The following is a 65772-nucleotide window of genomic DNA, read 5'->3' as shown; positions in this document are numbered from 1 at the left end:
TATTTATCCAATAGAACCCAGAGTGTTCTTCAGCGGAAGCTTCTCTAACATCAGATATGTACAGTGCGGTCACAGATTTCACCAGATGTATAAATGTGAAGCATCCGGTTGGTGTTTCCACTCACTACCAAATATGGTGATGAGAGGAAGCCCATTGGCCAGCAGTGGGAGAAGATGGAGTGAGATGGAATTTGGCTGACATTCTGCTAATTTTCTCATAGATTAAACATTTGATCTCCATACAGTTTTCCGTTTCCAAAACTAGAATCTGCAACAAACTGAGTGGACTGCTCTTTGTAGACTTTACCCATTGCCAAATTTTCAAAATAATTTGAGTGCAAGGGCGATTTTGAATTATCGCACACTCGCACGTCACAGAGCAGGCGTTCCCTAACAGAAATATGCAAATAAATGCTTGAACGCGCGCCAATAGGATCTCACTCACTCGCGCTTGGCTCTGCCCACCTCCTTGGTTGTTCTGCTCACTCTGATTAATTTGCTCCCATTTGGAAATGACAGGCTCTGGCCTATCTTGGTTTATAATTAAAACTCTTTGGTCAGGTGTCCCTCAGGGCACTTTCCTTGGTACGTTAACTCTTCTCTATTTTTGCAAATGATTTGCCACTGGTCTTACATGAAGCTAGAATGACTATGTATGAGGATGATTCCACACTCTACATGTCAGCACCCAAATAAGGAGTTACAGTCAGTACTAGAATGGTTGAATAATAATAAACTGGTCTTAAATACATCTACAACTTAAATAATTGTATTTAGTTCAAAACATTCTCTAATAAGACCTAAACCTTAACTGGAGTTGTACATGAAGGGTGTGACCGTTGCACATCCAGACCTAATATCCTCAACAACATGCCAGTCTTTCCTGGTTGAGGGTTGATGAGAGATGAACTGCTTAGCTTCTAGTTTTTTATGAGAAATATTAATGTGACGAAAATTACAGATTGTCTGCATAAATCAAAATAACATTCAGCTCACACACCCATACATACTCCACAAGACATGCCACCAGGGGTCTCTTCACACACCCATACATACTCCACAAGACATGCCACCAGGGGTCTCTTCACACACCCATATATATTTTTTAGTTGCATTATTTTGTGTATCATTGTATTTTACATTTGGGTAACTGTCCTTCAGTGTATCAGCGTTTTTGTTACTTGTCATGATTCGTGTTTTTCTTTCTTGTGTGTACCCCAAGAAGATTAGCTACTACTGCTTCTGCAAAAGCTAATGGAGATCCTAATTAACACACAATAAATATACTACTGAACTCTGGCGCTTACAGCTACATCAACTGAATACAGCGTGTGCTACAGAGTCTCAGTAATAGCGCTTGTGTATAAAACCGGGAAGAGTCTTAAGTAACTACTCGAAGGGACAAATTTTCGATCCCCCCCCTCCCCCCAGAAAATAAAAAAGAAAGTGTCCCTGTCTGTGGCTGTTAATGCATCCCAAATGGCACCCTATTCCCTATATAGTGCACTACTTTAGACCAGGGCCCTATTCCCTATATAGTACACTACTATAGACCAGAGCCCTATTCCCTATGTAGTGCACTACTGGTGACCAGAGCCCTATTCCCTATGTAGTGCACTACGTTTGACCAGGCCCAATAGAGCTCTAGTCAATAGTAGTGCACTACCTTTGACCAGGACCAATAGAGCTCTAGTCAAAAGTAGTGCACTTCCGTTGACCATGGACAATAGAGCTCTAGTCAAAAGTAGTGCACTACCTTTGACCAGGGCCAATAGAGCTCTAGTCAAAAGTAGTGCACTACCTTTGACCAGGACCAATAGAGCTCTAGTCAAAAGTAGTGCACTACCTTTGACCAGGACCAATAAAGCTCTAGTCAAAGGTAGTGCACTACCTTTGACCAGGGCCAATAGAGCTCTAGTCAAAAGTAGTGCACTACCTTTGACCAGGACCAATAGAGCTCTAGTCAAAAGTAGTGCACTACCTTTGACCAGGACCAATAAAGCTCTAGTCAAAGGTAGTGCACTACCTTTGACCAGAGCCAATAGAGCTCTAGTTAAAAATAGTGCACTACCTTTGACCAGGCACAATAGAGCTCTAGTTAAAAGTAGTGCACTACCTTTGACCAGGCACAATAGAGCTCTAGTTAAAAGTAGTGCACTACCTTTGACCAGGGCCAATAGAGCTCTAGTCAAAAGTAGTGCACTTCCGTTGACCATGGACAATAGAGCTCTAGTCAAAAGTAGTGCACTACCTTTGACCAGGGACAATAGAGCTCTAGTCAAAAGTAGTGCACTTCAAAGAATAGGGTGCCATTTGGAACGCAGATACCCTGACCTTAATTAGCATTAGCCCTGTTAGCCGGTCGCCACCTGCTGTTGTTCTGATGCTCTGAGGGCTGACCCGCTTACGGACACTTCTATGACTGCATTGACCTGTGACCTGCAAGCAGGCACTCTTTCCAAAGCCTCCTATAGTACCAACAACTAGTGTCTTCAATGTAGGCCTAATCTACTTACTCCTGTGTGTGGGGGAGTAGTTCCCATTCAGTTCTCAGTAAAGGTGTTTCCAAATGACACTTTAAACTGGATTGACATTGAATTCCCTTGGTTTGATTGCTGTTATTTTGTCATTTAATATTTTAGGTTGGAATAGAATATAATAAAATGGAATATATTAAAATAGAATATAATAAAATATAATATAATATAATAAAATAGAATATATTAAAATAGAATATAATAAAATAGAATATATTAAAATAGAATAGAATAGAATCAAATAGAATATAATAAAATGGAATAAAATAGAATATAATAAAATAGAATATAATAAAATAGAATATAATAAAATAGAATATAATAAATTAGAATAGAATAAAATAGAATAGAATAAAATAGAATATAATATAATATAATATAATAGAGTAAAATACAATAAATAGAATATAATAAAATAAGAATAGAGCCCTGCTCTACTGGCGCTGTTGCTGTCCGTATTAGTTTATTATTTTAAGAGGTGCGGCAGTGATTTTGCAGAGTACACTGGAGAAAAACAACACAACACACACTATTCATATGTGTCCATCAGTAGCACATATCAAAATAACTGCAATTATAAAGTGATGGGAGTAAATCTGGCTTTTTCTTTTAACAACATGATTCATGAACAACATATGGTTTGGTTTTAAATGATACGAAGCTCTGAGGCTCAAAGGATACAAGGACATGTATGGACATAGGACAACCTTTTCTTGTCTGTTGGAGGAGACTGGTGAAATAGACCAGACTGGGATATAATACAATGCAGACGTCACATTATTCCCTTATAGAGACTTGCAGTAGCCTACATTAGACAAAGCTGTGTCCACTACAACACGATGGTTTGGCCCCGATGACGGGTATACACACCATCCACTAGAGAGAGACACCATCCACTAGAGAGAGACACCAACCAGCTTTCCATCCAACCGTTTTATGGGCGTAAAGTACGTCGGATAAAAAAATATATATATAATGACAGGCCTGATGGAAACAGAAGATTTTGTCGGTAAAATTTCCAAATGTCGACAAAATAAAATACGCTAGTCAAGGTGGGATATTTTTTCTGTTGTTAAAATGAATTATGCGATAAATGTCGATGAAAACGCTTTTATTCTCAACTATTGATATAATAACCATAATATCGAAGTAAATTTGGAGTCACGTGATGACATGTTGCGCTGTCCTCTCACTACGACTCATCCAGAAACATACAGTTTATTAGGCTACAGATGAAATAAATGATGATGAACTTTACAGGGAGGTGAAAGAGGAAGATGATGATGAGCTTGATGCTCCTTTCCAATAAATATCCAGGGTCTTATTCTGGAGACATGATCATCGATGCTTGGCTGACGTTTGACAAACACAAATAATTTCGCTCTTTTGTCCATAATAATCTCATCATGTTGGTTATCCAACCTGCACTGTATCTATGATCTGTTGGCTAGAGCGCACTTGCCAACGCCAGATTCGGCACACTCGCTATATAACGCACATTTCTTTGTGAGAAAACCATCAGTGGAGTGAAAATACGATGGAAACCCATTTCACTTTTTTTCTTTTTTTTTCTGTGCATGGGAATGTAACCGCTAAAGTTATTTTTCTGTACACTAAGTCATCACGCAAAGCCTTTTATCTACAACAAGTCAATTTGATGGAAACAACTCTGGTGGGAAAATGTGATTTAAAGCGGATTATAGAATATTGGAATTAAAATCTGTCCCCAATTGGATGGAAACCTAGCTAATGTCTCTGCAAGTCTTAGTGCTGGAGAGAAAGTAGGATTGGTCTATAATATTGGTAACACTTTACACTAATATATACTTTAAAATGAATGTATAATTAGTATAGGCTGTTAATCATTAGTTATAATAGTAATCAGTAGTAAAAAGTTAATAAATATTTTATTTTGTGATCTACCAAGTAGCAACATGGTCTGGGTGTTACCGGTTTAAAGGACATTGAGGAAACACTGTAGGCCCTACATCCACCCCTAATCTCATCCACCCCTCACCTCATCCACCCCTAACCTCATCCACCCCTAACCTCATGCAACCCTAACCTCATCCACCCCTAATCTCATCCACCCCTCACCTCATCCACCCCTCACCTCATCCACCCCTCACCTCATCCACCCCTAATCTCATCCACCCCTCACCTCATCCACCCCTATCCTCATCCACCCCTAACATCATGCACCCCTAACCTCATACACCCCTATCCTCATCCACCCCTAACCTCATCCACCCCTCACCTCATCCACCCCTAATCTCATCCACCCCTCACCTCATCCACCCCTAACATCATGCACCCCTAACCTCATCCACCCCTATCCTCATCCACCCCTAATCTCATCCACCCCTAATCTCATCCACCCCTCACCTCATCCACCTCTATCCTCATCCACCCCTAACATCATGCACCCCTAACCTCATACACCCCTATCCTCATCCACCCCTCACCTCATCCCCCTCTAACCTAATCCCCCTCTAACCTAATCCACCCCTAACCTCATACACCCCTATCCTCATCCACCCCTCACCTCATCCACCCCTCACCTCATCCACCCCTAACCTCATCCACCCCTAACATCATGCAACCCTAACCTCATACACCCCTATCCTCATCCACCCCTAACCTCATCCCCCTCTAACCTAATCCACCCCTAACCTCATCCACCCCTAACCTCATACACCCCTATCCTCATCCACCCCTAATCTCATCCACCCCTCACCTCATCCACCCCTATCCTCATCCACCCCTAACATTATGCACCCCTAACCTCATACACCCCTATCCTCATCCACCCCTAACCTCATCCCCCTCGAACCTAATCCACCCCTAACCTCATCCCCCTCTAACCTCATCCACCCCTAACCTCATCCACCCCCTAACCTCATCCACCCCTAACCTCATCCACACCTAACCTCATCCCCCTCTATCCTCATCCACCTCTATCCTCATCCACCCCTATCCTCATCCACCCCCTAAACTCACACACCCCTAACCTCATCCACCCCTAACCTCATCCACCCCTAACCTCATCCACACCTAACCTCATCCCCCTCTATCCTCATCCACCCCTAACCTCATCCACCCCCTAACCTCATCCACCCCTAACCTCTCCACCCCTATCCTCATCCACCCCTAACCTCATCCACCCCTATCCTCGTCCACCCCTATCCCCATCCACCCCCTAACCTTATCCACCCCTAACCTCATCCAGCCCTAACCTCATCCACCCATATCCTCATCCACCCATATCCTCATCCACCCCTATCCTCATACACCCCTATCCTCATCCACCCCTATCCTCATCCACATCTAACCGCATCCACCACTAACCTCATCCACCCATATCCTAATCCACCCCTATCCTCATCCACCCCTATCCTCATCCACCCCTAACCTCATCCACCCCTATCCTTATCCACCCCTAACCTAATCCCCCTCTAACCTCATCCACCCCTAACCTCATCCACCCCTAACCTCATCTACCCCTAACCTCATCTACCCCTAACCTCATCCACCCCTATCCTCATCCACCCCTATCCTCATCCACCCCCTATCCTCATCCACCCCTATCCTTATCCACCCCTAACCTCATCCACACCTAACCTCATCCCCCTCTATCCTCATCCACTCCTATCCTCATCCACCCCCTAACCTCATCCACCCCTATCCTCATCCACATCTAACCGCATCCACCACTAACCTCATCCACCCCTATCCTCATCCACCCCTCACCTCATCCACCCCTATCCCATCCATCCCTAACCTAATCCCCCTCTAACCTCATCCACCCCTAACATCATCCACCCCTAACATCATCCACCCCTATCCCATCCACCCCTAACCTCATCCAGCCCTAACCTCATCCACCCATATCCTCATACACCCTTATCCTCATCCACCCCTAACCTCATCCACCCCTATCCTCATCCACATCTAACCGCATCCACCACCAACCTCATCCACCCATATCCTAATCCACCCCTATCCTCATCCACCCCTATCCTCATCCACCCCTAACCTCATCCACCCCTATCCTTATCCACCCCTAACCTAATCCCCCTCTAACCTCATCCACCCCTAACCTCATCCACCCCTATCCCATCCATCCCCTAACCTCATCCACCCCTAACCTCATCCACCCCTATCCTCATCCACCCCTATCCTCATCCACCCCCTATCCTCATCCACCCCTATCCTTATCCACCCCTAACCTCATCCACCCCTAACCTCATCCCCCTCTATCCTCATCCACCCCTAACCTCATCCACCCCCTAACCTCATCCACCCCTATCCTCATCCACATCTAACCGCATCCACCACTAACCTCATCCACCCATATCCTAATCCACCCCTATCCTCATCCACCCCTAACCTCATCCACCCCTAACCTAATCCCCCTCTAACCTCATCCACCCCTAACATCATCCACCCCTATCCCATCCATCCCCTAACCTCATCTACCCCTAACCTCATCCACCCCTATCCTCATCCACCCTTATCCTCATCCACCCCCTATCCTCATCCACCCCTATCCTCATCCACCCCTAACCTCATCCACCCCTATCCTCACCCACCCCCCAACCTCATCCACCCCCAACCTCATCCACCCCCAACCTCATCCACCCCTCACCTCATCCACCCCTATCCTCATCCACCCCTATCCTCATCCACCACTATCCTCATCTGCCCCTAACTTCATCTGCCCCTAACCTCATCCGCCCCTATCCTCATCCATCACCTAACCTCATCCACCCTCTAACCTCATCCACCCCCTATCCTCATCCACCCCTATCCACATCCACCCCCTAACCTCATCCATCCTCTAATTTCATCCACCCCCCCAACCCCATCCACCCTCTAACCTGTGTTATTGTGTTGCTAAGGTAGGACGTTGCTAGGACACTCACCAACTTTCTTCACCTTCAGGGACATGCCGTCGTCGATGTAAGACGTGAGCTCCGACCTTCAGGATCTTGGTGATGTTCTTGTAGTCCAGCCACAGGTGCTTCTCGTCACAGTTGTCCTTGTACTTGTCGTCCAGGGTCAGCTTGATGTGAGCTCCCTTCTTCAGCTCGACCTCAGCTTTGCCACTCTGTACAGGGGAAGAATCATATAATTACACAACTATTATTAGTAGCAGTAGTATTCTGTACTGTATATCTCTACGGGGAACAACAGGGTATTCTGATGCTAGTAGTGTTCTACTGTGCAACAGTACTATACAGATTTCATTGCTGGTTGTTCTATTCCTTACCGTTTTTTTAATACGGTAGAAAAAAATGACCAAAGACAGCCAGAAATCCACCCCCCTGGCAACGGCAGGTCTGCTAGTTTCTTGTTGCTGCCCTGAATCTAGTGGTGTTGTACTGTCCTACGTTGAGACAGCCTGTCACGACTTCCTGCCGAAGTCGGCCCCTCTCCTTGTTCGAGCGGTGTTCGGCGATCGACGTCACCGATCTTCTAGCCATCACTGATCCGTTTTTCATTTTCCATTGGTTTTGTCTTGTCTTCCATCACACCTGGTTCAAATCCCATCAATTACACGTTGTGTATTTAACCCTCTGTTTCCCCTCATGTCCTTGTCAGTGATTGTTCGTTGTATGTATTGGTGCTTTGTATGTTATGGTGTGTGACGGGTTTTGTACACACTTTCTTTATTTTGTTTACGTTTGTTTTCGGAGTTTGTGAGCATTTATTAAAATACTCCGTTTGTACCAAGTTCGTTCTCCTGCGCCTGACTCCCCTGACACCAGTACGCACCCCATTACACAGCCTTTGTTGCTGCCCTGAATCTAGTGGTGTTATACTGTCCTACCTTGAGATTTCATTGCTTTATATGTTTATATTTCTTGACATTTTTTTCATGCTGTTTTTATTGTGAGAGATTTTGGTGTGTTAAGTAAAAAACTTGAACTAATACATGCCTCTGTTCATCCGTTTTGGCTTTTCGTAAAAGGTTCACAGTAAATAAATACTCACGTCCTTGATCAGTCCTGTCCTGATCTCAGGTCCCTTGGTGTCCAGAGCGATGGCCACTGGTCTGTACTCGAGGATTCCATGTCCGAAGCTCTCGGTGGCCTCACGGACGTTCTTGATGGTCTCAGCATGGTACTGTAGGGGGTGTCAGATCATTTAGAGACATCATAGGTGGTTTTAGAACGGTACTGTAGAATAAGAAAAGGATAGGGGTCCAAGCAAAGAACCTTGAGAATGCTCAAATGGTTTAGTTAGAGAGCTGGACAAATTGACATCGCCCAGATAGGTATCGTGTATTGCAATTTTGTATACACTTTATATAATGTTTGATTTGATATACTGTGTATAAAGTTGCTATTTGTTTTACTAGGCAAGTCAGTTATTAAGAACAAATTCTTATTTTCAATGACGGCCTAGGAACAGTGGGTTAACTGCCTTGTTTATGGGAAGAACAACAGGTTTTTACCTTGTCAGCTCGGGGATTCGATCTTGCAACCTTTCGGTTACTGATCCAACACTCTAACCACTAGGCTACTGCTTAAAAATGCTTACTGTCTCATGCTATACCTCAGTGTTGAAAACACACTGACACTCACTCAACAATGGGTGACAGACAAGGGACAATTTAATAAATTGTTATGTTTTGGCCTTGGTTATATTAAAATGAATAGGCCCTGTGTGGCTCATTTGATAGAGCATGGCACTTGCAACGCCAGGGTTGAAAATGTATCCATTTTGCTCTGGATAAGCTCTGGATAAGAGCGTCTGCTTAAATGACTAAAATGTAAATGTAAAAAAAGAATGTTAAATCACTTTGGATATAAGCAACTGCTAAATGGCATATATTAAATAGAATAGCCACGTAGCATAGCTCTGCCTCTCTTGCTTCCCCTAAACAGTTTTTTTTGCCTATAGACGACTACCTGAGACTAGAAGACTCACAGCTATTACATCTTCACAGCAGAGTCATGACGACAAGAGAATGTGTTCTTTGGACAAGAAATTAAAGGGTCGCCCCCATCGCACCGACTGTGGATCTCCTGTTCAGCTATCAATCGTTCAGCACGCTGTTGACGTCCGACTGCCGACATTTTCGTACAATTCTACATGTAAAATACATTTGCACTCGGTTCCCAAATTACAGACGGCATTCTGTTCAGAGGTGCAAAGTACTCTCGGCATGCAAACGCTATTGGTGTGTCTAAGTCCTAACGGTACTATTGGCTTTTGAAGGGCAGTGTCTGATTCAAATATATAATTAAAGTAAAAAATAAATAAAAGTATTGCTCTTTATAGAACACTGCAACTGGTTGTGAGCTTTCCCGGGTGAAGCAGGGTGACGAAGTTAAAAAGTCCTGACTTTTAAAGGGGAGAGGTTAGTGGTGTAAAGCTTAGTGCCAGGATCTGGATCCATCTAGCTGTACTACTGATCAGCTAAATACAAAAGAGGATGACTGGGGGAGGAGGAAGAGGAGGAGAGGGCACTGAAGAAGCAAATAAGAGGGTGCCGATCAGCTTACAAACACTGGTATTCAAATGTTACAGTGATAATGTCACAATAAGGTTGGCTGGGCTCTAGTAGACTCACTAAAGGTTGTCCTATGAGGTTGGCTAGGCTACAGACTCACTCAAGACAAACTGACAGTCTTTAGAATCAGCTGAGTGGAAATGTCACCATATTGCTTTCCCCTTTCAGATCAACTTGAGGTACCAAGGAGTAAAGGGCTCGGGGTCAGTTTGTAACTCGGCACTAGTCTAAATCCGTGAACAGCTGTGGGGGCATCAGGTTCACTACTAGAGCCCTTTATCTTGGCTTCTGTACTAGTTTAGTGTGATCTAACGAGAGCATGTTGTCCTGGGCAACACCACTGACCTCATGAGTTCCGTGAGAGAAGTTCATTCTTGCAATGTTCATCCCAGATTTGATCATCTCCTTCAGCATATCCACTTTTCGGGAGGCGGGTCCTGCAGACGGACAAGATGACAAGCAAAAGGGTTTTAGAGGGATATAGGCCTTCTGTAGATCTACACGACTCACACAGAATGCATGTGTAAAAAACGCATGGCTGGATTAGTGTAGTGTAGGCCTAGGGCGTTCTATGAAGTGCTCTGTAATGATTACACTGATGGAAGACCAATCGAACTGAAACTGAGCTTAGTATGATAAACGCAAGGAGGTGAGGAGCTTGAGTACTGAGAGTATGAAGGGTGAGGGACGAGGTGGGGTTGAGTACTGAGGGTATGAAGGGTAAGGGGTGAGGTGGGGTTGAGTACTGAGGGTATGAAGAGTGAGGGGGGGTTGAGTACTGAGGGTATGAAGGGTAAGGGGTGAGGTGGGGTTGAGTACTGAGGGTATGAAGGGTGAGGGGTGGTTGAGTACTGAGGGTATGAAGGGTAAGGGGTGAGGTGGGGTTGAGTACTGAGGGTATGAAGGGTAAGGGGTGAGGTGGGGTTGAGTACTGAGGGTATGAAGGGTGAGGGTGAGGTGGGGTTGAGTACTGAGGGTATGAAGAGTGAGGGATGAGGTGGGGTTGAGTACTGAGGGTATGAAGGGTAAGGGGTGAGGTGGGGTTGAGTACTGAGGGTATGAAGGGTAAGGGGTGAGGTGGGGTTGAGTACTGAGGGTATGAAGAGTGAGAGATGAGGTGGGGTTGAGTACTGAGGGTATGAAGGGTGAGGGGTGAGGTGGGGTTGAGTACTGAGGGTATGAAGGGTGAGGGGTGAGGTGGGGTTGAGTACTGAGGGTATGAAGGGTGAGGGGTGAGGTGGTGTTGACTACTGAGGGTATGAAGAGTGAGGGATGAGGTGGGGTTCAGTACTGAGGGTATGAAGGGTGAGGGTGAGGTGGGGTTGAGTACTGAGGGTATGAAGAGTGAGAGATGAGGTGGGGTTGAGCACTGAGGGTATGAAGGGTGAGGGGTGAGGTGGAGTTGAGTACTGAGGGTATGAAGGGTGAGGGGTGAGGTGGTGTTGACTACTGAGGGTATGAAGAGTGAGGGATGAGGTGGGGTTCAGTACTGAGGGTATGAAGGGTGAGGGGGTTGAGTACTGAGGGTATGAAGGGTGAGGGATGAGCTGGGGTTGAGTACTGAGGGTATGAAGAATGAGGGATGAGGTGGGGTTGAGTACTGAGGGTATGAAGGGTGAGGGGTGAGGGTTGAGTATTGAGGGTATGAAGATTGAGGGGTGAGGTGGGATTGAGTACTGAGGGTATGAAGGGTGAGGGTTGAGTATTGAGGGTATGAAGATTGAGGGGTGAGGTGGGGTTAAGTACTGAGGGTATGAAGGGTGAGGGGGGGGTTGAGAACTGAGGTTATGAAAGGTGAGGGGTGAGGTGGGGTTGACTACTGAGGGTATGAAGAATGAGGGATGAGGTGGGGTTGACTACTGAGGGTATGAAGGGTGAGGGGTGAGGGTTGAGTATTGAGGGTATGAAGATTGAGGGGTGAGGTGGGATTGAGTACTGAGGGTATGAAGGGTGAGGGGTGAGGGTTGAGTATTGAGGGTATGAAGATTGAGGGGTGAGGTGGGGTTGAGTACTGAGGGTATGAAGGGTGAGGGGTGAGGTGGGGTTGAGTACTGAGGGTATGAAGGGTGAGGGGTGAGGTGGGGTTGAGTACTGAGGGATTGAGTACTGAGGGTATGAAGGTTGAGGTGGGGTTGAGTACTGAGGGTATGAAGAGTGAGGAATGAGGTGAGGTTGAGTACTGAGGGTATGAAGGGTAGGGGTGAGGTGGGGTTGAGTGCTGATGGGTTGAGTACTGAGGGTATGAAGGGTGAGGTGGTGTTGGACAGTGAGGTATAGTGTGGTTTAGCAATGAGGTGGAGAGGGGGGGTCGGGGGTCGATGTCCAGAAGACACTTGTGCTCCAGGAAGGTGTCGGCCATGGCAGCGTGCAGCTGCTGCGTCTGGATGAAGGCAGAACCTTTCCTTTAGACATGACTGGATTGGTGTCTGAATTTGGTGTCTGAGATGTCCTGGAAAGAGGGAGAGAGACAGGGAAGGGAGTGGGGGGGAAGAGGGAGGGACGGATTGAGGAAGGGAGGGAGGGAAACGGGTAGAAAGAGAGTGTGAATAAATCGAGACGATATTTTGACATTCTGTTGGATGTGACCTTTGACTTTAAGGATTATCTTGGGAGAGTCCTAGTGAGAGGCCAGTATTTGGACAGGGTGTGTGTACGATGGCTTGTACAGCTTCTCTGAGTCTCAGATCATTACACTGACATGCTACTTAAACCAAAGACATAACATAACCTAGACTGTCCAAAAAAACACCCACAAAATCGTGCCCAAATGAAACGGCCTCGTACTCTTTTATAGATCATACAATATGCATATTATTATTACTATTGGATAGAAAACACTCTCAAGTTTCTAAAACTGTTTGAATTATATCTGTGAGTAAAACAGAACTCATTTTGCAGCAAACTTCCATGCAGGAAGTGAAAAATCTGAAAACGAGGCTCTGTTTCAGGGCCTGCCTATTCAACTGGCTTTTATTTATCGATATGCATGCACTTCATACGCCTTCCACTAGATGTCAACAGGCAGTGGAAGGTGCAATGGGGTGTCTAGCTTGATCTGAGGTCGAATGAGAGCTTTTGGAGTGACAGGTCCGGAATTTTCTTTGTCTTCTAAGGCGCGCGGCAGAGCTCGACACTGTCTTCTGAAAAGCGTTCAGTTTACACGGCGAATATCTCCGGCTCTGATTTTATTTGATACATGTGATAATAACATCATAATGTAGGTTTTTTCAACCGAGTTTTATCAGTTTATTCAACGTTTATTGGTACTTTTGGAGTTTTCCGTTCTTTGCGCCTAGAGAGGATGGGAATGTTAGCAACCTTGGCTAGCATTGTGGCGCGAATTCGACAGAAGAAATGGACATTCTAAAACCAAACAACGATTTATTCTGGACGAAGGACTCCTTGTACAACATTCTGATGGAAGCTCAGCAAAAGTAAGAAAAAATGTATGATGTTATTTCGTATTTCTGTGTAAAATGTTGAGTCCTATTCTCCGCCGTTTTGGTGAGCGCTGTCTCGCAATAACGCAAGCTGTATGTTATGGTAAAGTTATTTTAAAAAATCTAACACGGCGATTGCATTAAGAAGCAGTGTATCTTTCATTTGCCATACAACAAGTATTTTTATGTAAAGTTTATGATGAGTTTTTTGGTCAGATTAGGTGAGTGTCCAAAATATCTCTGGAGATTCTGGTGAATCGATGATACGTATTCACAATGTATAATCAGGATTTGTAGCTCTAAATATGTAAATTTTCGAACAAAACATAATTGTATTGTATAACATGATGTTATAAGACTGTCATCTGATGAATTTGTTCAAGGTTAGTGATTAATTTTATCTCTATTTTGTCGGTTTTGTGCAAGCTATCGTTGCGGGGAGTAAATTGCGTTGTGTGTTTGGCTACTGTAGTGAGCTAATAGAAATATATATTGTGTTTTCGCTGTAAAACGCTTAAAAAATCGGAAATATTGGCTGGATTCACAAGATGTTTATCTTTCATTTGCTGTACACCATGTATTTTTCATAAATGTTTTATGATGAGTATTTCTGTATTTCACGTTGCTCTCTGTAATTATTCTGGCTGCTTTGGTACTATTTTTGATGGTAGCTGCAATGTAAAACTATGATTTATACCTCAAATATGCACATTTTCGAACAACACATGAATGTATTGTGTAACATGTTATAAGACTCTCATCTGATGAAGTTGTTTCTTGGTTAGTGACTAATTTTATCTCTATTTTGTCCGTTTTGTGAAAGCTACCTATGCGGTGGAAACATGGTGAAAATATGCGGTTGTGTGTTTGGCTATTGTAGTTAGCTAATAGAAATACATATTGTGTTTTTGCTGTAAAACATTTTAAAAATTGGAAATGATGGCTGGATTCACAAGATGTTTATCTTTCATTTGCTGTATTGGACTTGTGATTTCATGAAAATTATATTATATGATATCCCTGTCCCGTTAGGCTAGGCTATGCTAGTCAGCTTTTTTGATGAGGAGGATCCCGGATCCGGGAGAGAGAAGCGGTAGAGGTTTTAAGTAACTGTTTCCACAGCGTTTTCATAGTTTACTCAACCTTTTGGTTCCAGTGTAAAATGAACAAGATTTGGCCTAAAAACTTAGCTCCAACTCGAGAAACCTTTGGCCAAAATTGTATAAATTATTATTTGGTATCTTAACTAAAAAAAAAGACTGGTTACACACACACAGTGCTTTTAACGTACAATGTTTTCAACTTACATATTTGACCCACATTGACATACATGACTACATTGTGTATGTTGATTTACAGGTTCAATATTATTCAACATGTTCTCACCTGGGATTTGAACTCACAACCTCTTGGTTCATGGCATTACATTTTGGTTACCAGGAATTCAGCTAACAATTAGTTTAATTTAGGAAATCTGTTCCCAAGTATTCCCACACACAAAAAAAGAGACTTGATTGTGTCTCAATGTAAGGTATGAAATCATTGCTATTTACAAATACAATCTCTTTCTTGGCTTAGTTGTGGTCATCCAGACAATCCACTCCGACAAACATCGGCCCACGGCTGAATCTAAAAGCCTACCCCTGCTATACTGTAGAGATGCTGCCTACCAACAGATAAGATAACCTATAGATGCCAACAGACATAACATAACCTATAGATTCTGTCTAGCAACAGAGAGGAAACCTGGTATAGTCATGATGGCTGACAGGTGATATTCAACCATCATACATTCCTCTCAACTCCCTTCAATTGATCGATTGCTTTTTGAAACACATTTTCACTTTATCTAACCTTTGTTTAAACAGATTATCCTCACTGAGATAAAAACAATTTTTATTTATTTTACAAGAAAAACATGTCTTTGGGTCATACAGGACACCCACGTTTTACCTGCTAACTCTGGGCCCTCAGTGTTACAGCTTGGTAAGTTTGACCTGCTAACTCTGGGCCCTCAGTGTTACAGCTTGGTAAGTTTGACCTGCTAACTCTGGGCCCTCAGTGTTACAGCTTGGTAAGTTTGACCTGCTAACTCTGGGCCCTCAGTGTTACAGCTTGGTAAGTTTGGCCTGCTAACTCTGGGCCCTCAGTGTTAGAGCTTGGTAAGTTTGACCTGCTAACTCTGGGCCCTCAGTGTTACAGCGTGGTATGTTTGACCTGCTAACTCTGGGCCCTCAGTGTTAGAGCTTGGTAAGTTTGACCTGCTAACTCTGGGCCCTCAGTGTTACAGTTTGGTTAGTTTTGACACTGTTTTGACACACACACACACACACACACACACACACACACACACACACACACTTAAACTTACTTTATGACTGGGGAATCAATCCTCAGAGAATGAACTTGATCAACTAGCCAACCTACTACTATAACTTTTCTAATCCAGTATACTGTGCACTGAAGACTGTATAGAATTGTTAGACCATTGTATGTAATATGTAAACTACAATCGTCACGTGCATCCTTCTATCTCGCATCTTGCTTCTGTTATTTGTAAATCTAAAAAGGTAAAGTATGACTGAGGATTACAGGAATGTTTGAAGAGCAGTGACAAACAATTGGTCAAAGGAAAATAAAAATGTTCTTCAGTATCTAGTCTTTCATAGTATGGGCTCTTTTTCTGAAATTATGTATTATGTTTATCGACAGCAATGATATTTCATTGACGCAGATTATGGATAGAGCGCTTGTTTCAGGACCAAAAGAATGCAGATTTGGGTACCTCATATGATGGGATATGACAATACAGACAGGAATATCAGGAATCTGTCTGTGTAGTTGGGAGATATTTTTTGTTCTTTTTTTTCAATGGTAAAAAAAAAAAAACGCTTTGAATATCTGTCCACTTGTTGTGGGCATCGTGTACGAAAGGCATCAATCTAGCATGAGCAACACGATCACACCATCTAGTGACTGTTTGTAGAAGTACCAGAGCGGCTTTCAACACATCTGGCTGACGGTAATGTATTTCGTTTGTCCATCAAAGCCACAGAGGAAAATATCATAGAATGTGTATGTTAGCATGTTAGGGATACACGACCTTAATAATCATACGGTACGTTCTGAACTGGTCTAACAGCTGCATTACAGGCAGATGATTAGAGAAAATGGTACCGGCAATCACACAATTACCAAAGGTACTCAAACAATAACATACTTTATGTTGGACAGAAATGAATCGTTAAAGTATGAAACCATTTAAAGAAATTCAGTGATGTATGTGTCAGATCATGTTCTTAATATTACATGACAGGAAGAATGGCCTGAAATAAAAATAAAATAATTATAATCCTGTCCGTTTGCAATGTCAACACTAGATAACAGCGTGCAGTTAAAAAAACATCATTATAATCCAGATTAAAGCTCTGTGACTTTCCAATGGCATTTCAACAGATGTTAAAAAATATCACGTCATAAACCACTACTCGCATTTATACCGAGAAAACAATCACTACAGCAAAGACAGCCGCTAGTCGTTCACCGGAAGTTTGATTTTATTATTGCATCCAATTCAATAACACCCCCCCCCCCCCCCCCCACCACAAGAAAAAAATATATATATGATCTTGTTCAACATTGGTCATCATGGAATTATGAGGTACGGGAAGCCAGAAGCAACAGATGTAATACATATTAATGAAATATATCACACTGCAACGCAGTAAAGCGTCGATTTTAAAGGTACAATCTGGGATCAAGATGGGAATCTGTTCAATAGGCCTTCTAAATTCATCACATATCCAATGGGTCTTAGAACACTATATAATGAATCCCAGATTGTAGCCTCAATAACCAGAGAGAGTGCACTCAAGGCTGAGATCTGGTCTGATATTCAATCCAATGCTCCGCGACACCTCTGTTGTAGTGGAGAGGAGAGGGAGGGAGGGAGGAATAGCAATGGGAGATTGATCCACCACTAGTATCAGTGTGTGTGTGTGTGTGTGTGTGTGTGTGTGTGTGTGTGTGTGTGTGTGTGTGTGTGTGTGTGTGTGTGTGTGTGTGTGTGTGTGTGTGTGTGTGTTTGTGTGTGTGTGTGTGTGTGTGTGTGTGTGCGTGCAACTGAGGCCTTTGGATTGGATTCTCACGGGCATGACCTTATGATTAGTTAAATCTATTCACAAGGTCATGCCCAGGTCAGAGGTCAGATAAAAAGGTCAGAGGTGCAGATAAATACAAGTCAAACATAAATACATGAAATTATATACACAACAAGCAGGATGTATAGATATGCAGAGATTGGGGAAAATCGAAGGGGACTAGGTTTGTCAACCTTTTCAGAACAAGAGTCCCCTTTTCAAAATAAGAGTCAATTGTTGATAACTCTTGATCAATTCAATAGATGTCTCATTCCTATGTCTGTGGACAATATGATTTACAGAACGTTGTCAAGACGACCAGAACAATCTTTTCATCATAAGGGATATAGTAAACCTTGAAAATACATGACAATATGACGGAGAAGAGGAGCCACAGTTTTTTCAACAGATGTCAAATCTTAAATAATGACTATGTATAGATAATCTTAAATCATAAAACAACGAAACAAAAGTAAAATATACAGCAAAAGGACACCCAGGAGTTATATCATACATGTCAGTGTTCTCAAAGCAGCAGCCCCTAGCCCATCGGCAGGTCAGTACCAGCTCAAAGCAAGAGCCTCTAGTCCATCGGCAGGTCAGTACCAGCTCAAAGCAACAGTCTCTAGCCCATCGGCAGGTCAGTACCAGCTCAAAGCAACAGCCTCTAGTCCATCGGCAGGTCAGTACCAGCTCAAAGCAACAGCCCCTAGCCCATCGGCAGGTCAGTACCAGCTCAAAGCAACAGCCCCTAGCCCATCGGCAGGTCAGTACCAGCTCAAAGCAACAGCCCCTAGCCCATCGGCAGGTCAGTACCAGCTCAAAGCAACAGCCTCTAGCCCATCGGCAGAGGAAAATATAATAGAATGTGACTGGTGACCAGCGAGCTGAGATAAGGGGGGACTTTACCTAGCAGGGTCTTGTAGATGACCTGGAGCCAGTGGGTTTGGCGACGAGTATGAAGCGAGGGCCAGTCAACGACAGCGTACAGGTCGCAGTGGTGGATAGTAAATGGGGCTTTGGTGACAAAACGGATGGCACTGTGATAGACTGCATCCAATTTATTGAGTAGGGTATTGGAGGCTATTTTGTAAATGACATATCCGAAGTCGACGATCGGTAGGATGGTCAGTTTTACGAGGGTATGTTTGGCAGCATGAGTGAAGGATGCTTTGTTGCGAAATAGGAAGCCAATTCTAGATTTAACTTTGGATTGGAGATGTTTGATGTGAGTCTGGGAGAGTTTACAGTCTAACCAGACACCTAGGTATTTGTAGTTGTCCACATATTCTAAGTCAGAACCGTCCAGAGTAGTGATGTTGGACAGGCGGGCAGGTGCAGGCAGCGATCGGTTGAAGAGCATGCATTTAGTTTTACTTGCATTTAACAGCAATTGGAGGCCACGGAAGGAGAGTTGTATTGCATTGAAGCTTGTCTGGAGGGTTGTTAACACAGTGTCCAAAGAAGGGCCAGAAGTATACAGAATGGTGTCGTCTGCGTAGAGGTGGATCAGAGACTCATCAGCAGCAAGAGCGACATCATTGATATATACAGAGAAGAGAGTCGGTCCAAGAATTGAACCCTGTGGCACCCCCATAGAGACTGCCAGAGGCCCGGACAACAGGCCCTCCGATTTGACACACTGAACTCTATCAGAGAAGTAGTTGGTGAACCAGGCGAGGCAATCATTTGAGAAACCAAGGCTATCGAGTCTGCCGATGAGGATGTGGTGATTGATAGAGTCGAAAGCCTTGGCCAGGTCAATGAATACGGCTGCACAGTATTGTTTCTTATCGATGGCGGTGAGGATATCGTTTAGGACCTTGAGCGTGGCTGAGGTGCACCCATGACCAGCTCTGAAACCAGATTGCATAGCGGAGAAGGTACAGTGGGATTCGAAATGGTCGGTAATCTGTTTGTTGACTTGGCTTTCGAAGACCTTAGAAAGGCAGGGTAGGATAGATATAGGTCTGTAGCAGTTTGGGTCAAGAGTGTGTCCCCCTTTGAAGAGGGGGATGACCGCAGCTGCTTTCCAATCTTTGGGAATCTCAGACGACACGAAAGAGAGGTTGAACAGGCTAGTATTAGGGGTTGCAACAATTTCGGCAGATCATTTTAGAAAGAAAGTGTCCAGATTGTCTAGCACGGCTGATTTGTAGGGGTTCAGATTTTGCAGCTCTTTTAGAACATCAGCTGACTGGATTTGGGAGAAGGAGAAATGGGGAAGGCTTGGGCGAGCTGCTGTGGGGGGTGCAGTGCTGTTGACCGGGGTAGGGGTAGCCAGGTGGAAAGCATGGCCAGCCGTAGAAAAATGCTTATTAGCAGGTCAACCTCACCAAGCTGTAACACTGAGGGCCCAGAGTTAGCAGGTCAAACTTACCAAGCTCTAACACTGAGGGCCCAGAGTTAGCAGGTCAAACTTACCAAGCTGTAACACTGAGGGCCCAGAGTTAGCAGGTCAAACTTACCAAGCTGTAACACTGAGGGCCCAGAGTTAGCAGGTCAAACTTACCAAGCTGTAACACTGAGGGCCCAGAGATAGCAGGTCAAACATACCAAGCTGTAACACTGAGGGCCCAGAGATAGCAGGTCAAACATACCGATGGGCTAGAGGCTTTTTTGGGGGGGGGGGGGGGGGACAAGTCCAGGCAGTCCCTCCAAGTTTCAGTCCGTTCTCTTCTGTTTGGTGGCTCATGAACAAACCACTATCTCCGGTTTATCTTGTGTTTAGGTCTGGCGAACACCTCATTTACCCGTCTATCCATGTTGTTACGGACGAAGAGTTGCAATTCAATTCACTGTGCCTCTCTCTGTACTTTCTGTATACCCACACACAGGTTGTGTCCAGTACAGTCATTACACCAAACACACAGACCTCAGTTGGATGTGTCCATAGGGGAAACAAGGTCATCATTATGTGACTGATGTTCATACTGCAATGGTAGGAGTCGTTAAAAGAAGAAGAGAATGGCTTGGAAACTGTGCGCAGTACATCTCTGTCAACAAGCTTTCACTGCCATGTCGGCCAAGGTCGGGGGAAAGCGCGTGTTTGCTTTGGCCTGTTCTCCCTAAGGACTGAATGTCTGTGCTCAGTGACTGGCTGACTGAATGTCTGTGCTCAGTGACTGGCTGACTGAAGAGGTGCGTGTGTTTCTGGTGCTCCTTAATTTAATTAACTTTTTTTAAGTTGGGGGCACCATTGCTACCAATGAAAAATGACAATTTAGAGCCCTGTGTGTAGGCAGAGGAAGTGCCTTGCAGGAAACATGACAGACTATCAATAGCTAATGAGTTAACATTTCATTTTTGTTTTAAGCTTTTCCCCCCCTCTATTCTCACAAGGTTTACTGTATTCTCACAAGGTTTACTGTATTCTCACAAGGCTTACTATATTCTCACAAGGCTTACTGTATTCTCACAAGGTTTACTGTATTCATTTCCAAACTGTTACTTTAAAATCCAGTCGTTTGTCAAAAACATACATTCATGTCTTAATACATTCATGTTTCAATGATCGGCTGAGAAAAGTCAACTGACATTTAGTCCTGAGGTGCTGACTTGCTGCACCCTTCGACAACTACTGTGATTATTATTATTTGACCATGCTGGTCATTTATGAACATTTAAACATCTTGGCCATGTTCTGTTATAATCTCCACCCGGCACAGCCAGAAGAGGACTGGCCACCCCTCATAGCCTGGTTCCTCTCTAGGTTTCTTCCTAGGTTTTGGCCTTTCTAGGGAGTTTTTCCTAGCCACCGTGCTTCTACACCTGCATTGCTTGCTGTTTGGGGTTTTAGGCTGGGTTTCTGTACAGCACTTTGAGATATCAGCTGATGTAAGAAGGGCTATATAAATACATTTGATTTGATTTGATGTGTTTTGATAAAATAATATGTTTGATAACTAGGCTAGCAAAAAATATATGTTTTATATAGTATGTAAGCGTAAATATTAATAGAAAACATACACAAGGATCTGTCCAATATGGCTGAAACAAGATAGTGGAAGACAAGACCATCGACTTCTTTCAGTTAATCTCTGAAATTACAAAAACAAAGTGCAGTTCAGTCAAAAGTTCTTGATATCAGGTCTCTTTGGGTCACGTTCATCACACCTCCACAACATGTTATCACAATACACTGAGAAAGTAAAATCATATTTAAAAAAAGGAAAAATATTGTTGGTTATTCTGAATTTAAAAATAATCTCTATAGGGTAAAATGTTAGATAAATACACTACATCATCAAAAGTATGTGGACACCTGCCAAACCCAGATTTGTCCGTCGGATTGCCAGATGGTGAAGCGTGATTCGTCACTTCAGAGAACGCGTTTCCACTGCTCCAAAGTCCAATGGTGGTGAGTTTTACACCGCTCCAGTCGACGCTTGGCACTGCACATGGTGATCTTAGGCTTGTGTGCAGGTGCTCGGCCATGGAAACACATTTAATGAAGCTCCCAACGAACAGTTCTTGTGCTGACGTTGCTTCCAGAGGCAGTTTGGAACTCGGCAGTGAGTGTTGCAACCGAGGACTGATGATTTGTACGCGCTACGCGCTTCAGCACTCGGCGGTCCCGTTCTGTGAGCTTGTGTGGTCTACCACTTTGCGGCTGAGGCATTGTTGCTCCTAGACCTTTCCACTTCACAATAACAGCACTTACAGTTGACCGGGGAAGCTCTAGCAGGGCAGAAATTTGACTGACTGGTTGGAAAGATGGCATGTTGAAAGTCACTGAGCTCTTCAGTACGGGCCATTCTACTGCCAATGTTTGTCTATAGAGATTGCATAGCTTTGTGCTCGATTTTATACACCTGTCCACAACAGGTGTGGCTGAAATAGCCAAATTCACTCATTTGAAGGGGTGTCCACATACTTTTGTATATATAGTGTATGTCTGAACAACAGCTTCTAAACAAATACCTTAAGACAAAATTACAATGTGAGGATATAGGCTACAATACATATTGTACATGTTTGGAAATTGATCAGTATACTTTCTTGTAGTTTAACATTATCAAACAATCCATATTGGTACAGTACCTCCACATTCAACATAGTACAGTAGTAACATTGTACTGTAGAAAAATACTTAACCCAGCGGGCAAAGATGGCTGAAATGACGTCGTTACCACTCGTTTACAACCAGAACTGGTTTCGCCCGCTGGGAACTCTGTCCTTTTTACATTAGGTCATTCACTCTGCATTAAAAATACATCTCTGTTCTAAGTTTTTTTTTCCTCCAATATGGATATGCACTCATTCACACCCTCCTAGAATTAAAAAACCTACACTAGCGATTAAAAAACACAATGCCAATACCGAAGACAATTTCTCCATAGTTTAGACATCGCAGGAGGGTGTGTTAAAACCTCACAGGTTGGAGGGGAGTTTGGAGAGTCTGTACTCTGCCTCGGATGTCTTGGCCGGGGTAGCAGGGAGACTGGGGTTGGGATGCGAAGAGGTCGGTGCTCCTTGGTTCACAGGAGTTGGAAGTTCAGATCCCGAGGGAGTGTAGTGACTCAGAGGTGTGACGTGGGAGTTTATTACTGCTACCCTCTGCCATGGGAGGAGAGGAGAAGTGAGAAGAACCAGACCCCCCTGAAGGTATGGAGAGAGACGGTCTGGTTAGAGACCCTTCTTGGGGCAGGTAGCTGCCTGAGCCAGAGGTGGAAACAGTGGAGATAGTCCTGACATCCTGGGTGAAGAGATCCACTAAGGACTCTGCCCTCTGCCCCCTTCCGTCTACCCTAGCGGGGCACGGCGTCTGTGGGGTGAGGGAACTGTGAGAGCCCATGGCGCTGGAGGGTTGGCTGTGGAGCTGGCTGAGATGGCTGAGTTGGCTGTGATGATGATGGTGAAGCATCGTCCTTCCTGTCAGTGGGCTCTGGATGGTGGGGCTGGGTGCCACCGGTGGGGTGCAGGACGGGGAGCCATCCCTTGATCCGTACTGGGCCAGCGAGGCTAGGGCAGAGTGGGAAGAATGGGCAGAGTCCACCGGGAGAACCTGAGGGAGGAGGCCGGCGTGGAGGCCGGGGTGGAGGCCAGAGTGCAGGGTGGGGTGGAGGCTGGACTGCAGACCCGCCAGACTGTGATGCACCAGGGAGGATGAGGCTCCACCACCTCCAAGGCTGGCCTGTTGTGGGATAGGTATAGATAGAAACCCACTGGAGCAGTGGTGTTGGGTGGTGTAGCTAGGGCTGGTGCTGGCGTAGGAACAGTGGGAGTGTGGGGGGAGGAGGTGGCCTGCTCTCTCCTGATGTTCACCAGAGCCCATCCCCCTCTGGACGTGCTGAGAGCTGGTAGCGTGAGAGGAAGAGGAGTCGTGTTGCTGTAGCTGGCTCAGGATGGGGCTGACAGAGCTACCGATGAGAGGGCTTAGGGTGGAACCAGAGAGGGCTGAGAATCTTCCCGAGTCCATGGTGGGTCTCCCTGATGCCCCCTGCTGGTGGGAACTTGGTGGGCTGTACGGGTGGTGGTGGTGGTGGAGCTGGGCCGCGCAGGAGGAGGAGGACGGATACCCCTGGATTGAGGCCTGGCCCAAGGGGAAGGGAAAGCCTCCGCTGGGCTGGGCCTGGAAGTTGGTGGTGGTGGTGGGCTGGTACATGGAGGTCATAGGTGACAGAGGAGATATGGAGGAGGAGGTGGAGACTAGATGTTGCGCCCGAAACGAGGCTAATATCGGAGTGTCCACTCCAGAACGGAACTTCACAGAACCGGCCGGAGATGCAGCCCCGGAGCCACAGCCGGGAACGCCCATACCTCCAGCTGCAGACACGCCCACAAACACGCCCCTCTCCAAATGGTGGTCTCCTGGATCCTTGAACGACCTGGAGACGGGGAGAGGATGGTGGAAGAGGATGGGAGGGAGCTGGGCTTGGAGCTGGGAGTGGGAGAAGGCCAAAGCCAGGGATGTGGTGGCTGCAGCGGCCTGGAAGGGGCCCTGGACCAGGGGAGCCCAGATGACCCCTGAGGTGGAGGATGGAAGGTCCAGGGACGGGGGAGAGATGTTGCTCTGGATAGCCATGTCGCGGTCATGCTGTACGATCCTCTGGATGATCTCATTCTCCTGGAGGTTCACAGCTCCTGAGTTCTGGGCGACTTTGTGTTGGAGCATAGAGTTCCTCTTTCCTGTAGAGAAGAAGAGAGAGTAGTAGTATGTGAGGAAAGGCAAGGGGTTGGGGTTAGAGTTAGGGTCTGTCTTGTACAGTCTATACCTCCTAAAGCACCCAGAGAGCAGATTTTATGACCTGAAGTCGACTGTTGCAGTCATCTTCGGGTGTTGCTGTCATATTAGAACCAGAACAAGAGAGAGTCCTGCTGGTAAGGCTATATTAAACCCTGCTTGTTATACATTAAACCACAGCTAAATGAGGGTCTTTTTAACACAATGCTTTCACCTCAGGGCAGTGAGATATACGGTAACGTTCCCCCTTTCTGAAGTTAAAAACGGTCAAATGTGCCAAGAGATCGCCAACTTGAATTCTCACACTTTTCTTTTCACATATTCAGCCAGTTCAAATCCTTCCAGGTTCTAATTCACATGCATTTGGTTCATTCTATAGCTAGAGGACACCTGTTATCTCCAGGAGGGATTAGTATCATGTTTGTTTTTATCTGTTGTGGTCTAGTACTGTTTGTTTTGCTTGCTGGGGCCATTTACTTCAAGTGCTGTCTGTCTTCCCAGTAGCTTACCAGGTGTGTAAACTAATGAGTGCTCTTACCTAGTTATTTTCAGATCTCATGTTGCTTCTTTTGTAGCTTTGGCAACTACACTGAGTATACAACAGTGGAGGCTGGTGGGGGGAGGACAGCTCATGATAAAGGCTGGAACGGAGCAAATGGAATGGCATCAAACACCTGGAAACCATGGAAACCATGTGTTTGGTGTATTTGATACTATTCCACTGATTCCGCTCCAGCCGTTACAACGAGCCTGTCCTCCCTAATTAAGGTGCCACCAACCTCCTGTGGTATACAAAACATTAAGAACACCTGCTCTTTCCATGACATAGACTGACCAGGTAAATCCAGGTGAAAGCTATGATCCCTTATTGATGTCACTTGTTAAATCCACTTCAATCAGTGTAGATGAAGGGGAGGAGACGGGTTAAAGAAGGATTTTAAGCCTCGAGACAATTGAGACGTGTGCCATTCAGAGCACGTATTTCTTGATACATATATATTTTTTGTGTTTTTGGGCAAGACAAAGATTGAACTGCCTTTGAACGGGTTATGGTAGTCGGTGCAAGGCGCACCGGTTTGAGTCAAGAACTGGAACGCTGCTGGGCGATTCAGGCTCAACAGTTTCCAGTTTGTTTCAAGAATGGTCCACCACCCTAAGGACATTAAGCACTACACTTGACCTACTCTTTACTAAAGACTGTTCTCCTACTAATCTCACTACAACCCCCCTCCAGGTCTCTGATCAATACTAATCTCACTACAACCCCCCTCCAGGTCTCTGATCAATATTAATCTCACTACAACCCCCTCCAGGCCTCTGATCAATACTAATCTCACTACAACCCCCTCCAGGTCTCTGATCAATATTAATCTCACTACAACCCCCTCCAGGTCTCTGATCAATACTAATCTCCCTACAACCCCCCTCCAGGTCTCTGATCAATACTAATCTCACTACAACCCCCCTCCAGGTCTCTGATCAATACTAATCTCACTACAACCCCCCTCCAGGTCTCTGATCAATACTAATCTCACTACAACCCCCCTCCAGGTCTCTGATCAATACTAATCTCACTACAACCCCCCTCCAGGTCTCTGATCAATATTAATCTCACTACAACCCCCTCCAGGCCTCTGATCAATACTAATCTCACTACAACCCCCCTCCAGGCCTCTGATCAATACTAATCTCCCTACAACCCCCCTCCAGGTCTCTGATCAATACTAATCTCACTACAACCCCCCTCCAGGTCTCTGATCAATATTAATCTCACTACAACCCCCCTCCAGGCCTCTGATCAATACTAATCTCACTACAACCCCCCTCCAGGTCTCTGATCAATATTAATCTCACTACAACCCCCTCCAGGTCTCTGATCAATATTAATCTCACTACAACCCCCCTCCAGGTCTCTGATCAATACTAATCTCACTACAACCCCCCTCCAGGTCTCTGATCAATATTAATCTCACTACAACCCCCCTCCAGGCCTCTGATCAATACTAATCTCCCTACAACCCCCCTCCAGGTCTGATCAATACTAATCTCCCTACAACCCCCTCCAGGTCTCTGATCAATACTAATCTCACTACAACCCCCCTCCAGGTCTCTGATCAATACTAATCTCACTACAACCCCCCTCCAGGTCTCTGATCAATACTAATCTCCCTACAACCCCCCTCCAGGTCTCTGATCAATACTAATCTCCCTACAACCCCCTCCAGGTCTCTGATCAATATTAATCTCACTACAACCCCCTCCAGGCCTCTGATCAATATTAATCTCACTACAACCCCCCTCCAGGTCTCTGATCAATACTAACCTCACTACATCCCCCTCCAGGTCTCTGATCAATACTAATCTCCCTACAACCCCCCTCTAGGTCTCTGATCAATACTAATCTCCCTACAACCCCCCTCCAGGTCTCTGATCAATACTAATCTCCCTACAACCCCCCTCCAGGTCTCTGATCAATACTAATCTCACTATAACCCCCCTCCAGCTCTCTGATCAATACTAATCTCCCTACAACCCCCCTCTGCTAAATGACTCACTATTGTAAGTGTCTCTGGATAAGAGTCTGCTAAATGACTCACTACTGTAAGTGTCTCTGGATAAGAGTCTGCTAAATGACTCACTACTGTAAGTGTCTCAGGATAAGAGTCTGCTAAATGACTCACTACTGTAAGTGGCTCTGGATAAGAGAGTCTGCTAAATGACTCACTACTGTAAGTGGCTCTGGATAAGAGAGTCTGCTAAATGACTCACTACTGTAAGTGTCTCTGGATAAGAGTCTGCTAAATGACTCACTACTGTAAGTGTCTCAGGATAAGAGTCTGCTAAATGACTCACTACTGTAGTGTCTCTGGATAAGAGAGTCTGCTAAATGACTCACTACTGTTAGTGGCTCTGGATAAGAGAGTCTGCTAAATGACTCACTACTGTAAGTGTCTCTGGATAAGAGTCTGCTAAATGACTCACTACTGTAAGTGTCTCAGGATAAGAGTCTGCTAAATGACTCACTACTGTAGTGTCTCTGGATAAGAGAGTCTGCTAAATGACTCACTACTGTACTGTCTCTGGATAAGAGAGTCTGCTAAATGACTCACTACTGTAAGTGTCTCAGGATAAGAGTCTGCTAAATGACTCACTACTGTAGTGTCTCTGGATAAGAGAGTCTGCTAAATGACTCACTACTGTAAGTGTCTCAGGATAAGAGTCTGCTAAATGACTCACTACTGTAGTGTCTCTGGATAAGAGAGTCTGCTAAATGACTCACTACTGTAGTGTCTCTGGATAAGAGAGTCTGCTAAATGACTCACTACTGTTAGTGGCTCTGGATAAGAGAGTCTGCTAAATGACTCACTACTGTTAGTGGCTCTGGATAAGAGAGTCTGCTAAATGACTCACTACTGTTAGTGGCTCTGGATAAGAGAGTCTGCTAAATGACTCACTACTGTTAGTGGCTCTGGATAAGAGAGTCTGCTAAATGACTCACTACTGTTAGTGGCTCTGGATAAGAGTGTCTGCTAAATGACTCACTACTGTAAGTGGCTCTCACTACTGTAAGTGGCTCTCACTACTGTAAGTGTCTCTGGATAAGAGAGTCTGCTAAATGACTCACTACTGTAAGTGGCTCTCACTACTGTAAGTGGCTCTGGATAAGAGAGTCTGCTAAATGACTCACTACTGTAAGTGTCTCTGGATAAGAGTGTCTGCTAAATGACTCACCACTGTAGTGTCTCTGGATAAGAGAGTCTGCTAAATGACTCACTACTATTAGTGGCTCTGGATAAGAGAGTCTGCTAAATGACACACTACTGTTAGTGGCTCTGGATAAGAGTCTGCTAAATGACTCACTACTGTTAGTGGCTCTGGATAAGAGAGTCTGCTAAATGATTCACTACTGTTAGTGGCTCTGGATAAGAGAGTCTGCTAAATGACTCACTACTGTTAGTGTCTCTGGATATGAGAGTCTGCTAAATGACTCACTACTGTTAGTGTCTCTGGATAAGAGAGTCTGCTAAATGACTCACTACTGTTAGTGTCTCTGGATAAGAGAGTCTGCTAAATGATTCACTACTGTTAGTGGCTCTGGATAAGAGTGTCTGCTAAATGACTCACTACTGTAAGTGTCTCTGGATAAGAGAGTCTGCTAAATGACTCACTACTGTAAGTGGCTCTGGATAAGAGAGTCTGCTAAATGACTCACTACTGTTAGTGGCTCTGGATAAGAGTGTCTGCTAAGGGACTAATAGGTAAATGTGAAACAGTACAGAAATAGCCTGTACAGTAGACCTGCTCTAAGACTCTCACACTGATTTTCCCAAAGTCTTTTTTTTCTGATAGCACGTTGTGTATTTTCACTGACCCAAACAGCAATATGCTTCATTTTATAAATTGTGTTGGGTTGTTGAGAGGAATATCATACTACTTTTAGCTACGAAGGGAAACCAATCCCAGGTTGATGGCCCCTCTTTCGACTGTACTGTAAAGTTGTCACCTATGCGGTCCAGCCGGTCCAGAGCCACGGTCTCGAAGGCCCGTCTCATCATGGGGTACTCCTCCAGGACCTCGTTAAAGTTGTCCACAGACAGAGAGTACAGACGGCAGTAGGTCTCAGCGCGAACACTGGCCGTTCTTCTGCCTCGAGTCAGCAGGCAGATCTCTGCAGGGAATGGAAGAATGATTCAACTATAGAATAGATTGTCAACAGACCGCTTTTGTTAATTCCTCCACATGTATGTTAAATATAGAATTATATTTAGGATAAAGGAGAGAAGCACTAACACACCCTATTGCCATGTAAAAGGGGTAAACACAATACATTATGAATATTTTTTCCCCCACAATTAAATGTTACAAAATGGCTGATATTCTCATTATGAAAGGCCTTGTTTCTTTTTTTATCTCACAGTCTGTATTTTTGGGGTTCATTCTATGTACTGTCATGCACCAGAGGACAGAGAGCCATACAAATGATCATTTCATCAACAGAAGATGATAAAACACAAAAAGTGCAGTGTTTTCTGAACTAACTCCACAGATGGAGCACTTAATGCAATTTTAGAGCTTAGAGGTTTGTTCTGACCTCATCTGTCCTGCTACAGCCAGATCAGGGGGAAATAGTAGAGAAAATAGGCGTATTGTGGGATATGAACTTTCTCTCTCTGTCTCCCTCTCTCTGTCTCCCTCTCTCTGTCTCCCTCTCTCTGTCTCCCTCTCTCTGTCTCCCTCTCTCTGTCTCCCTCTCTCTGTCTCCCTCTCTCTGTCTCCCTCTCTCTGTCTCCCTCTCTCTGTCTCCGTCTGTCTCCGTCTGTCTCCGTCTGTCTCCGTCTGTCTCCGTCTGTCTCCGTCTGTCTCCGTCTGTCTCCGTCTCTCTCTCTCTCTCTCTCTCTCTCTCTCTCTCTCTCTCTCTTCTCTCTCTCTCTCTCTCTCTCTCTCTCTCTCTCTCTCTCTCTCTCTCTCTCCTCTCTCTCTCCTCTCTCTCTCTCTCTCTCTCTCTCTCTCTCTCTCTCTCTCTCTCTCTCTCTCTCTCTCTCTCTCTCTCTCTCTCTCTCTCTCTCTCTCTCTCTCTCTCTCTCTCTCTCTCTCCCTCTCTCTCCCTCTCTCTCTCTCCCTCTCTCTCTCTCTCTCTCTCTCTCTCTCTCTCTCTCTCTCTCTCTCTCTCTCTCTCTCTCTCTCTCTCTTCTCTCTCTCTCTCTCTCTCTCTCTCTCTCTCTCTCTCTCTCTCTCTCTCTCCCTCTCCCTCTCTCTCGTTCAACGTATGTATTATGTTTGCGGTTAAATTTGTGTTGAATGTATTATTCCTTACAGTACTTTACCCACCACGAATGATGATCAGTATTTATCCATCCTTCCTACCTCCAAAGTAGGACCCGTCAGACAGCTTGGTCTCCTTGGTGCCCTTGGCGATGACGCAGACCACCCCGTGTTGGATGAAGTACATCTTTCTGCCGACGGTGCCCTCCATAACCACATTATCCATAGGCTGGAACACCTCAAAACGCAGCTTGGTCAGCATTGACGTCACAAAGTTGGGGTCGGCGTTGGCGAAGAGAGGCATCGAAGCAACCAGCTTACGACAGTTGAAGTTGACAATCTCCTGCAAAGACAGAAAATATGTAATATAATAGAAAAACTAAATTCTAAGTACATGAACACTAATATTTTGTGCCCTAAAGGGAAAAATCAAGGAAAACATTTTTTTTCATAATAGGACAAGATTCCAGACACTGCCTCCAGCAAGATACTTGGTGATATCATGATATGCATTCAGTAGTGGCTTATAAAGGATGTGTTTCAGAGGATCAAAACCGCAATGTATCATGGGTAAATTGTGACTGACTGATGATCTACTCATAAATAATGAGTCATTACTGAGTCTGGACTGAATAATGAGTCTGGACTGAACTGTTACATGTGGACTGAACCATTAAATGTGAGAGGTTCTCCAATGGTTATTTAGTGCCCTACCCTATGGGTCCTGGTCAAAAGTAGTGCACTAAATAGGGAATAGGGTGCTATGGGCCCTGGTGAAAAGTAGTGCACTAAATAGGGAATAGGGTGCTATGGGCCCTGGTCAAAAGTAGTGCACTAAATAGGGAATAGGGTGCCATTTGGGATAGCCATAGAGTAGTCTACAGGCTACAGCTAAGTAATCAGATAATGGTTACTAATCAGAATATCAAACAGAAATCTCCCTCAACAAAGCTAGCATTTTTTTGCTATCTACTAGCTAATCAGATGAAGGCATCGCTATCCGTTTCAGTTCCAGGCCTACCATCATTATAAATAACCGCAGTCATTGGCTATCCGTTTCAGTTCCAGGCCTACCATCACTATAAATAACCGCAGTCATTGGCTATCCGTTTCAGTTCCAGGCCTACCATCACTATAAATAACCGCAGTCATTGGCTATCCGTTTCAGTTCCAGGCCTACCATCACTATAAATAACCGCAGTCATTGGCTATCCGTTTCAGTTCCAGGCCTACCATCATTATAAATAACCGCAGTCATTGGCTATCCGTTTCAGTTCCAGGCCTACCATCATTATAAATAACCGCAGTCATTGGCTATCCGTTTCAGTTCCAGGCCTACCATCACTATAAATAACCGCAGTCATTGGCTATCCGTTTCAGTTCCAGGCCTACCATCATTATAAATAACCGCAGTCATTGGCTATCCGTTTCAGTTCCAGGCCTACCATCACTATAAATAACCGCAGTCATTGGCTATCCGTTTCAGTTCCAGGCCTACCATCATTATAAATAACCGCAGTCATTGGCTATCCGTTTCAGTTCCAGGCCTACCATCACTATAAATAACCGCAGTCATTGGCTATCCGTTTCAGTTCCAGGCCTACCATCATTATAAATAACCGCAGTCATTGGCTATCCGTTTCAGTTCCAGGCCTACCATCACTATAAATAACCGCAGTCATTGGCTATCCGTTTCAGTTCCAGGCCTACCATCACTATAAATAACCGCAGTCATTGGCTATCCGTTTCAGTTCCAGGCCTACCATCACTATAAATAACCGCAGTCATTGGCTATCCGTTTCAGTTCCAGGCCTACCATCATTATAAATAACCGCAGTCATTGGCTATCCGTTTCAGTTCCAGGCCTACCATCATTATAAATAACCACAGTCATTGGCTATCCGTTTCAGTTCCAGGCCTACCATCATTATAAATAACCGCAGTCATTGGCTATCCGTTTCAGTTCCAGGCCTACCATCACTATAAATAACCGCAGTCATTGGCTGCATCAGAAATGTCACCCTGTTCCCTACACAGTGTACTACTTTTTCGACCAGAGCTCAGAGCCCTGTGGGCCCTGTTCAGAAGTAGTGCACTATAAAGGGAACATTGTGTCACTTGATGGAGATTGAAACACGATTCAACCAGAATCAGGAACAGTCATTACTACTATAGTGACAACGGGTCTGATGTCACGTGGAGATCACACAGAGACACACACTGACCTCTCTGAGCGGTTCGTTCAGCTCCCCCAGAATGCTCTCCTCGTCAAACATCTTGCCCTGGAAGCGATGTTCGTAGTAGTCATGGACCCGCTGCCGCATGCCGGCAGGAAGCTTGTGGAAGGACATGTACTGCTCCACCTGTTTATACTGTAGACACAACGATAATTGATTAGGTGATTAATTGATTTATTGATTGATTGAAAGGCGTGTACTTCTCCACCTGTTTATACTGTAGAAGACTAAGAGGATAGGGGTGGTGTTGAGGACCACGGCGGAAACGGGAAGAACAGAAAGATGTATGTCTCAGCCTACTACTTTTAACTATCAGATAAATTCAACCTGTCAAACCGTTGTCAGATCTGTGTTAAAACAGGTGATAAACGTGCCATTTGACCACAGGACAGTTCTAGTATTTCCAGGCACATGGAGAAATACTGTCTGTCGTATGCAATGACAATAACCTCCAGCACACCGGGGATGTCGAGGCTCCACAGATTGAGAGAGAGCGAGAGAGCGAGTCAGAGCGAGAGAGAGTCAGAGCGAGAGAGAGCGAGTCAGAGCGAGAGAGAGCGAGTCAGAGCGAGAGAGAGCGAGTCAGAGCGAGAGAGAGTCAGAGCGAGAGAGAGCGAGTCAGAGTGAGAGAGAGCGAGTCAGAGCGAGAGCGAGTCAGAGCGAGAGAGAGCGAGTCAGAGCGAGTCAGAGCGAGAGAGAGCGAGAGCGAGTCAGAGCGAGAGAGAGCGAGTCAGAGCGAGAGAGAGCGAGTCAGAGCGAGAGAGAGCGAGTCAGAGCGAGTCAGAGCGAGAGAGAGCGAGAGCGAGTCAGAGCGAGAGAGAGCGAGTCAGAGCGAGAGAGAGCGAGTCAGAGCGAGAGAGAGAGAGAGCGAGTCAGAGCGAGAGAGAGCGAGAGCGAGTCAGAGCGAGAGACTTTCCGTCTCAATCTCATCAGGATTATGAACAGTTGTCGTTTATTATATTAGTGTAATGTTATCACTTTGTGTTTTGAGCCTGAGAGTGCATTGTCTGAGTGTTTCAGTGTACCAGAGAGAAGCAATTTATCATTGCTCTCATAGGTTGACAGATAACTGTCTTTATAAACCTCCTGACAGCTCTATGAGAGATGTCTGAACACCAAGTAATGGAATGGTGATCTCCACAAACTGTCCTCGCTGCAGAAATCATCTCCCCGGGGTAATCACAGTAATACGGTTGTCAACAGTCAACATGTAGGTCATCACATTAATACGGTTGTCAGCAGTCAACATGTAGGTCATCACATTAATACGGTTGTTAGCAGTCAACATGTAGGTCATCACATTAATACGGTTGTTAGCAGTCAACATGTAGGTCATCACATTAACACGGTTGTTAGCAGTCAACATGTAGGCCATCACATTAATACGTTTGTTAGCAGTCAACATGAGGGTCATCACATTAATACGGTTGTTAGCAGTCAACATGTAGGTCATCACATTAATACGGTTGTTAGCAGTCAGTAGGTAGGTCATCACAGTAATACGGTTGTTAGCAGTCAACATGTAGGTCATCACATTAATACGGTTGTTAGCAGTCAACATGAGGGTCATCACAGTAATACGGTTGTTAGCAGTCAACATGTAGGTCATCACATTAATACGGTTGTTAGCAGTCAACATGTAGGTCATCACATTAATACGGTTGTTAGCAGTCAGTAGGTAGGTCATCACAGTAATACGGTTGTTAGCAGTCAACATGTAGGTCATCACATTAATACGGTTGTTAGCAGTCAACATGAGGGTCATCACAGTAATACGGTTGTTAGCAGTCAACATGTAGGTCATCACAGTAATACGGTTGTTAGCAGTCAACATGTAGGTCATCACAGTAATACGGTTGTTAGCAGTCAGTAGGTAGGTCATCACAGTAATACGGTTGTTAGCAGTCAACATGTAGGTCATCACAGTAATACGGTTGTTAGCAGTCAACATGTAGGTCATCACAGTAATACGGTTGTTAGCAGTCAACATGTAGGTCATCACAGTAATACGGTTGTTAGCAGTCAACATGTAGGTCATCACAGTAATACAGTTGTTAGCAGTCAACATGTAGGTCATCACAGTAATACGGTTGTTAGCAGTCAACATGTAGGTCATCACATTAATACGGTTGTTAGCAGTCAACATGTAGGTCATCACATTAATACGGTTGTTAGCAGTCAACATGTAGGTCATCACATTAATACGGTTGTTAGCAGTCAACATGTAGGTCATCACATTAATACGGTTGTTAGCAGTCAACATGTAGGTCATCACAGTAATACGGTTGTTAGCAGTCAACATGTAGGTCATCACATTAATACAGTTGTTAGCAGTCAGTAGGTAGGTCATCACATGTATTGTTGTCTCTACCTTTTTGCCCTTTTGTGCTGTTGTCTGTGCCCGATAACGTTCGTACCATGTTTTGTGCTGCTACCATGTTGTGTTGCTGCCATGTTGTGCTGCTGTCTTAGGTTTCTCTTTATGTAGTGTTGTGTTGTCTCTCTTGTCGTGATGTGTGTTTTGTCCTATATTTTTATTTTTAATCCCAGCCCCCGTCCCCACAAGAGGCCTTTTGCCTTTTGGTAGGCCGTCATTGTAAATAAGAATGTGTTCTTAACTGACTTGCCAAGTTAAATAAAGGTTAAATAAATAAAAAATATATAATTAATACGGTTGTTAGCAGTCAACATGTAGTTCATCACATTTACAGGGTGTCCTTGACCAGGGCCCATTGCACCCTGTTCCCTATATAGTGCACTACTTTTTACCAGGTCCATCCTATCAGACGGTGAAGCTACGTGGAGAGTGAAGGTATGTTCATTTCCTATGGAGAGTAGAAGTGGACGACAGAAGATGTTTCCTCATCCTTTCCTCTCTTCCTCACGTTCTCTCCCCTCCATCCCTCTCCCTATGTATCTCCTTCACCTCTTCATTTCTCTCTCTCTTTCTCTCTCTGTTTCTCTCTCTCTCTTTCTCTCTCTGTTTCTCTCTCTCTCTTTCCCTCTCTCTGTTTCTCTCTCTCTCTTTCTCTCTCTCTTTCCCTCTCTCTCTTTCTCTCTCTCTTTCCCTCTCTCTCTTTCTCTCTCTGTTTCTCTCTGTTTCTCTCTCTCTGTTTCTCTCTCTCTCTCTTTCTCTCTCTCTCTTTCTCTCTCTCTCTGTTTCTCTCTCTCTCTTTCCCTCTCTCTCTTTCTCTCTCTCTCTTTCTCTCTCTCTCTTTCCCTCTCTCTCTTTCTCTCTCTCTCTTTCTCTCTCTCTCTTTCTCTCTCTCTCTTTCCCTCTCTCTCTTTCCCTCTCTCTGTTTCTCTCTCTCTCTTTCTCTCTCTCTTTCCCTCTCTCTGTTTCTCTCTCTCTCTCTCTCTTTCTCTCTCTCTCTCTCTCTCTCTTTCTCTCTCTGTTTCTCTCTCTCTCTCTGTTTCTCTCTCTCTCTCTGTTTCTCTCTCTCTCTCTGTTTCTCTCTCTCTTTTATCTTTCTGTGTCTCTCTCTGTTTCTCTCTCTCTTTCTCCCTCTGTTTCTCTCTCTGTTTCTCTCTCTCTCTGTTTCTCTCTCTCTCTCTTTTCTCTCTCTGTGTTTCTCTCTCTCTCCTGATCCCTAGGAGGTTCATTCCTCTTGAAGTTAAACTTTTAATTGAATTTTTTGGAACGCAAGCTGCATAATTCATCTTCTTGAACTTTTACGACTTTTCCAGCATGCACTTTTTCCCTGTTATATTTTATAGACCCTCTGTTATGGACCATTTCCTGACTGCAGGCTATATGCTGTGCACCCACTGAATCGTTCCAGAGCAACCAACAGCTGTCTGAAAAGCCCTTCTCTCTGCACATACCGTATGACCGATCCCTAATCAACCAGTAGCTTCAAAACACCGAGGCACTTGTGTAGATCTGAGAGGATTGGATTGGTGTAATTAATATGACGGTAGCTCCATATTGCCCTCGGAGAAAAGCAATGAGGAAAATTGAAATTGGGATTTCAGTTTACAACTCTGGCCCCCAGGCTCTCACTACTGAGAAGGCAAGGACAGACCTTTGGACTCAGAGTCTAGTACAGATGCATCTTAATTTGACCCTGCTTCTCACAGTAGGAAAATAATCCTGCAGCAACAGGAAATGTGAATTATTATGTGTAATAGAATTCATCTACATTTTTATAGGGTTTGATACATTTTCATTATGGCAAATCAAGTCTGACATTTTTAAGTGGAAATTACAAACTTCAGAAGCCTTTTTAAACCTTGAATACAATACAATTTGTAAAATTGTCTGCTATAACAGAGATAGCAGATCTTAATTCACTCACCTTCTCCTGGTACTGCCGTCGGGAAGAGTCCAGTGACTGGATGAGAGCGGTTGCATGGCCTACAAACATGGCGTAGCAGGTGGCACCCACGATCATGCTGAGTATGGTGAGCCACACATCCGCCAGGCCGACAGGAGGGTACATACCGTACCCGATACACAGCATGTGACTCATAGCCTTGAACAGGGCATAGGAGTACTGCTGGCCCCACGTGTCATTCTGTAGGAAGGAGAGGAGAGAAGGGGAATGGGAGATGAGAAGAAGAGTGAGAGAAGAGAAGGAAAGATGTTGCCAATTAACTACGTTCCAGGAGGAACAGGCCAACGTAATAAATATTACTTTTGAAACATTGGACTTCTGGAACACTGCAGTTCTGGAACACAGGATGTTTGGAACACTGCAACACTGGATGTTTGGAACACTGGACATTTGGAACACTGGACTTCTGGAACACTGGACATTTGGAACACTAGACTTCTGGAACACTGGACATTTGGAACACTGGACTTCTGGAACACTGGACATTTGGAACACTGGACATTTGGAACACTGGATGTTTGGAACACTGGAAATTTGGAACACTGGAAATTTGGAACACTGGACTTCTGGAACACTGGATGTTTGGAACACTGAACTTCTGGAACACTGGACATTTGGAACACTGGACTTCTGGAACACTGGATGTTTGGAACACTGGAAATTTGGAAGTCCAGTGTGTGCGTGCATGCCTGTGTGCGTGCGTGCGTGCGTGTATACTCACCACCATCTTGTTCCTGGTGACCCAGCAGTCAGAGGGGAACTCCTGCAGCATGGGAACCAGGAACTGCAGACATCCATCCCAGTGACACAGCAGCAGCATCATAGCAATCAGGTTCACAATCCTCACCATGGCACTGGCCAGGTCATAGGTCATATGGAAAATCTAGGAGATTAGAATGAGTTAAACACTTAATTGTCCTCCACGCAATGTGGAATAACAAACATTAACAGGACCTGCAGCTAGTTAAGTAACTAGACATGTACTGTATTATTTTGCCAGTGTAAACACTACTAAACACTAAACGAATGCACAATTTCAGTTTGACAATTGTGCTGCTGCTGCCTCCAATGTAATTAGCTAGTAGTGAGATTAGTAGTGGAATTAGTAGTGAGATTAGTAGTGAGATTAGTAGTGGGATTAGTAGTGGGTGAGGTAGGGGGTGCAGTAGGTGCTATGTGGCCGTAGTCTGTACTGGTTCCCAGTGTATATGACCAAGCTACCGTTACTCATTGTGTATTTATTCCTTGTGTTATTATTTATCCCTAAAAAAATATCTCAGCATTGTTTGGAAGGGCTTTTACTGTTAGTCTCCACCTGTTGTTTACCAAGCATGGGACAAACACAATGTGGTTTGATTTGAGTCCCTCTACCCATAGGCCACATCACATTGTTGTTAATCTGCCCACCACAGACCAGCAGATGGACCAGACAGCACAGCAACACTATTATAACGGATATTTATTTTTACGTAATCATCATCTGGGACCATCGTCACTATGTACTAATGGTCCTGGGGGGGGGGGATTATATTCTCTTTACAGTGGTAAAAGATCCCACTGAGAACACTGCTAGCCTATTCTCCGCAGCCAGCAAAGTAGAGTGCCATTATGCATGTCAAATCAACAATGAATGTGGTGGCTCTTTCAGTGTGTGTGTGTGTGTGTACATTGGATCTTAGATCCATGTCTAATGGAGTTACGGGATGGAGTTACGGGATGGAGTTAGGGTATGGAGTTAGGAGGATGGAGTTACGGGATGGAGTTAAGGTATGGAGTTACCGGATGGAGTTACGGGATGGAGTTAGGGGATGGAGTTACCGGATGGAGTTAGGGTATTGAGTTACGGGATGGAGTTACCGGATGGAGTTAGGGTATTGAGTTACGGGATGGAGTTACCGGATGGAGTTAGGGTATGGAGTTACGGGATGGAGTTACGGGATGGAGTTAGGATATTGAGTTACGGGATGGAGTTACCGGATGGAGTTAGGGTATGGAGTTACGGGATGGAGTTACGGGATGGAGTTACGGGATGGAGTTACCGGATGGAGTTACCGGATGGAGTTACCGGATGGAGTTACCGGATGGAGTTACCGGATGGAGTTAGGGGATGGAGTTAGGGGATGGAGTTAGGGGATGGAGTTAGGGGATGGAGTTAGGGGATGGAGTTAGGGGATGGAGTTAGGGGGATGGAGTTAGGGGGATGGAGTTACGGGATGGAGTTACGGGGTGGAGTTACGGGATGGAGTTACGGGGTGGAGTTACGGGGTGGAGTTATGGGGTGGAGTTACGGGATGGAGTTACGGGATAGAGTTACGGGATGGAGTTAGCGGATGGAGTTAAGGGATGGAGTTATGGGATGGAGTTACGGGGTGGAGTTAAGGGATGGAGTTACGGGATGGAGTTACGGGGATAGAGTTACAGGATGGAGTTACGGGATGGAGTTACGGGGTGGAGTTACCGGATGGAGTTAGGGGATGGAGTTACCGGATGGAGTTAGGAGGATGGAGTTAGGGGATGGAGTTACGGGGATAGAGTTACAGGATGGAGTTAGGGGATGGAGTTATGGGGTGGAGTTACGGGATGGAGTTACGGGGATGGAGTTACGGGATGGAGTTAGGAGGATGGAGTTAGGGGATGGAGTTAGGGGATGGAGTTAGCGGATGGAGTTACAGGGATGGAGTTACGGGGTGGAGTTACGGGATGGAGTTACCGGATGGAGTTACCGGATGGAGTTACGGGATGGAGTTACGGTATGGAGTTATGGGGTGGAGTTACGGGATGGAGTTACGGGATGGAGTTAGCGGATGGAGTTAAGGGATGGAGTTATGGGATGGAGTTACGGGGTGAAGTTACGGGATGGAGTTAGGGGATGGAGTTACCGGATGGAGTTACGGGGATGGAGTTAAGGGATGGAGTTACGGGATGGAGTTACGGGGTGAAGTTACGGGGATGGAGTTACGGGATGGAGTTATGGGATGGAGTTACGGGATGGAGTTATGGGATGGAGTTACGGGGTGAAGTTACGGGATGGAGTTACGGGATGGAGTTAAGGGATGCTTCGTCAATTACACCTCAATTGCTGAAGTCAGCACGTTGTGCAAATGCCACACAGAGAATCTAAACTAAATTATATACTTCATATCTGAACCCGTAATTTGTCATATCTGAACCAGTGTCATATAATTGAAATTGTAAAGCAGCACATTGAATCTACAGTAGGTCTATGGTTAAGTGTTACTATGACTGGGGTTTATATCATATTATACTGTACAGCCTCTACAATGAATGAGAGAGCAGATCAATGCCTTCTGTCCAGGGTTGGGTCAATTCTATTTCAATTCAGTCCATTCAATTAGTAAACTTCAAATTGGAATGTCAGTTGAAATGTAATTGATCCCAATCCTGCCTCCCAAGCCCTACCTCCTGGAGCCTCGCAAGCCCTAACTCCTGGAGCCTCGCAAGCCCTACCTCCTGGGGCCTCCCAAGCCCTACCTCCTGGAGCCCCGCAAGCCCTACCTCCTGGAGCCTACCAAGCCCTACCTCCTGGTGCCTCCCAAGCCCTACCTCCTGGAGCTGCCCAAGCCCTACCTCCTGGAGCCTCCCAAGCTCTACCTCCTGGTGCCTCCCAAGCCCTACCTCCTGGTGCCTCCCAAGCCCTACCTCCTGGAGCCTCCCAAGCCCTACCTCCTGGAGCCTCCCAAGCCCTACCTCCTGGAGCCTCGCAAGCCCCACCTCCTGGAGCCTCCCAAGCGCTACCTCCTGGAGCCTCCCAAGCCCTACGTCCTGGTGCCTCCCAAGCCCTACCTCCTGGTGCCTCCCAAGCCTTACCTCCTGGAGCCTCCCAAGCCCTACCTCCTGCTGCCTCCCAATCCCTACCTCCTGGTGCCTCCCAAGCCCTACCTCCTGGTGCCTCCCAAGCCTTACCTCCTGGTGCCTCCCAAGCCCTACCTCCTGGTGCCTCCCAAGCCCTACCTCCTGGTGCCTCCCAAGCCTTACCTCCTGGAGCCTTCCAAGCCCTACCTCCTGGAGCCTCGCAAGCCCTACCTCCTGGAGCCTCCCAAGCGCTACCTCCTGAAGCCTCCCAAGCCCTACCTCCTGGTGCCTCCCAAGCGCTACCTCCTGGAGCCTCCCAAGCCCTACCTCCTGGTGCCTCCCAAGCCCTACCTCCTGGAGCCTCCCAAGCCTTACCGCCTGGTGCCTCCCAAGCCCTACTTCCTGGTGCCTCCCATTAGAGGGGAAGGACACTGAGTCTTTCACCCTCTTACGAAAGGAAATTCTCCTACCTCCTTACCGCCTATCTCCCTACCCCTACCTCCTTCTACCTCTCATCTCCCTATCCCCTCCTTCCTCCCTACCTCCCATCTCCCTACCTCCTTACCTTCTATCTCCCTACCCCCTCCTACCTCCTCCTCCTACCTCCCTACATCCTATCTCCCTACCTCCTTACCCACTAACTCCCTACCCCCTACCTCCTTACCTCCCTACATCCTACCTCACTACATCCTACCTCGCTACCACCTCCAAGTCTCTCTCACCTCTTCCCACTGATGTATATATCTGATGAGCCTAGACAGCCGGAGCAGCCTCAACAAACTCAAGATCTTCGTAAACCGCACGATCCTCAGCGCCCGGGCCGTCTTGTAGAAGTCCGAGTCGATCCTGGTCTCCACGATGAGGAAGATGTAATCTACTGGTATGGACGAGATGAAGTCCACCATAAACCAGCTCTTCAGATACTTGATCTTGATGGTCTGTGGGTCCAGGATGATCTCGGTGTTGTCCTCCTTGACGATGCCCGTCCGGAAGTTGAGGACCAGGTCGATGAGGAACAAGGTGTCTGAGATGACGTTGAAGACGATCCAGGGGGGAGTGTGCTCGTCCTTGAAGAAGGTGATGCCCACAGGGATGATGATGAGGTTCCCCACCATGAGGAACAGCATGATCAGATCCCAGTAGAACCTAGAGAGAGGAACAGGGAGGAACCACAGAGAGTTTAAACCTGGGAGAGAACAGGGATGATGATGAGGTTCCCCACCATGAGGAACAGCATGATCAGATCCCAGTAGAACCTAGAGAGAGGAACAGGGAGGAACCACAGAGAGTTTAAACCTGGGAGAGAACAGGGATGATGATGAGGTTCCCCACCATGAGGAACAGCATGATCAGATCCCAGTAGAACCTAGAGAGAGGAACAGGGAGGAACCACAGAGAGTTTAAACCTGGGAGAGAACAGGGATGATGATGAGGTTCCCCACCATGAGGAACAGCATGATCAGATCCCAGTAGAACCTAGAGAGAACAGACAGCTTTAACAGTAGAACCTAGAGAGAACAGGCAGCTTTAACAGTAGAACCTAGAGAGAGGAACAGGGAGGAACCACAGAAAGTTTATACCTGGGAGAGAACAGGGATGATGATGAGGTTCCCCACCATGAGGAACAGCATGATCAGATCCCAGTAGAACCTAGACAGAACAGAGAGCTTTAACAATAGAAGCTGAGAAAGCAAAGGAGAGGAAACACAGTGTAACGGTCCTGACCTGTTTTATGTTGTTTTTGTATGTGTTTATGGTCAGGGCGTGTGTTTTGGGTGGGCAGTCTATGTTTTGTATTTCTAGGTTGGTTTTTGTGTTCGGCCTGGTATGATTCTCAATTAGAGACAGGTGTGTATCGTTTGTCTCTAATTGAGAGTCATACTAAGGCAGCCAGGGTTTCACTGGGGGTTTGTGGGTGTTTGTTCCTGTGTCCACACATGGACGGTTGAAGGTTAGTCACGTTTGTTGTTTTGTAGTTTTGTAGTGTCTTGTTTGCTGTTTTCATTAAAAGATGGCTTATTTCCCTCAATCCGCATCTTGGTCCTATCCATGCTCCTCCTCGTTTGAGGAGGAGAACAACATTGACTGCCTTTACACACAGAGATTTTAGAACATAAGAGAAGACAAGGAGGAACTACAGAGATCTTAGAACCTGAGAGAGGAACAGGGAGGAACTACCGAGATCTTTGAACATAAGAGAGGAACAGGGAGGAACTACAGAGATCTTAGAACCTGAGAGAGGAACAGGGAGGAACTACAGAGATCTTAGAACCTGAGAGAGCAACAGGGAGGAACTACAGAGATCTTAGAACATAAGAGAGGAACAGGGAGGAACTACAGAGATCTTAGAACCTGAGAGAGGAACAGGGAGGACCTACAGAGATCGTAGAACCTGAGAGAGGAACAGGGAGGAACTACAGAGATCTTAGAACCTAAGAGAGGAACAGAGAGGAACTACAGAGATCTTAGGACCTAAGAGAGGGACAGGGAAGAGCATAATGAATCAGAGAGAGAGTCTAAACATTCTCTATACGCCAACAAAACGTAAGTTGTCAAAAATGGCTAAGTTTAATACTATTCTATTATTCTGTTATTTTGTTGGATCATGTTGTACCTCAACATGAGTTGGTGTTAGAGCTGTTAAGTTCATTAGAACGCATAAGAACACCTCTCCTTTAAAATGTATGTATTCTGGTTGGAACGTATGTAACCCGAAGGGAGTAGTCCAAAACACAGAGGTGTGTATGTATTTGTGTGGCGTGTGTGTTCATGAGGCTGTGTGCAAGATGTGTGTTTGTTGTGTATTCCAGTCCATTCTTGTGTTTTAATTAACCTGTGATTGATACACCCTCAGCCCAATATGAGACAGACAGAGAGAGAGAGAGAGACAGACAGAGAGAGAGAGACAGACAGACAGAGAGACAGACAGAGATACAGAGACAGAGAGACAGAGACAGAGACAGAGACAGAGACAGAGACAGAGAGAGAGAGAGAGAGAGAGACCAAGAGAGAGACCAAGAGAGAGAGAGACCAAGAGAGAGAGAGAACAAGAGAGAGAGGGAGAGAGAGACCAAGAGAGAGGGAGAGACAGAGAGAGAGAGAGACGTAGAGGAAGAGAGAGAGAGGGAGACAGAGAGAGAGAGAGAGAGAGACAGAGAGAGAGAGACCGAGACAGAGGGAGAGGGAGAGAGAGAGGGAGACAGAGAGACAGAGAGACAGAGAGGGAGACCAAGAGAGAGAGAGGGAGAGACAGAGAGGCAGAGAGAGAGAGGGAGAGATAGAGGGAGAGGGAGAGAGAGAGAGACAGAGAGAGAGACAGATAGGGAGGGAGAGATAGAGAGAGAGGGAGAGAGAGGGAGACAGAGAGAGAGAGAGCGATATTAGTATTAGTCTGTGTATTAGTCTGTGGCGACCTAAATGCCAGAACTGAACACGAACCTGACACCCTCAGCACACAGGGGGACAAACACCTGCCTGCAGGTGACAGCATTCCCTCCCCCATATGCCCCCCTAGGCATAACTATGACAACATAACCAACAAAAACGGGTCACAACTCCTGCAGCTCTGTCGCACGCTGGGTATGTACATAGTCAATGATAGGCTTCGAGGGGACTCCTATGGTAGGTACACCTATAGCTCATCTCTTGGCAGTAGCACTGTAGACTACTTTATCACTGACCTCAACCCAGAGTCTCTCAGAGCGTTCACAGCCAGCCCACTGACACCCCTATCAGATCACAGCAAAATTACAGTCTACTTGAACAGAGCAATACTCAATCATGAGGCATCAAAGCCAAAGGAACTGAGTAACATTAAGAAATGCTATAGATGGAAGGAATGCAGTTTGGAAACCTACCAAAAAACAATTAGGCAACAGCAAATCCAATCCCTTTTAGACAACTTCCTGGGTAAAACGTTCCACTGCAATAGTGAAGGTGTAAACTTGGCAGTAGAAAATCTTAACAGTATATTTGACCTCTCAGCTTCCCTATCAAATCTAAAAATCTCAAATAGAAAACCGAAGAAAATGAACAACAATGACAAATGGTTTGATGAAGAATGCAAAAATCTAAGAAATAAATTGAGAAACCTGTCCAACCAAAAACATAGAGACCCGGAAAACCTGAGTCTACGCCTTCACTATGGTGAATCACTAAAACAATACAGAAATACACTACGGAAAAAGAAGGAACAGCATGTCAGAAATCAGCTCAATGTAATTGAAGAATCCATAGACTCTAACCAATTCTGGGAAAATTGGAAAACACTAAACAAACAACAACACGAAGAATTATCTATCCAAAATGGAGATGTATGGGTAAACCACTTCTCCAATCTTTTTGGCTCTATAACAAAGAATAAAGAGCAAAAACATATACATGATCAAATACAAATACTAGAATCAACTATTAAAAACTACCAGAACCCACTGGATTCTCCAATTACCTTGAATGAGTTACAGGACAAAATAAAAACCCTCCAACCCAAAAAGGCCTATGGTGTTGATGGTATCCTTAATGAAATGATCAAATATACAGACAACAAATTCCAATTGGCTATTCTAAAACTCTTTAACATCGTCCTTAGCTCTGGCATCTTCCCCAATATTTGGAACCAAGGACTGATCACCCCAATCCACAAAAGTGGAGACAAATTTGACCCCAATAACTACCGTGGAATATGCGTCAACAGTAACCTTGGTAAAATACTCTGCATTATCATTAACAGCAGACTCGTACATTTCCTCAATGAACACAATGTACTGAGCAAATGTCAAATTGGCTTTTTACCAAATTACCGTACAACAGACCATGTATTCACCCTACACACCCTAATTGACAACCAAACAAACCAAAACAAAGGCAAAGTCTTCTCATGCTTTGTTGATTTCAAAAAAGCCTTCGACTCAATTTGGCATGAGGGTCTGCTATACAAATTGATGGAAAGTGGTGTTGGGGGTAAAACATACGACATTATAAAATCCATGTACACAAACAACAAGTGTGCGGTTAAAATTGGCAAAAAACACACACATTTCTTGACACAGGGTCGTGGGGTGAAACAGGGATGCAGCTTAAGCCCCACCCTCTTCAACATATATATCAACGAATTGGCGCGGGCACTAGAACAGTCTGCAGCACCCGGTCTCACCCTACTAGAATCCGAAGTCAAATGTCTACTGTTTGCTGATGATCTGGTGCTTCTGTCACCAACCAAGGAGGGCCTACAGCAGCACCTAGATCTTCTGCACAGATTCTGTCAGACCTGGGCCCTGACAGTAAATCTCAGTAAGACCAAAATAATGGTGTTCCAAAAAAGGTCCAGTCGCCAGGACCACAAATTCCATCTAGACACCGTTGCCCTAGAGCACACAAAAAACTATACATACCTCGGCCTAAACATCAGCACCACAGGCAACTTCCACAAAGCTGTGAACGATCTGAGAGACAAGGCAAGAAGGGCATTCTATGCCATCAAAAGGAACATAAATTTCAACATACCAATCAGGATCTGGCTAAAAATACTTGAATCAGTCATAGAGCCCATTGCCCTTTATGGTTGTGAGGTCTGGGGTCCGCTCACCAACCAAGATTTCACAAAATGGGGCAAACACCAAATTGAGACTCTGCATGCAGAATTCTGCAAAAATATCCTCCGTGTACAACGCAGAACACCAAATAATGCATGCAGAGCAGAATTAGGCCGATACCCACTAATTATCAAAATCCAGAAAAGAGCCGTTAAATTCTACAACCACCTAAAAGGAAGCGATTCCCAAACCTTCCATAACAAAGCCATCACCTACAGAGAGATGAACCTGGAGAAGAGTCCCCTAAGCAAGCTGGTCCTAGGGCTCTGTTCACAAACACAAACACACCCCACAAAGCCCCAGGACAACAGCACAATTAGACCCAACCAAATCATGAGAAAACAAAAAGATAATTACTTGACACATTGGAAAGAATTAACAAAAAAACAGAGCAAACTAGAATGCTATTTGGCCCTAAACAGAGAGTACACAGTGGTAGAATACCTGACCACTGTGACTGACCCAAACTTAAGGAAAGCTTTGACTATGTACAGACTCAGTGAGCATAGCCTTGCTATTGAGAAAGGCCGCCGTAGGCAGACATGGCTCTCAAGAGAAGACAGGCTATGTGCACACTGCCCACAAAATGAGGTGGAAACCGAGCTGCACTTCCTAACCTCCTGCCCAATGTATGACCATATTAGAGACACATATTTCCCTCAGATCACACAGATCCACAAAGAATTCGAAAACAAATCCAATTTTGATAAACTCCCATATCTACTGGGTGAAATTCCACAGTGTGCCATCACAGCAGCAAGATTTGTGACCTGTTGCCACAAGAAAAGGGCAACCAGTGAAAAACAAACACCATTGTAAATACAACCCATATTTATGCTTACTTATTTTAACTTGTGTGCTTTAACCATTTGTACATTGTTACAACACTGTATATATTTAATGTGACACTCGTAATGTCTTTATTGTTTTGAAACTTCTGTATGTGTAATGTTTACTGTTAATTAGTTTTGTTTGTTTCACTTTTGTGTATTGTCTACCTCATTTGCTTTGGCAATGTTAACACATGTTTCCCATGCCAATAAAGCCCCTTGAATTGAATTGAATTGAGAGAGGGAGACAGAGAGAGAGGGAGAGAGAGGGAGAGAGAGATAGAGAAAGAGGGAGACAGAGAGAGACAGAGAGAGAGAGAGAGACAGAGAGAGAGAGAGAGAGAGAGAAAGAGGGAGAGAGACAGAGAGAGAGAGAGAGACAGAGAGAGAGAGAGAGAGAGAGAAAGAGGGAGACAGAGAGAGAGAGAGACAGAGAGAGAGACAGAGAGAGAGAGAGAGACAGAGAGAGAGAGAGAGACAGAGAGAGAGAGAGAGAGAGAGAGAGAGAGAGCTGCAGGGTCAGCATTCTGAACCTCTGCTATGAGGATGCAATAGCCAAGTTCAGCTTCCACCTCCCTATAGGTTGTACCACAGCGTAAGAGCAGAATATATCTTCTAAATGGGATCTCACTGATGATCACTGGTCATGAAAATATGATTAATTCATTAGTTCATACATTTTGTAAAAAGTTATTTTAATAACCGATGGGGCTAAAATAAACTAAGCATTAATAGCTGTGATTGGAGATTCAGTTCTACTGAAGAGGACAGCGATGGAATCAGAAATCCAAAATTCAGCACCACATTACAGTGGACAGCGACCGTCAGACTCGCTGTACCAGATGGTCGTTATCCACTGTCACGTGGTGCTGAACTTCAGAATGCTGATGACGTCTCTGTCCACTTCAATGGTGCTGAATCCCTGAAGATAAATCGTAACTATAGCAACCTGGGATAAACACAGGAATCCCTAAGACTCACACAAAATCTATGCTAGACTGTATACTGTATAATAGGTACAGTATACAAAATCTATGCTAAACTACTGAAAGAGCTGCTTCCTGTGTTCGGCCCTCCTATGTTGAACACAATAAACGTCTCTCTATCCACCGGATGTGTACCAAACTCACTAAAAGTGGCAGTAATAAAGCCTCTCTTGAAAAAGCCAAACCTTGACCCAGAAAATATAAAAAACTATCGGCCTATATCGAATCTTCCATTCCTCTAAAAAAAAAATGAAAAAGCTGTTGCACAGCAACTCACTGCCTTCCTGAAGACAAACAATGTATACAAAACGCTTCAGTCTGGTTTTAGACCACATCATAGCACTGAGACTGCACTTGTGAAGGTGGTAAATTACCTTTTAATTAATGGCGTCAGACCGAGGCTCTGCATCTGTCCTCGTGCTCCTAGACCTTAGTGCTGCCTTTGATACCATCGATCACCAAATTCTTTTGGAGAGATTGGAAAACCAAATTGGTCTACACGGACAAGTTCTGGCAAGGTTTAGATCTTATCTGTCGGAAAGATATCAGTTTGTCTCTGTGAATGGTTTGTCCTCTGACAAATCTGCTGTACATTTCGGTGTTCCTCAAGGTTCCGTTTTGGGACCACTATTGTTTTCACCATATATTTTATCTCTTGGGGATGTCATTCGAAAACATAATGTTAACTTTCACTGCTATGTGGATGACACACAGCCCCAAAATTGCCCTCGCTAGAAGCCTGTGTTTCAGACATAAGGAAGTGGATGGCTGCAAACTTTCTACTTTTAAACTCGGACAAAACAGAGATGCTTATTCTAGGTCCCAAGAAACAAAGAGATCTTCTGTTGAATCTGACAATTAATCTTGATGGTTGTACAGTCGTCTCAAATAAAACTGTGAAGGACCTCGGCGTTACTCTGGACCCTGATCTCTCTTTTGACGAACATATCAAGACTGTTTCAAGGACAGATTTTTTCCATCTACATAACATTGCAAAAATCAGAAACTTTCTGTTCAAAAATTATGCAGAAAAATGAATCCATGCTTTTGTTACTTCTAGGTTAGACTACTGCAATTCTCTACTTTCCGGCTACCCAGATAAAGCACTAAATAAACTTCAGTTAGTGCTAAATATGGCTGCTAGAATCCTGACTAGAACCAAAAATTTTATCAAATTACTCCAGTGCTAGCCTCTCTACCCTGGCTTCCTGTTAAGGCAAGGGCTGATTTCAAGGTTTTACTGATAACCTACAAAGCATTACATGGGCTTGCTCCTACCTATCTTTCCGATTTGGTCCTGCCGTACATACCTACACGTACGCTACAGTCACAAGACGCAGGCCTCCTAATTGTCCCTAGAATTTCTAAGCAAACAGCTGGAGGCAGGGCTTTCTCCTATAGAGCTCCATTTTTATGGAATGGTCTGCCTACCCATGTGAGAGACGCAGACTCGGTCTCAACCTTTAAGTCTTTACTGAAGACTCATCTCTTCAGTGGGTCATATGATTGAGTGTAGTCTGGCCCAGGAGTGTGAAGGTGAATGGAAAGGCTCTGGAGCAACGTACCGCCCTTGCTTTCTCTGCCTGGCCGGTTCCCCTATCTCCACTGGGATTCTCTGCCTCTAACCCTATTACAGGGGCTGAGTCACTGGCTTACTGGTGCTCTTTCATGCCGTCCCTAGGAGGGGTGCGTCACTTGAGTGGGTTGAGTCACTGACGTGATCTTCCTGTCTGGGTTGGCGCCCCCCCTTGGGTTGTGCCGTGGCGGAGATCTTTGTGGGCTATACTCGGCCTTGTCTCAGGATGGTAAGTTGGTGGTTGAAGATATCCTTCTAGTGGTGTGGGGGCTGTGCTTTTGCAAAGTGGGTGGGGTTATATCCTTCCTGTTTGGCCCTGTCCGGGGGTATCATCGGATGGGGCCACAGTGTCTCCTGACCCCTCCTGTCTCAGCCTCCAGTATTTATGCTGCAGTAGTTTATGTGTCGGGGGGCTAGGGTCAGTTCGTTATATCTGGAGTACTTCTCCTGTCTTATCCGGTGTCCTGTGTGAATTTAAGTATGCTCTCTCTAATTCTCTCTTTCTCTTTTTCTTTCTCTCTCTCGGAGGACCTGAGCCCTAGTGCCATGCCTCAGGACTACCTGGCATGATGACTCCTTGCTGTCCCCAGTCCACATGGCCATGCTGCTGCTCCAGTTTCAACTGTTCTGCCTGCGGCTATGGAACCCTGACCTGTTCACCGGACGTGCTACCTGTCCCAGACCTGCTGTTTTCAACTCTCTAGAGACTGCAGGAGCGGTAGAGATACTCTTAATGATCGGCTGAGAAAAGCCAACTGACATTTACTCCTGAGGTGCTGACTTGCTGCACCCTCGACAACTACTGTGATTATTATTATTTGACCATGCTGGTAATTTATGAACATTTGAACATCTTGGCCATGTACTGTTATAATCTCCACCCGGCACAGCCAGAAGAGGACTGGCCACCCCTCATAGCCTGGTTCCTCTCTAATACATTTGATTTGATTTGATTTAGTAAATCCGCTAAATAATTGAAATAGACTTCTCCAGCGATTCTTTGAACCTACATCTACACCAAACATCTTTCCACAGTCACCACCAGCAGTCTCTAATCAGATTTGTGCATCTCTTACAAATGAGGTTCAACCATGTGAGCAGTTCACCCTGCACTATCAGATCAAATATAAATAGCACTGTCATGTCTACCTGATAAGCCTCAAAGCAAAGCAATAAAACAAATAAAGGAACCCAGAAAAGCGCAAAAAAAATGGCTCACATTAGTTTAAGAAACAAAGTTCATGAAATCCAGTGGTGGATAAAGTACCTAATTGTCCTACTTGAGTAAAAGTAAAGATACCTTAATAGAAAATGACTCAAGTAAAAGTGAAAGTCACCCAGTAAAATACAACTTGAGTAAAAGTCGAAAAGACTTTGGTATTTAAATATACTTAAGTATCAAAGTAAATGGAATTGCAAAAATGTACTTAAGTTTCAAAGATAAAAGTATAAATCATTTCAAATTCCTTATATTAAGCAAACCAGACCGCACAATTGTCTTGTTTTTTAAAATGATTTACGGACAGCCAGGGGCACACTCCAACACTCATTTACAAACAAAACATTTATGTTTATTGAGTCCGCCAGATCAGAGGCAGTAGGGATGACCAGGGATGTTCTCTTGATTTTTATTTAATTTTTTTTCATTGACGTTTATTTAACTAGGCAAGTCAGTTAAGAACAAATTCGTATTTTCAATGACAGCCTAGGAACAGTGGGTTAACTGCCTTGTTCAGGGGCAGAATGACAGATTTTACCTTGTCAGCTCGGGGATTCGATCTTGCAACTTTTCGGTTACTAGTCCAACGCCCTAACCACTAGGTTACCTGCCGCCCCATATGTGCGTGAATTGGAAGATTTTCCTGTCCTGCTACGCATTCAAAATGTACTATGGCTGCAGGTTCACCTGCCTCACATAAAGCCCATTCTTGTGGGAAGCTGCTATAGACCACCAAGTGCTAACAGTCAGTATCTGGCCAATATGTGTGAAATGCTTGATAATGTCTGTGATATCAACTGAGAGGTTTATTTTCTGGTTGACCTAAATATTGACTGGCTTTTATCAAGCTGTCCACTCAAGAAAAAACTTCAAACTGTAACCAGTGCCAGCAACCTGAGTTTCAGTTTGTCAGTCAACCTACCAGGGTAGTTACAAACAGCACAGGAATGAAATCATCCACATGTATTGATCACATCTTTACTTACGCTACAGAAATCTGCTCTAAAGCAGTATCCAGATCGATCAGATGTAGTGAGCATAATATAGTAGCCATATCTAAGAAAACCAAAGTTCCAAAGGCTGGGCCTAATATAGTGTATAAGAGGTCATACAAGAGGTTTTGTAGTGATTCCTATGTTGTTGATGTAAAGAATATTTGTTGGTCCGTGGTGTGTAATGAGGAGCAACCAGACGCTGCACTAGACACATTTATGAAATTGCTTATTCCAGTTACTAATAATCATGCACCAATTAAGAAAATGACTGTAAAAACTGTTAAATCCCTGTGGATTGATGAGGAATTTAGAAATTGTATGGTTGAGAGGGATGAGACAAAAGGAATGGCAAATAAGTCTGGCTGCACACAGCTGATTGTCAAACATACTCCTAATTGAGAAATTATGTGTGTCACGATCGTCTTCTTGAGACAGATTGGACCAAGGCGCAGCGTGTGCAAAATACATCTTCTTTTATTGAGAAGAGAGAGAAACCACAAAACAACCGTGAAGCTAAATAACGTAAGTGCACAGACAAGCAACAAACATTCAACATAGACAACTACCCACAAAAGCCTACTGCCTATGGCTGCCTTAAATATGGCTCCCAATCAGAGACAATGAATGACAGCTGTCTCTGATTGAGACCCAATCTAGGCAGCCATAGACATAACTAGACAACCTCACTCTTCTCTACCCCATACACATACAACACCCCTAGACTAGACAAAACACACAAAGACAACCCACCCCAACTCACGCCCTGACCAACTAAATAAATAACAGAAAAAGGAACAATAGGTCAGGAACGTGACAATGTGACTAAACTAAAAGAAGAAACTGTACTATGAAACTAAGGTAAATTATATAAAGAATGATAGTAAAAAAGCCTTTGGAGCACCTTAAATTACATTTTGGGCAAAAAGGCAAACTCAGCTCCATTCTTCATTGAAACAGATGTCTCATTCATCATAAAACCCACTGATACTGACAACTACTTTAATATATTTTTTTTTTTTCATTTTTCACAAATTTTGAACCTACACATACATTCATAACTGACCAAATTATGAAAAACAAGCACTGGATTCCGTAAAGTGAGTGTGGAAGAGGTGAATAAATTATTGTCTATCAACAATGACAAGCCACCTGGGTCTGACAAGTTGTAAGGAAAATTCTTGAGGATGATAGCGGACAAAGTTACCATTCTTATTTGACATCCCTTCAATCTAAGCCTACAGGAAAGTGTGTGCACACAGGCCTGGAGGGAAGCAAAAGTCATTCTGCTACCTAAGAATAGTAAAGCACTATTCCACATTCTTTACAAGGAGCTCTATTCTTGACTTGCTTTAACAGTCGACCAATCAGCCTGCTACCAACCCGTAGTAAACTTATGGGAAAACTGACGTGATACAATGCTATTTCACAGTAAACAAATGAACAACTGACTTTCAGCACGCTTATAGGGCACTCGAAATATACACCACTTACACAAATGACTGATGGTTGCGGCTGAAATAAATGGATAATTAGAAGCTTGAGGGAGCTGTTGTGTTAGAACTACTGTCACGATCGTGTACTGGAGAGACGGACCAAGATGCAGCGGAATAATGATACATCTTCTCTTTTTATTTAAAGAAGATGAACGAACACGACACACTTTAACAAACTATACAAAACAACAAACGACCGTGAAGCTAAATAACGTTGTGCACATACACATACAGGCTACAAACGTTCTACATAGACAATTACCCACATCACATGAAAGCCTATGGCTACCCTAAATATGGCTCCCAATCAGAGACAACAGAAATCAGCTGTCTCTAATTGGGAACTCATTCAGGCAACCATAGACTCTCCTAAACAACTAAACCAACATAGACAACGCTAGACACATGCACTACACACAAACCCATACAATACACCCAACACCCCCTTTACCATATAATCACCCAAAACCGACAAAACACAAACATTCCCCATGTCACACCCTGACCTAACTAAAATAATAAAGAAAACAAAGAATACTAAGGCCAGGGCGTGACATAACCCCCCCCTTAAGGTGCGAACTCCGGGCGCATCATTACACAGTCTAGGGGAGGGTCTGGGTGGGCTTCCATCCACGGTGGCGGCTCCGGCTCTGGTTGTGGTCCCCACGTCACCATAGTCCCTAACCGCCTCCTTAGCTTCCTCCAAATGACCCCCCTCCACATTAACCCCATAGCATTAAGGGGCAGTTCCGGACTAAGGGGCAGCTCCGGACTAAGGGGCAGTACCAGGGTAAGGGGCAGTACCAGGGTAAGGGGCAGTACCAGGGTAAGGGGCAGTACCAGGGTAAGGGGCAGTACCAGGGTAAGGGGCAGTACCAGGGTAAGGGGCAGCACCAGGATAAATGGCAGCTCCGGACTGAGGAATGGCAGCTCCGGACTGAGGAATGGCAGCTCCGGACTGAGGAATGGCAGCTCCGGACTGAGGAATGGCAGCTCCGGACTGAGGAATGGCAGCTCCGGACTGAGGGACTGCAGCTCCGGACTGAGGGACGGCCCATGGCTGGCTGACAGATCTGGCTGCTCATGGCTAACTGACGGATCTGGCTGCTCATGGCTGGCTGACGGATCTGGCTGCTCATGGCTGGCTGACGGATCTGGCTGCTCATGGCTGGCTGACGGATCTGGCTGCTCATGGCTAGCTGACGGATCTGGCTGCTCATGGCTAGCTGACGGATCTGGCTGCTCATGGCTAGCTGACGGATCTGGCTGCTCATGGCTAGCTGACGGATCTGGCTGCTCAAGGCTGGCTGACGGATCTGGCTGCTCATGGCTGGCTGACGGATCTGGCTGCTCATGGCTGGCTGACGGATCTGGCTGCTCATGGCTGGCTGACTGATCTGGCAGATCCTGTCTGGTTGGCGGCTCTGGCAGATCCTGTCTGGTTGGCGGCTCTGGCAGATCCTGTCTGGTTGGCGGCTCTAGCGGCTCCTGTCTGGCTGGCGGCTCTAGCGGCTCCTGTCTGGCTGGCGGCTCTAGCGGCTCCTGTCTGGCTGGCGGCTCTAGCGGCTCCTGTCTGGCTGGCGGCTCTAGCGGCTCCTGTCTGGCTGGCGGCTCTAGCGGCTCCTGTCTGGCGGACGGCTCAGTAGGCTCATGGCAGACGGGCGGCTTTGCAGGCTCATGGCAGACGGACAGCTTTGCAGGCTCATGGCAGACGGATGGCTCAGATGGCGCTGGGGAGACGGATGGCTCAGATGGCGCTGGGGAGACGGATGGCTCAGATGGCGCTGGGGAGACGGATGGCTCAGATGGCGCTTGGCAGACGGGCAGTTCAGGCATCGCTGTGCAGACGGCAGACTCCTGCTGGCTGAGGCGCACTGTAGGCCTGGTGCGTGGTGCCGGGACTGGTGGCACCGGGCTGGGGAGACGCATCTCAGGGCTAGTGCGGGGAGAAGGAACAGGGCATACTGGACCCTGGAGACGCACATTAGGCCTAGTGCGTGGTGCCGGCACTGGTGGTATCGGGCTGGGAACACGCTTCTCAGGGCTAGTGCGGGGAGAGGGAACAGGGCACACTGGACTCTCAAGGCGTACTATAGGCCTTGTGCGTGGTACCGGTACTGGTGGTACCGGGCTGAGGACCCGCACATCAGGGCGAGTACGGGGAGAAGGAACAGTGCGTACAGGACTCTGGAGACACACAGAAGGCTTGGTGCGTGGTGTAGGCACTGGTGGTAATGTGCTGGAGACACGCACCACAGGGCTAGTACGTGGAGGAACAGTAACAGGACGCACAGGACTCTGGAGACACACAGGAGGCTTTGTGCGTGCTGTAGGCACTGTCTTAACCAGACGGCTAGCACGCACCTCAGGACGAGTATGGAGAGCTGTTCCCGGTGACATTAACTCACCAACACGCTCATTCGGACGGATGCCGTGCCTCATGCACCAAACCAGTACATCCCTCATAACTCTCTCCTCCAATTTCTCCATTAATTCCTTTACTGTCTCTGCGTCGCTCACTTCCAAATCCGCCCTCACCAGCTCCTTACGGTAAGCAGGAGGAGTTGGCTCACGTCTCCCGACTGACCCAACTAAACTACCCGAGAGCCCTCCCCCAAGAAATTTTTGGGTTTGACTTACGGGGTTCCAGCCTTGTTTCCGTGCTGCCTCCTCATATCGCCGCCTCTCTGCTTTCGCTGCCTCCAGCTCAGCTTTGGGACTGCAATATTCTCCCGGCTGTGCCCATGGATCTTCTCCGTCCAATATTTCCTCCCAACTCCAATAATCCTGTGTAGCAGGCCACTGCTCCAATTCACGCTGCTTGATCCTTTGGTGGGTAATTCTGTCACGATCGTGTACTGGAGAGACGGACCAAGATGCAGCGGAATAATGATACATCTTCTCTTTTTATTTAAAGAAGATGAACGAACACGACACACTTTAACAAACTATACAAAACAACAAACGACCGTGAAGCTAAATAACGTTGTGCACATACACATACAGGCTACAAACGTTCTACATAGACAATTACCCACATCACATGAAAGCCTATGGCTACCCTAAATATGGCTCCCAATCAGAGACAACAGAAATCAGCTGTCTCTAATTGGGAACTCATTCAGGCAACCATAGACTCTCCTAAACAACTAAACCAACATAGACAACGCTAGACACATGCACTACACACAAACCCATACAATACACCCAACACCCCCTTTACCATATAATCACCCAAAACCGACAAAACACAAACATTCCCCATGTCACACCCTGACCTAACTAAAAATAATAAAGAAAACAAAGAATACTAAGGCCAGGGCGTGACAACTACATAGAGACATGACTACATGGAACTCTATTCCTCATCAGGTAAAAAAACGGATCAAAATACACCTTATGGAACAGCAGGGACTGTGAAGAGAGACACACTCTACACACACGTACATTGTAATATTGTTGTATTATACACTTTTTATTGTAGATATGGAGTGGTGTAATTATGTATGATGCCTTAATGTATTTGGACCCCCAGGAAGAGTAGCTGCTGCATTGGCAGGAACTAATGAGGATCCATAATAAACCCCAGGAAGAGTAGCTGCTGCCTTGGCAGGAACTAATGGGGATCCATAATAAACCCCAGGAAGAGTAGCTGCTGCATTGGCAGGAACTAATGGGGATCCATAATAAACCCCCAGGAAGAGTAGCTGCTGCCTTGACAGGAACTAATGGGGATCCATAATAAACCCCCAGGAAGAGTAGCTGCTGCCTTGGCAGGAACTAATGGGGATCCATAATAAACCCCAGGAAGAGTAGCTGCTGCATTGGCAACAGGAACTAATGGGGATCCATAGTAAACCCCAGGAAGAGTAGCTGCTGCCCTGGCAGGAACTAATGTGGATCCATAATAAACCCCAGGAAGAGTAGCTGCTGCATTGGCAACAGGAACTAATGGGGATCCATAATAAACCCCAGGAAGAGTAGCTGCTGCATTGGCAGGAACTAATGGGGATCCATAATAAACCCCAGGAAGAGTAGCTGCTGCATTGGCAACAGGAACTAATGAGGATCCATAATAAACCCCAGGAAGAGTAGCTGCTGCATTGGCAGGAACTAATGGGGATCCATAATAAACCCCAGGAAGAGTAGCTGCTGCATTGGCAGGAACTAATGGGGATCCATAATAAACCCCAGGAAGAGTAGCTGCTGCATTGGCAGGAACTAATGGGGATCCATAATAAACCCCAGGAAGAGTAGCTGCTGCATTGGCAGGAACTAATGGGGATCCATAATAAACCCCAGGAAGAGTAGCTGATGCATTGGCAACAGGAACTAATGGGGATCCATAATAAACCCCAGGAAGAGTAGCTGATGCATTGGCAACAGGAACTAATGGGGATCCATAATAAACCCCAGGAAGAGTAGCTGATGCATTGGCAACAGGAACTAATGGGGATCCATAATAAACCCCAGGAAGAGTAGCTGCTGCCTTGGCAACAGGAACTAATGGGGATCCATAATAAACCCCAGGAAGAGTAGCTGCTGCATTGGCAACAGGAACTAATGGGGATCCATAATAAACCCCAGGAAGAGTAGCTGCTGCATTGGCAACAGGAACTAATGGGGATCCATAATAAACCCCAGGAAGCGTAGCTGCTGCCAAGGCAACAGGAACTAATGGGGATCCATAATAAACCCCAGGAAGAGTAGCTGCTGCATTGGCAACAGGAACTAATGGGGATCCATAATAAACCCCAGGAAGAGTAGCTGCTGCATTGGCAACAGGAACTAATGGGGATCCATAATAAACCCCAGGAAGAGTAGCTGCTGCATTGGCAACAGGAACTAATGGGGATCCATAATAAACCCCAGGAAGAGTAGCTGCTGCATTGGCAGGAACTAATGGGGATCCATAATAAACCACAGGAAGAGTAGCTGATGCATTGGCAACAGGAACTAATGTGGATCCATAATAAACCCCAGGAAGAGTAGCTGCTGCCTTGGCAACAGGAACTAATGGGGATCCATAATAAACCCCAGGAAGAGTAGCTGCTGCATTGGCAACAGGAACTAATGGGGATCCATAATAAACCCCAGGAAGAGTAGCTGCTGCATTGGCAACAGGAACTAATGGGGATCCATAATAAACCCCAGGAAGCGTAGCTGCTGCCAAGGCAACAGGAACTAATGGGGATCCATAATAAACCCCAGGAAGAGTAGCTGCTGCATTGGCAACAGGAACTAATGGGGATCCATAATAAACCCCAGGAAGAGTAGCTGCTGCATTGGCAACAGGAACTAATGGGGATCCATAATAAACCCCAGGAAGAGTAGCTGCTGCATTGGCAACAGGAACTAATGGGGATCCATAATAAACCCCAGGAAGCGTAGCTGTTGCCAAGGCAACAGGAACTAATGGGGATCCATAATAAACCCCAGGAAGCGTAGCTGCTGCCTTGGCAACAGGAACTAAATGGGGATCCATAATAAACCCCAGGAAGAGTAGCTCTTGCCTTGGCAGGACCTAATGGGGATCCATAATAAACCCCAGGAAGAGTAGCTGCTGCCTTGGCAATAGGAACTAAATGGGGTCCATAGTAAACCCCAAGAAGAGTAGCTGCTGCCTTGGCAACAGGAACTAGTGGGGATCCATAATAAACCCCAGGAAAAGTAGCTGCTGCCTTGGCAATAGGAACTAATTGGGGTCCATGGTAAACCCCAAGAAGAGTAGCTGCTGCTTTGGCAACAGGAACTAATGGGGATCTATAATAAACCCCAGGAAGAGTAGCTGCTGCCTTGGCAACAGGAACTAATGGGGATCCATAGTAAATACAATACAAATACAGTAAATAAACGCATAGTGGTAGAGAAGAAGACAGAACCACTGAGGAGAATTCCAGTCCATTCATTCTATAGTAATACATTGACACAGGACCACAGACAGTGGCTTGCGAAAGTATTCACCCCCCTTGGAATTTTTCCTATTTGGTTACAACCTGAAATTAAAATACATTTTTGTGGGGGGTTTGTATCTTTTGATTTACACAAAATGCCTACCACTTTGAAGATGGATAAATATTTTTTATTGTGAAACAAACAAGAAATAAGACAACAAAAGAAAACTTGAGCATGCATAACTATTCAGCCCCCCCAAAGTCAATACTTTGTAGATCCACCTTTTGCAGCAATTACAGCTGCAAGTCTCTTGGGGTATGTCTCTATAAGCTTGGTACATCTAGCCACTGGGATTTTTGCCCATTCTTCAAGGAAAAGTTGCTCCAGCTCCTTCAAGTTGGATCGGTTTCTGCTGGTGTACAGCAATCTTTAAGTCATACCACAGATTCTCAATTGGATTGAGGTCTGGGCTTTGACTTGGCCATTCCAAGACATTTAAATGTTTCCCCTTAAACCACTCAAGTGTTGCTTTAGCAGTAGGCTTGGGGTCATTGTCCTGTTGGAAGGTGAACCTCCATCCCAGTCTCAAATCTCCGGAAGACTGAAACAGGTTTCCCTCAAGAATTTCCCTGTATTTAGCACCATCCATAATTTCTTCAATTCTCACCAGTTTCCCAGCCCCTGCCAATGAAAAACATCCCCACAGCATGATGCTGCCACTACCGTGCTTCACTGTGGGAATGGTGTTCTCAGGGTGATGAGAGGTGTTGGGTTTGCGCCAGACATAGCGTTTTCCTTGATGGCCAAAAAGCTCAATTTTAGTCTCATCTGACCAGAGTACCTTCTTCCATATGTTTGGGGAGTCTCCCACATGCCTTTTGGCGAACACCAAACGTGCGTGCTTATTTTTTTCTTTAAGCATTGGCTTTTTTCTGGACACTCTTCCGTAAAGCCCAGCTCTGTGGAGTGTATGGCTTAAAATGCTCCTATGGACAGATACTCCAATCGCCACTGTGGAGCTCCTTCAAGGTTGTCTTTGGTCTCTTTGCCTCTTTGTTGTTGGCAGGTTTGTTGTGGTGCCATATTCTTTTAATTTTTTAATAATGGATTTAATGGTCCTCCGTGGGATGTTCAAAGTTTCAGATATTTTTTTTATAACCCAACCTTGATCTGTACTTCTCCACAATTTTGTCCCTGACCTGTTTGGAGGGCTCCTTGGTCTTCATGGTGCCACTTGCTTGGTGGTGTCCCTTGCTAGTGGTGTTGCAGATCCTGGGGTCTTTCAGAACAGGTGTATATATACTGAGATCATGTGACAGATCATGTGACACTTAGATTGCACACAGGTGGACTTAATTTAACTGATTATGTGACTTCTGAAGGTAATTGGTTGCACCAGATCTTATTTTTATTTTTACCTTTATTTACCCAGGTAGGCTAGTTGAGAACAAGTTCTCATTTACAACTGCGACCTGACCAAGATAAAGTAAAGCAGTGTGACACAGACAACAACACAGAGTTACACATGGAATAAACAATAAATAAGCCAATAACACAATAAACAAGTCAATGACACAGTAGAAAAAAGAAAGTCTATATACAGTGTGTGCAAAATGCATGAGGAGGTAGGCAATAAATAGGCCATAGGAGCGAATAATTACAATTTAGCAGATTAACACTGGAGTGATAAATGAGCAGATGATGATGTGCAAGTAGAGATACTGGTGTGCAAAAGAGCAGAAAAGTAAATAAAAACAGTATGGGGATGAGGTAGGTAGATTGTGGGCTATTTACAGATGGACTATGTACAGCTGCAGCGGTCAATTAGCTGCTCAGATAGCTGATGTTTAAAGTTGATGATGGAAATATAAATCTCAAGCTTCAGCGATTTTGCAATTCGTTCCAGTCACTGTCAGCAGAGGACTGGAAGGAAAGGCGGCCAAAAGAGGAGTTGGCTTTGGAGACGACCATACCTGCTGGAACGTGTGCTTCCATTTAGGGGCTTCATAGCAAAGGGGGTGAATACATATGCACAAACCACTTTTCAGTTTATTTTTTTTTGTTTATTTTTTTGAAACTATTTTTTAAATGTATTTTCACTTCACCAATTTGGACTATTTTGTGTAAGTCCATTACATTAAATAAAAATTACAGGTTGTAATGCAACAAAATAGGAAAAACGCCAAGGGGGATGAATACTTTTGCAAGGCACTATGCAGTACATGGCTAGTCTATAATACAACTATAGTGTAGTTCAAATCTACTGTAGTCACTGACATGAGAAGAGAACAGAACAGCTTACCTAAAATAACAACACTTTGATGACAGGGTAGGGAGGGGAAGGGAGGGTTAGGGAGGGGTAGGGAGGGGTAGGGAGGGGAAGAGAGGGGTAGGGAGGGGTAGGGAGGGGTAGGGAGGGGAAGGGAGGGGTAGGGAGGGGAAGGGAGGGCTAGGGAGGGGTAGGGAGGGGAAGGCAGGGGTAGGGAGGGGAAGGGAGGGGTAGGGAGGGCTAGGGAGGGCTAGGGAGGGGTAGGGAGGGGTAGGGAGGGGAAGGGAGGGTTAGGGAGGGGTAGGGAGGGGTAGGGAGGGGAAGGGAGGGGTAGGGAGGGGAAGGGAGGGGAAGGGAGGGGTAGGGAGGGGAAGGGAGGGCTAGGGAGGGCTAGGGAGGGGTAGGGAGGGAAAGGGAGGGGAAGGGAGGGCTAGGGAGGGGTAGGGAGGGGAAGGGAGGGGTAGGGAGGGGAAGGGAGGGGAAGGGAGGGGTAGGGAGGGGAAGGGAGGGGAAGGGAGGGGTAGGGAGGGGAAGGGAGGGCTAGGGAGGGCTAGGGAGGGGTAGGGAGGGGAAGGGAGGGCTAGGGAGGGCTAGGGAGGGGTAGGGAGGGGAAGGGAGGGGTAGGGAGGGGAAGGGAGGGGAAGGGAGGGGAAGGGAGGGGAAGGGAGGGCTAGGGAGGGCTAGGGAGGGGTAGGGAGGGGAAGGGAGGGCTAGGGAGGGCTAGGGAGTGGAAGGGAGGGAGGGGTAGGGAGGGGAAGGGAGGGGTAGGGAGGGGAAGGGAGGGGAAAGGGAGGGGTAGGGAGGGGAAGGGAGGGGAAGGGAGGGGTAGGGAGGGGAAGGGAGGGGAAGGGAGGGGTAGGGAGGGGAAGGGAGGGCTAGGGAGGGGTAGAGAGGGGTAGGGAGGGGAAGGGAGGGCTAGGGAGGGCTAGGGAGGGGTAGGGAGGGGAAGGGAGGGGTAGGGAGGGGAAGGGAGGGGAAGGGAGGGGTAGGGAGGGGAAGGGAGGGCTAGGGAGGGCTAGGGAGGGGTAGGGAGGGGTAAGGAGGGGAAGGGAGGGGTAGGGAGGGGAAGGGAGGGGAAGGGAGGGGTAGGGAGGGGAAGGGAGGGCTAGGGAGGGCTAGGGAGGGGTAGGGAGGGGAAGGGAGGGGTAGGGAGGGGAAGGGAGGGGTAGGGAGGGGAAGGCAGGGGTAGGGAGGGGAAGGGAGGGGTAGGGAGGGGTAGGGAGGGGAAGGGAGGGGTAGGGAGGGGTAGGGAGGAGTAGGGAGGGGAAGGGAGGAGTAGGGAGGGCTAGGGAGGGGTAGGGAGGGGTAAGGAGGGGAAGGGAGGGGTAGGGAGGGGAAGGGAGGGGAAGGGAGGGGTAGGGAGGGGAAGGGAGGGCTAGGGAGGGCTAGGGAGGGGTAGGGAGGGGAAGGGAGGGGTAGGGAGGGGAAGGGAGGGGTAGGGAGGGGAAGGCAGGGGTAGGGAGGGGAAGGGAGGGGTAGGGAGGGGTAGGGAGGGGAAGGGAGGGGTAGGGAGGGGTAGGGAGGAGTAGGGAGGGGAAGGGAGGAGTAGGGAGGGGTAGGGAGGGGAAGGGAGGGGTAGGGAGGAGTAGGGAGGGGAAGGGAGGGGAAGGGAGGAGTAGGGAGGGGTAGGGAGGGGAAGGGAGGGGTAGGGAGGGGAAGGGAGGGGTAGGGAGGGGAAGGGAGGGTTAGGGAGGGCTAGGGAGGGGAAGGGAGGGGTAGGGAGGGGTAGGGAGGGGAAGGGAGGGGTAGCGAGGGGTGGGGAGGGGTAGGGAGGGGAAGGGAGGGTTAGGGAGGGGTAGGGAGGGGAAGGGAGGGTTAGGGAGGGCTAGGAAGGGGAAGGGAGGGGTAGGGAGGGGTAGGGAGGGGTAGGGAGGAGTAGGGAGGGGAAGGGAGGAGTAGGGAGGGGTAGGGAGGGGTAGGGAGGGCTAGGGAGGAGTAGGGAGGGGACCATTTGTTATTATCATCTCTCTGTTGTTTCTCTGCTAAACAAAGCATTTGCATTCTACTAGCTAACTGTTCATCTGCCATCCCTCTCTCTCTCTCTCTCCATCCCTCTCTTTCTCTCTCCATCCATCCATCCCTCTCTCTCTCTCTCTCTGCATCACTCTCTCTCTCTCTATCCATCCCTCTATCTCTCCATCCCTCTCTCTCTCCATCCCTCTCTCTCTCCAGCCCTCTCTCTCTCTCCATCACTCTCTCTCTCTCCATCCATCCCTCACTCTCTCTCCATCCCTCTCTCTCTCCATCCCTCTCTCTCCAGCCCTCTCTCTCTCTCCATCTCTCTCTCTCCATCCCACTCTCTCTCTCCATCCCTCTCTCTCTCTCCATCACTCTCTCTCTCTCCATCCATCCCTCACTCTCTCTCCATCCCATTCTCTCTCCATCCCACTCTCTCTCTCATCCTCTCTCTCTCTCTCCATCCCTCTCTCTCTCCATCCCACTCTCTCTCTCATCCTCTCTCTCTCTCTCCATCCCTCTCTCTCTCCATCCTACTCTCTCTCTCCACCCTACTCTCTCTCTCCATCCTACTCTCTCTCTCCAACCCATTCTCTCTCCATCCCACTCTCTCTCTCATCCTCTCTCTCTCTCCATCCCTCTCTCTCTCCATCCTACTCTCTCTCTCCACCCTACTCTCTCTCTCCATCCTACTCTCTCTCTCCAACCCATTCTCTCTCCATCCCACTCTCTCTCTCCATCCTACTCCCTCTCTCCATCCAACTCTCTCTCCATCCCTCTCTCTCTCTCCATCCTACTCCCTCTCTCCATCCTACTCTCTTTCTCCACCCCTCTCGCTCTCTCCATCCGTCTCGCTCTCCATCCAACTCTCTCTCCATCCCTCTCTCTCTCCATCCTACTCTCCATCCTACTCTCTCTCTCCATCCTACTCTCTCTCTCCAACCCATTCTCTCTCCATCCCACTCTCTCTCTCCATCACTCTCTCTCTCCATCCATCCCTCGCTCTCTCTCCAACCCACTCTCTTTCCATCCCACTCTCTCTCTCCATCCTACTCTCTCTCTCTGATCATCTGCCTGTTGCTCTCTCTCTCTTTCTTTCCATCTCTCTCTATGAATCTACCTTGCTGCCTCTCCCCCTCTCTCTCTTTTCATATCCCTCTCTCTCTATTTCTCTGCCTCTCCACCTCTCTTCCCCTCTCTCTCTGTTCATATCTCTCTCTCTCTCTCTCTCTCTCTCTCTCTCTCTCTCTCTCTGCCCTCTCTCTCTCTGCAGTGCTGTGACACACTGGTCCTAATTGCTCTTTCCCCTCTCTGGTGGATAAATCCCAGCGTTATCTCTCAGGAATCCATGTCATCTCCAGGAGTCTGCCCTCACCAGCCAGATGTTAGAGTTGTTAGCATTAATGAGGCAATCTGGGATTGTAAAAACAACCGACTGGTCAGCCCGGCACTGCTACTTGTTTTAGTAAATAGCTAAGTGATTGGGCTCACTCAAATTCATAGACAGTCAAAGCTATGGATGGATGGACTGACCGTATAGTTTTTCAACCATGTTTTGAAGCTATACAGTGTTTACAAACAAGGAAGTAAAACAAGTTTATAATATGGGTTATGATGCCGTACGACCGTTAAACTAAAGCTCATGAGGCATTTATAAGTTATATTCTTCAACAATCAATGGCTATTTATAATTCATTTCAAAGTCAAAAAATGTAGATCCGAATCCCGGATTGCCCCTTTAACCTCTCTGCTCTGGCTCTGCTGCACATGTCACTCTGCTGTTTCTGACTGCTGTCTGTCTGTCACTGTTACAGGACAGGGACGAACAGCTGGTCGGCCGGCCCAAAAAACAGACTGTACTTTACTGCCATTAGCCCTGTTGGACACTCCACATCTACCTGCTGTCCAGCTAGAACCACTAGCCCTGTTGGACACTCCACATCTACCTGCTGTCCAGCTAGAACCACTAGCCCTGTTGGACACTCCAC

The 65772-nt window shown here is 46.0% G+C and overlaps 1 protein-coding gene and 1 pseudogene across 1 annotated transcript; both read right to left on the bottom strand.

The window, feature by feature from the left end:
* Positions 1–7433: 7433 nt before the first annotated feature.
* LOC129854827 (pyruvate kinase PKM-like) lies at positions 7434–14917 on the bottom strand (annotated as a pseudogene).
* Positions 14918–20286: 5369 nt separating this feature from the next.
* LOC129854826 (potassium/sodium hyperpolarization-activated cyclic nucleotide-gated channel 4-like) lies at positions 20287–38035 on the bottom strand. Its single transcript, XM_055921967.1, has 6 exons — positions 37883–38035; positions 37123–37341; positions 32813–32959; positions 30690–30930; positions 29329–29493; positions 20287–24769 (listed from the first exon to the last, which is right to left on the bottom strand). Exons 1-6 carry the CDS (start codon positions 38033–38035, stop codon positions 23136–23138), a joined length of 2559 nt encoding a protein of 852 aa, XP_055777942.1. The 3' UTR covers positions 20287–23135.
* Between the last annotated feature and the right edge of the window lie 27737 nt (positions 38036–65772).

Source organism: Salvelinus fontinalis, chromosome 5, assembly GCF_029448725.1.
Source record: "Salvelinus fontinalis isolate EN_2023a chromosome 5, ASM2944872v1, whole genome shotgun sequence".
Lineage (NCBI taxonomy): Eukaryota > Metazoa > Chordata > Actinopteri > Salmoniformes > Salmonidae > Salvelinus > Salvelinus fontinalis.
Note: the sequence above shows the minus strand (reverse complement) of the source record. Positions and strands in the feature narration are given on the sequence as shown.

Excerpts from the sequence above, each read along its gene's own strand:
- LOC129854826 (XM_055921967.1), bottom strand. The coding sequence starts at position 38,035 with ATGACCTATGACCTGGCCAGTGCCATGGTGAGGATTGTGAACCTGATT. Across the intron at positions 37,342-37,882 it reads TCACCAGGAACAAGATGGTG|AATGACACGTGGGGCCAGCA; the intron begins GTGAGTATACAC and ends TCCTTCCTACAG. Across the intron at positions 29,494-30,689 it reads TGACGGGTCCTACTTTGGAG|AGATCTGCCTGCTGACTCGA; the intron begins GTAGGAAGGATG and ends CATTCCCTGCAG.